Raw genomic sequence first — 71,805 nt, 5'->3', positions numbered from 1 at the left:
AGCAGGTCTCTGGTTTGTTGTTAACCACTTGTGTCCCCTAAATCTATATGTTGAATTGTTTGTCTCTCCACAGAACTCTGTTCAGAACTGTCAAAATTAATTCCTAGGATATATGCTTGGGAAATTTTGTCCCAGTAGAATCTGTTCTCATATAGCTTCTACTAGATTATTTCAGTCAACTGAACATAGTTTTCCATCCCTTTCAATTATTCATTTTTTCCCCCAGAGATGTTATTTATACAGCAGTGTACACAGTGCTTTGCAGTAAGTAGGTATGTCAGGCAAAGAACAATGTCCTCTTGACAGCCTTTGCAGCACAAAGAAATTAATAAGGTACAGACCAAAACAGTAAGAGTAAGGAGGCAAGGTGACTGCAGTCCCAATATTTCATGGAACAAAAGCAATGGTATGAATGCAAAAGCAATGGTTTGAGAAAGCAAAAATACTTGTCACATTGAGAAGGGTTTGTTCACTTAACTTCACACATCTATAATGCAAGGATCCATGTCTGAGCTAGTCACAGGAGGTTCCTTTCTGGGGAGAAACAAGTGTTTTAAGGGCTGAGATTCATCTAATTTGGACACCTTTAGGAAGAAAGGAATCATGCTTTATGCTCTGCTTACCATATCAAGCATTCCTCCATTGACTGTAACTTAGTCAAGCTGATCAACTCGGATATGGATAGCTATATTTAGTTAGATGATTCCAACCTACTATTCTAGCCACATGACAATATCTCTTTTAAGTCCTTTGTAAATGAAATTTCTGCTTTACTAAACTTCAGGCAGTGGTTCCCCATTCTTTTCCACTGCAGGGAGCTTTTTAAATTCCCCTGTGCACAAACTGTTTTTTTTTCCTGGAGGTAATTGCTAGATTAGCTCAATTAAATCAGCTGTCTCGTAGGCTGCACTCTAAATCAGATTTTGTTATAGAAGCCTGGTTTTTGAACACTGTCTGCAGATATGTTTTTCTTTTTGTTGTAAATAGATGCCATGTAAGTGTGGTTTAAAGCCCTGCCATGGAACAGGCTGAGTCAGAGCAAACTGGAGTTGACCTGACTTAGCCTTTTACATGGCTGGTCACCAGCTGAGATGGAGTAACTTAGGGGAGGCATAAATCTTTCAGTTATGTCTGTAACCTGTGGATTATTCCATGTCACCATGTCTTCAGCCTCTACTGCTCCTACTCCTGTTCCACATGGTCACCCAGTGGGCAGGGACAGAGCAGGCAGACATCCAGAGGGGCTGTGCCTGACACTCTGTGACTGCTGGACACTTGCACCTTAGAGGAAGAAAGTGGAGTGCAGCACAGAGTGAATGAGTGCAGCCCATGCTGAGCACCTTCAGGTGCCTGCATCAGCAAGGGAAGCTGGAGATGCTCAGTGCTTGGTCTCACATTTGAGGCTATAAACCTTGTCACTGGAAAAAATACCGTGATTTTTTTTTTTTTTTTAATTTTGCTGGGTGAAGTGTATTAAGCCACTGCTGTGGCACTGAGCAGCAGTGAAATTGCAATGACTTGCTGGCAGTTGTTACTGAAGCCCATTGATTTGGAAGGGAGAGTCCTGCTTCCCTTTGGCACTGCTAAACCTCAATCAGTCTCCTATATGAGACATCCTTTGTTTTTGTATTTAATAATTTCAGTAACTCTGCAATATGAAACTTTCTCAATCCAGTCCTTGTGTGTGGGAGGCTGTGAATATTTCCAGCTCATAGTAATGAAGGCTTTGGCACAGGCAGTTGCAGCAGGCAGAGGCCTGCAAGCTCCGCTTTCCAAGCCCAGCTCCAATATGCTTCTTACTGCACCCCAGTGCTCATGCAATTAGCTTTGCTTTCCATGTGCACCATGGTGAGACAACACAGGCAGAGCAACACAAGAGTACTCAAAAGAGCCTGACATTTATCTGTGCTTTTTTTACATACTAAAAAGGAAATCACGTTTCTTACATTAGGCTCTTCAGTCTGGAGAAGGTGTCCAAAAATCTGAGACATCCTTGAAAACAGAATGCCCCTCTGCAGTGGTTTGGTGGCATAGAAGAATGTGCCCAGATCTGCTCAGAACTGGTCCCACCCTGGCAGATCAGAGGGCAGAAGGAGGCAGGTATGGATGCTTCCTGCTCTCTTCCCCAGAAAGCAAATTCTCTCTCAGGTGCATTCAGGATGAGTTTGAATTCAACGTCTGTTTTCAACATGCATGTTGCCTTCCTTGTCAGTCCTGAAGCCAGGCTCCAGTGAGGACCTGGAGCAGCACAGACAGTGCAAAACACTTCTGATTTGCCTTTTCTGTCACTACTCCATGAATGCATTAACATTTTAGCATTTCTGCTGCATTATGGCAACACAGAACTGTTGATGCCATTTAAAATTGGTCCCAAGTAACTAATGAAGTGATTAGATGCTGCCATGGTATTTTAATTAGATGTGCAGCTCAAAACCTATCTACTTAGCCAATCATGCTGTTTCTTCTAAAATGAAGCCATACATTTCCAACTTTAAATAAACAGAATGAAAAATATAAATTAAGGGGACAAAAAAACCAAAATATCAGCTAATGAAAGGGGTTGAAAATAGATTATTATGCATAGTTTAATAATGAAAAGCACATTGTTTTAAACAATACAGTACATACCAAAACCAAGATATAGATGCTAATTGTGTTCTCTGTTACAGACAGAGAGCTAATGCCAGGGATTTGAGACAAATGGCACTTAACCTCCTGAACCCCAAATGAAGAGGGAGATAGATGTTTGCTTTTGATCATTCTGGGCTTTTCATGATCTGAATCAATAAGTACCCCTTATAGCTTTGAGTCGTGTTTCTAATTAGTCAGCCTCTTGGGCCTGGTTTACAAAATAAAATATAAATCAACGCACATTTGTAAATTCCAACAAGCATGCTGGGCCAATGCCATCTCCATAAAATAATTAAAATGCCATCAGCCTGCTAACTTGCTCTCATCTCTGCCAAAATATATATACTGTCAAATGCCAATGCATATTTGGAATGCTAAGGAGAAAGGTATTTTGCAGATACAATTGATGTAATAAATGTAAGAGATAAAATACTTATGTCTTAATATAACCAATTAAAGCTTTACTTTTCTTTGTTAGTGCAAGAACAGAGCTAGCAATTAATGTTCTTGACTGTGAAGATCATAAAACCACAGAATAGTTTGGTTTGGAAGGAACCTTTAAAGGTTCTTGGTAGAACAGTCTCTGCAATGAGCAGGGATATCTTCAGCTAGATAGGTTGCTCAGAACTGTCTAGTGTAACCTTGAATGTTTCTAGGGCTGGGATATCCACCACTTCTCTGGGCAACCTGTTCCAGGGGTCCCTTCACTCTCATTGTAAAAATGGCTACCTTAGATCTAATTAAAATCTACCCTCTTTTACTTTAAAACCATTTCACCTTGTTCTGTCACAACAGAATCTGCTAAAAAGTTAGTCATCATCTGTCTCATAAGCTGTCTTTAGGTACATGGAGACTGCCAGAAGGTCCTCTCAGAGCAGTCTCTTCCCCAGGCTGAGCAGACCAAATTCTCTCAGCCTTTCCTCATAAGTGAGGTGTCCCATCCCTCTGATCATTTTTGTGGCCCTCATCTGAGCCTGCTCCAACCCATCCATGTCCCTCCTCTGCTGGGCACCCCAGAGCTGGGTGCCATGTTCCAGGGGCTGTGTCTCTCACCACAGCAGAGCAGAAATCTTCCCTCACCCTGCTGCCCAGGCTGCTCTTGGTGCAGCCCAGTGCAGGTTTGGCTCTCTGGGCTGTGAGTGCCCATGGCTGGGTCATGTCCAGCCTCCCATCCACCAGCACCCCCAGTTCCCTCTGGGCAGGGCTGCTCCACAGCCACTCATCCCCAGACAGTTGCCCTGACCCAGGTAGGTCAGGTATCTCTGATCCAGGAAAACACTCAACAAAGCTCACAATTAGCTTCTCTAAAAGGAAATGCAGCAGGTAAATTCCACATTACAGAGTGAAATACATACAGTGACACTTGGGGCTTGAGCTCTACAAAGGCAACAGCCTGTAAGGGACCCCCTCATTAGGGAGCATCCAGGAGACAAATTGTCCATTAGCAAGATGATTAATTTTCCTTTCTTTTGCTTACTGTTATGCTTCGTGTGTACTAGGACAAATGTGTAAGGACAAATTATCAAAAACAGCCTCTGAAATCCCATCTGCCCCTCTCTGAATTCCCAGCTTTGTGTACACGCTGTCGCTTGCTGCTTCCAACAAAAGGCCAGATTCAATTCTCACTGGCACCAGTGAAGGAAAGGAGATAGAAAATAGCACATTTAAACTGGAAGCCAAATCCCTACAGCTCCAAATATGCAAAAGAAGGGACTGGAATTTCCCCATGAAGAGTCTCCAGTGAGCTAGTCAAGCTAGTGATATGCCACACATCAATTAATTGAATATCTATAATTATGAGGCTCATCAAGAGTATGCAAGATTTGAGAAAGAATTCTTAAGGAAAGAAAAATGGAAGATATGGAAACATATAGGAAATAAGATAGAAATATGGGATTTTTTCCCAGAATACATAAAGCCACAATGTCTTGATATTTTGGGGGTTTGTATGGTAATTGCTGATGAAATGTCCTAAATTTAATTTACCTAAATTTAAGATAATTTACATATGGTGCCATATGAAGAACAGTTAAGCTGGAAGAGATCGTCCTTAGTGTAAGAATCAGAGATTTGCTCAGAAACTGACTGCAATAGCAATGGGAAAAGGAACAGGAAAGTTACAGGTGGAAATCCCAAAATGCAAGTCTTAGGATGTAGCATGCTTGAAGTTTCTGCTAATGACACAGACTCAAACAAGGATGAACAAAATGATCTGGGTGCTTCTGACAACCAACTGGGAAGTACCAACATCACGATAAGGATTCAAAACAGCACAAAAGAAAAAAAAAATTACTTGGAGACACAGAGGATAGGAAGAGAATATTAACACAATTGGCACAAAACCTTTATCAGGATTTAGTAGGAAGGGGCAAAAAAAATTTTTCTTGGCCACTCCAAGATAGCAGTCTAAATTCTGTGGTAAATTTTTAGCAGTCATTACTCACAGCTCATATCAATTAATTTTAAAATCAAAGTGATTGAACATGCTCAGCAGAGATGTCTGTTGTTCTGCCCTGAGTTTCATCAGGATCAGAAGCTGATCTCCTTTCTGGGCTGGGGCAGCTTCCCTTTTCCAAGGCCAGGCTGCAGGAGCTGCAGGAAACACTGGGAGGGGAGAAGATGCCGGTGCTCCCATGGCAAGCACGTCCACTTGGACTACTGAGCTGCTTCCAGCAAGAACTCAAGGTTGATGCTTCTTAAACACACCCTAAATGTTCATGAGCTTTCTTTCTGGCAGACTTTCCTCTTTTTTCTGGCAAACCGTTCTGCTCTCTGCAGTAATGCTTCAGCTTTGATCTGAAAGCCCTAGGGCCCGAGAGCTTGGAGGAAGGATTCGGGCAGTGCTAACATCAAAAGCCCCTTCCCTCTCAGAGTACTTTCAGCACCAGTCCCCAGTGGGACTCACTGGGCCACCTCCCCAGCATGCACCGCAATGGGGAATGAAGGAGATGGAGAGGGATGTGGTCTTGCTGGATGTCATGTTTGCTTTGACAGCACTCTGTAATTCTCAATGGGTGGTTAGAGGCTCACAAAGGGTTTTAGTCAGGTGCTGGTTTGCATTCAGCTTTAAAAAATAATTTGAAATAGTGCCCACCAATGAAATTACCAAAGAATCAGAGACTGCATGGCTACCTTTTGTCACCCCAGCACAAAGGTCTATGGGGCATAATATAACAATTGCTGTTTGGAAGGCATATACATGAGGATGTGCTTGAAAATAGCATCCCTTATGTGGACAGCCCCAACCTGAGCAACACCCCAACCTCACCCCAACATATTAACTTCTGTTAATATGTTATGTATATAAACTTAGTTTACACATATCAATTCACGTGTCCTTCCACTTTAAGAAGCTTAAGAATTTCTAACCATTTCTTTTTTTGCAGAAAACATTGTTTAGTAAGCACACTAAGAGCAACAGTACAGTAATGGGTTTCTAAGTCCTTGGCCTTTCACAGACTGTTTGTAGTGAACACCTCCATACTTCAGGAAGTGATGATATAATAATCTTTATAAATAATAGAAAGAACTCTGCTTTGCTTTGCTGTTGTCCTGCTCTGAACTTAAGGAAAGACACAGAGAAGCAGAGGAATGCAAATTACATCTGTTTCCAACTCTGTGGCCTTACAAGACTTCATAAACAGACAAAGCAGATTATCCCGCTCATTACAGGAAAGGGGAGGCAGTGTATTGCTCAATGACTAATAGAGTGATCAGTGTGCTTCATTGCCTTCAAAGACCATAACATTCAGAACTAGTGAAATCTAGAGCAAGAGGAAGCTTTGAAGCTCCTGGAGCTTGAGGGAACTCAGCCTTCTGTAGGATTAGGCACAAGAAGGTAGATATGGCATGGAATGATTATGCCTCTCTTATTTTCACCTATCTACCAGATTATTGCTTTGATCTTGGGTTCCCTACTTTTAAAGTACTAGGATAAGATTTCAAAGGCTTGTGATTTGCTCTGCTGCAATTTTCCACAAGAATCATTGTATATATTCACTAATTATCATTATTTATAACAATAATTTCAAAGAGTTAAATGCTCACAGTATCACAGAATAAACCAGGTTGGAAAAGAACTTTGAGATCATTCAGTTCAATCTATGACCCAACACTACCATGTCAAATGGATCATGGCACTGAGTGCCACATCCAGTTTTTTCTTAAGCACCTCTAGGGACAGTGGCTCTGCCACCTCCCTGGGGAGCCCATTTCAATGCCCAGTCACCCCTTCTGTGAAGAACTTCTTCCTAATGTCCAGTCACCTTTTCTGTGAAGAACTTCTTCCTTCCACAGCTTAAGGCTGTGTCCTCTTGTCCTGTCACTGATTGCCTGGGAGAAGAGACCAACCCCCACCTGGCTACAACCTCCTTTCAGGGGGTTGTAGAGAGTGATAAGGTCTCCTCTGAACCTTCGCCTCTCCAGGCTACCCTTAAAAATTAAAATAATTTTCAAAAGCTGGAGGTTGTTGTTGTTATAAGAACAGAATAGAAACAAAAGGCCCCTAGTCTGCTTTTCTACAATTCTGCTCTTGGGCAGCTTAAGCAGCACCAATGAACACCCTTGCTGATTCCTGCAGGATAAGAAGAAGCCTAAAGTGTACCTGAGTCATAACCTCTCCTTTGTAAGATTGGTAGAGTGGCTTAGATCATCATCATTGCAGGGCTGTGATAACTACTTGGCTGAAAATTAACATGGGACCGTGTAAAACTGGTAAGAGAATGAATGCTTTACAGAAGAAAGGTGAGTTACAAAATACTCTATGTCAATGTTGAACTGAACATATTCAGCCAGAAGAAATGGAGAAATAAGGCAGTGGAGCTAAATTTGTATTGATTTTTACAGTGGTGATAAATATAGATTTAAATAAGTATCAAATACAAGCAACATACAAACCAATTGGATTTCTTCTTAAGAAGAGACTATGTTCTGGTCTTTTGCCTAATAGAGGGTGCTGGGCAGAGACTGTAGGCCACTCCTGCTAGATGGTATATCATGAAATGCCAAATTTTAAAAATCACAGGCCACCTAATGAGTTCAAAATCTTTATCCCATGGGTGTAGCTGCACATACAGTTTTCTTTCACTGCAGGCACAACATTAGCACTACTGTTGTGAGTACTGTTGTACAAGTTTTCTGTATTTTGTTCCTAAAGGTAGCTCAGTCTAGCCTGAAGATAAAGTTTTTTAAATAGTAAAATCACTTTTGATTAAAAAACTCTATTTTTAAGCTGTGATTAAACTTTTTAGCAACAAGCAAACAAGAATCTGATGTAAATACAAGTATACTAAGTGCAAAATAAAAAAAGGCATACATATATACATCTTAGGCTCTTAAGAATTTATTTGGAGTTTGGTTTTGTTGTCATTGTGTTGTTTTGGGGTATGGGTTTTTTTGGGTTTTTAGGGTTTTTTTTTGGGGGGGGGGGATTGTTTGGTTTTGTTTTGTGGCTTGTTTCTTATGTACCCCAGGTGCTCAGGTCTCTGGAAAACTACTCTAGCTACTGAAGTTTTTGTATTATTTAGAAGTGAAGCACGGGGAAGCAAGATGAAAGGGAGGAGCTCAGGTAAGGCGGTGGTGAGAGCGCTGTAAACACTTGGAAAGATTTCTTACACATTAATAGAAGTTTGTTAAATGTACCAAAGCACTCCTGTGACACAGCAGGTGGATCAGCAGCTCTGAGAGGGCACAGTGAGTGCACAGGGACTGTGCTTTGAGGACAGCACTTGTGCCTGCATGCACCCAGATGGGGCTGTAACTGCTGGAGGGAGCAGAGAGCTGCTGGCCAGGATGTTTAAGCACCACAGCACATGCAGACCTTGAAGCTCAGCCTCTCCTCTGCTCTCCTTTCTCACAGATGCAAAAAGCCTGCAGCCCTTTTGCTCATTACACAGGGAGACCCCAAGACATCAAGGCCAATGTCAGCTGTCACTACAGGGCCTGGTCCTACAACACTTTCCCTTGAGAACAACTTTGTACATTTTCTTATAAATACTTTATTCCTAGAGGCTTAACTTCAACCATTTGCCTCCAGCTGAAGAGCAAACCTGTAGCATATCATAAAATACATGTTTCATTCCTCAGATATTGGCACAGATTTCTCAGATTAGGCTGGAGAATTTCTTTGGTGTTCCAGAATAATTAAAATTGTCTGGCATGGAAATGTCAAAATGGAAGAAATTTAGCAGAAAATGGTGGAGAAATGGCCAGATCTTCCTATTATCACTTGCTGTACATCTCACAAGACAGCTGATTCCCAGCTCTGTATGGGTTCCAGCATTCAGTGATTTATTGGGTAATTCAGCATTTGCCAGTATGTCTTGTGCTAATTAAATGCATCGCACTCTATTCAGAAATGTCACAATTGATTTGTCTTTTGCAAGCACTGACTTTATTTCAATCTTCTAAAAAAGATTTTATGAGCCCTAGATAACTTATCCTGGCACATTCATCTCCCAGGGCAGCTTCTGCATCTGAGGGCAGTATGGGAAGAAACCAACAGTGAGCATCCAATACAAATGTCTTCTTTGGACAGCTTATTTATTTCATATATGCTGTATAGCCAGGAATGTGTAGCCTATATGGTGAAATTACAAGCAGGTCCATTAATGTATAAAAACACTTAAACATGACAGAAGTTAATATACTGTATTGGCAGGTTTTATTGGCTGATAGACTGAGCCAAGGAGCCATGAGATTGAAAACACTGTAATCTGTAACAAGGTGTTTATTTACAAGTGGTTTTGTGCCTGAATTTGGCTATTAACTAAATTGTGTCAAGAGGAAATGAGCATAAAATAACTCACTCTAAATATAAGATGCCAAAGCATGCTTAGTATAACATTCAGAACCTGAGGACAATCCTGTCATTTTAATTCAGTGCTTTTCCCCACACGCTATGCATAACTGAGTGCTGAGGGTGAATTGCAGCGACTCAGCCATGGAGAACACATTTACAGTGTACAGTAGAAAACTGCTTTGTTCTGAGAAAGTACAATTCCTCACACAAAATTGTGGTTGCAGCTTAATTGGAATTGAAAATCCGTGATGCAAGACAAGAAAGGGCACTTTTCATGTGACACAGAAGAAAATAATTACCTGTTTTAAGGCAGGGAATGATTGTTCAGAGAGCCCGCAGCAGGGTCAATGCAAATATTCTGAGTATTTTACTATAAACCAATAATTTTCAATTACCACAGTCCCAGATCCTTTTCTGCTTAGATTCTTCTGTGACAGAAATTGTTGCAGGGAGGCAACTTGCTGCCTTGACAAGAAACTTTATGGAAAAGGCTCGAATCAGTTAAACACAGTTTGAATTTGTCATTTGTCACATTAGCAACTGAGTGTTGCATTTGTAGCAGTTTGGTGTAAAGCAGAGGGAGGATGCTGTGTCTATTTTTTGCAGCACAGGCTTCTGCTGCTGGTCCCTAACCAATGATGCCTCCTATAAGTGGCTGTCTGAGATATTGCAGCAGTGGTGACATTTAACTGGAAGACAGTGATTCACACAATTTACTCCCTGGTGACAGACGGTGACTCTTTACACGCTGTCTGAAGCAAAGCCATGGCCATGAACGTGGTTATTTGGCTATGGCTGTTCTTGCCAGAGCATGGATGGGTCTGGAGTAGAGCTGGAACCTGTTCAAGATTCCTGTTCATTTGCACACCTTTGTTGTCTCCTCTTTGCTGATTTGTATCTGAAAGTGAGAAAACCCAGTATGTGAACTGGAAAATGAAGGTCTTGATTCCTTTATTCCTTTATTCTGCCACTTCAGGCAGCCATACTATACATCTCATAAACTCCTCACGTTCGGGCTGCTGAAATTACCTCTTATGTGAGGCTGTTTCACAATCTCACCAACAATTAGAAACACTTTTCCTCTGATTTAATCTTAAATATGTATTTATTTGTTCTGGGCTTATATGATTCTTCTGCTTAAATAGCTCTTCTTATTCTGACTACATATGTCCTTTATGCATTTATAGAGCACTATCATATGCTCTCCCAGTTTCCACCCAACCAGTCTGCTAAGCTGTACCAACCAACTGTTTTAACATTTATTCCTCTGGTCATCCTCACTCCCTGCACCAATTCTAATTTTATTTAATGGTTCTAGCACACAGAGAGGCAGAACTATTTTAAATAATCTATATTATACAATGATTTTTATACTTTCCTCTTTTTGTTTTGATTATGCTTCATATGCTAAGTTAGTACCAAATCTGAATCTTTCACAATTGCATGATAATTACTGCTTAAAGGGATTGACACTGGTATTGACTCACAGACTTTGGTTTTCTTCTCCTTTTTCATTTCAAACAGATGAATTCCCAGTTTACATGAAAAGATCATATCACTCTTCCTTAAATGCAATTACATCTTACCCAGTTTTCTATTACCTAATCTATTTTAATTCTCTGGCTACCCAGTTTTTCATAATAGTCTGATTTGTTGCTGTTTTCTGGTGCAACAATTCCATTTTCTATATTCAGAATATAATGATTTATAAAATCCCACAAATATGTTTACATGACAGAGGAAGATTACACACCAGACATCTTTGCTGCAACCATATTTTAGTATAGCTTTATTTTCTCATGTGACTGACAAGGAGGGTGCCATGGAAGTGGCTGTCCCTTCACTAGTAAAAGGAGCATCTGCTTCTGTAATAAAGGGTAGACATTTGCCTACAAAAGTATTTTAGGATATCATTACTGCAAAAGCCTGAGACAGCTCACAGGAAAGCAACATTTTCAAAACTGCAGTTTTTCATAACTGACTGTTGGAAAGTAAGAATTAGTAGTTCAGCAAAACTGGTATTTTAGAGAACTGAGATGAAGGAACAAATCTGGTTAATGAAGAGGATCATATCACATATGGAAACATAGCTGATTAGTAGAGTCATGGAATATGCTTCTAATTCACCAGGAAAACTTTCTGGCAATCCAGAAAGCTCTAATCTATCACAGTATCTGGTGTTTTGATAAGTTTTGCTTTCAGCTGCAATTGCCAAGCCACTCTTTCACATCACCACTGGTAGGTCATGCAGGGTGACCTCCAAAGCACTCACTTGTCATCACAAGTCACAGACCACTTACATTGTTGTACCTCCAACACAGTTTTACCAACAGGAATCATGTTTTTGTAAGGGGCCTCCAAATCTGCAAATTGAGTTTAACATCCCACCTGCTGTGTTTGGTAAGTCTTCATAAAACTTTTGCAAACTGGGTAGCGGCAAAGATGTGGTTGAGAGAGATGGCCAAGGACTGATACCCCTCCCCTGCTCTATGGGCAGTAGTGAAGGTTTAAATGGGGTCTCATGTTGAAATGGGGTCTCTCTGCACGTGTAGTGGAGACACTGACACAGCATCACTTCGTGGTCTGCCCGTGGCACTGGTCAGCACTTGCAGGGCAGGCACTGCTGAGTCTCAGTCTCTGAAGAAAGAGCACCCTCACACACTCTGCTGCGTGAGACTTCTCCTACTTCTTCTAAACAACTTCTACCTAAAGCTTATTGCCTAGAGGGTGGGAAAAAAGGGGTGGGGACCAATTAAATGTTCTAATTGGAAGTTAGAGTAAAAATGCACAGTTAATGCCTGGGAGATAGAAGCAATGAATCTCGATTTCCTTGAGCACTTTCTAATGGGACAGTTGCTAATGCAGCTGCTTTTTCTTCTATACATGCAAAGCTGGTGTACTTCTTTGCAAATATTTCCAATCCTCTTTCCTGCCAATTCACTTCCATTTGTGTTATTGGCAAAACTCCCATTGATCATGCAGGCAGCATGATCAATGCCTTCTGTACCTGGATGTTTGTCTTCCTTTTTAGGAGATTTTTGACTGCTTTTCTTCTTACTAGCTCACTTGTTCTGCCTATGTGGGCTTACCTTCACGGCACTGTCAGAAATGAAGATGGTGATTTAACAGAGATGAGCAAAATCTTGCCTGAGTCTTTCTAGGTGGTAAACTAGAAAAGGACATAGCTAGACAGGTCACAGTGTGCATTTCTACTGGTACTTAGATTAAAAACTATGTAGAAAGTTTGTGGTGGATAGGAAAGTAGTTGCTGACTTGAAGGGCACATGAATCATACACCAGCCTTTTCTTAGACCCCTAGGGTACAAGTGCACGACAGACAATTTCTATGTTAGAGCACTCCAGAGGTGCACAAATCCATCACTGCTAGCTCAAGCCCTGAGATAAGCGTGTCCCTTCTTCCTGGCTATGGCATTGCTCTCCTCTGCCTTGGAGAGGTCATAGTGTGCTACTGTAGGCAGTATGGGAATGTTTCTCTTCTCCTCATTCCCACACCATTTACCCTTCTCAGCCAGGAAATGAGCTACATTTTCTCTGTTTCTGCATCTTCTTTTTGTATTCCTTCTCTCTCTGTCATGTCCCAAAAGCTCCAGTCCCTCCAGTGCAATTCTCGAGGGCGGGTTACAATGCGCCATCCTGAGAATGTCAGTTTTCACTGGATGAGATGCAAACACCGAAGACATAGAAGGATTCTCTCTAGGACTACGCAGTACTGTTCTACCCTTGTTTTTATTTAGACTTCCGTCAAAGAAAAGCAACCATTCTCTGTCTGAGCCGTGTCCTCTCACTATGGCAACAAACATAGCTCTTAGAGAGGGGAAGGCAAAACAGGAAGGCAACACAGGACGAGGGAGCTGAGCCCGCCTTGCCGGCTCCGTGAAGGGCCCCAGCTCTGCCGGCCCCCGGTCCGGCCCCCGCAGCCACAGCGGCGGCGCTGCCAGGGCCCCCCGTGCCCGCTGAGTCACGGCAATCCCGGCCCGGCCTCGCCCAGCCCGGCGCGGCCCAGCCCAGCACAGCCTGGCCTAGCCCGGCCCGGCCCGGCCCAGCACAGCCCGGCCTAGCCCAGCACAGCCCGGCCCAGCACAGCCTGGCCTAGCCCGGCCCAGCACAGCTCGGCCTAGCCCAGCACAGCCTGGCCTAGCCCAACCCGGCCCGGCCCAGCACAGCCTGGCCTAGCCCAACCCGGCCTGGCCCAGCACAGCCAGGCCCGGCCTAGCCCAGCTGCTGTGCTCCTCACCTTCCCCAGAGCACCGAGGGGAAAGCCAAAAAGGGTTCTCCTCCCCTCACTCCTTCTTGGAAGACGGGCATCAGTCCCACAGAAGCAAGACGGCTCTGTTTCTTTCGTTTGCAATTAAAATAGAGTTCTTAAGCACCACATTTTAACGCAGAAGCAAAATAAACAATAAATCAACAAAAGCATGGTTTGTTAGTTGAGAGAAAACTGCTACATTCTGCCTTTGCTGCTCGCTTTCTGGAATATGAAAGACTCCAGTCAGTCCCTGTGTGCCAAGGATTCAAGTTAAAAACACATACATAAAAACAGAGAGCTACTTCTAGCAGAAAGCCAGGATTCGTGCATGATAGGCACTAGAATAGATATTACTCAGTAGTTGCATCTGCTGAAAGTCTGGATCATTCCCTGGAATCTGTCAGCTTCATGCCACAAACTGAACCAAGGGGCTTCTCAGGCACTGTGAGCTCGGATCTGCTGGGAGGGTGAAGATGGCCACAGGTGCTGAGACAGCTGTGTGCAGCTAGAACACTGAAAAATATTAGTTCTACTGTCAGAAAACTGCCAGCAATTGAATGATTTATCTTTCTGGTGTACAGACAACCAGTGAGTTTATTTAAATTAGCTGTACACATCTAAATGAGCTGTACTTGGTCACATCTGACCTCCAGATCAGTTTGCAGCAGAAGAAATTACATGCAGAAAACTGCAAGTGGGTGGCTTATTCTGGGCAAGGGCCAGAGTTGTTGGAAGTGGCCTCAAAAAGCATTGAGTAAACTTGCCATTTCCCTGAACCCTCCACACATTTCCCCATTCCGTTCTCCCTATGTCCGTCATTCCTTTCGCAGTAGAAGCGCTCCATACCAAATTTCTGCACCCATTACTCTCTAAAAACACCAGAAATACCTTCCTTTGGTATGGGGGTGAGTATTCACAGTGCCAGGAGTCTGCAGTGTCTCAGCCCTGGTTGAGGAGACACCCACTGTAATTGATAGATGAGGTGACAACCACCAGAAACACTACCCCAAGGAAGGAAAAAAAGCAGCTAAGTGCTGATGAAATCCTGCTGTCAAGTGGCAACCAAGTTGCAGAATATGAGTCTCACCTGTTAATTATTGTGATTTGCTTCTGAGGCAGCTGAAGGTCAGCAGGAAAGAGATTTGTTTTGTTCAGTGGAAAATAGAAGCACTTCTGGGGTGTAACACAGTTTTTTTGATTACTCACTTGGGCAAGGTCAGACTTACACCTGATAATTTTATTTGGAAAGGAGTCCTAATGAAGGAAGGATGTTTAGGCAAGTGGGAAAAAAATTCCTTCTTTAGGATTCCTGTGATTTGAACTTGAGTGAGAATTAACCCTTGAAGTCTGGACAGCAGATAGTAGAAAAGGCACTGACAAACAAGACATTTCTTTCTCCCTGACTTATTGTGCTGACTCTGGCAGGGAATATGGGGACAAGCAGGAAGGACAGAAAAGGTGGTCAGACGTTACCTAGGAATAAAAACAAAAAGATTTTTTGCAGAAAGCACAGAGAAATGAGTCAAACAGGGAATTAAAAGGAAAGTTAAGAAAATAGATCACAAGCAAAAAGGAAAAAAAAAAACACCAAAACCACTAATGATTAAGAAGGAAAAGGGGAAATACCAATAAAATGGGGAAGGGACTTATGTACAAATTTATTGTGGTTCAAGAGAAGAAAATAATTGGACTTTTAGTGGAAGCTGCTCACTCTAACTATCCATAGGTAAAAGAAGTAGCAAGACAGGTCTGTGTAACTTAACACATCCTCAGCTGCCTTCAGGAAATCAGTACATGTCAACTGAAAGGATACTAGTGGAGTTCCTGGCCCAAAGATTTCAAATGGTCACAATTAGCTGTCTGTCAATAGCAGATGTGTAACTGAAGTAAAATCCTTCCTTAAGTGAAGCTGCAAGTGCATCATCAAACCCAAATCACAATGAAACCCAAAAAGTGGAGGACTCATCCACACTCAGTGATGTTTGAGAGATCCAACTTGGTTGTGGAGTCCTGGTTTTCAAATTGGACAGAACAATATTTACACTCTGAACTTGGGAAGCCTCGCAGCTTTGAGGGTAAGCAATACCTACATGGACATGGACCAGCTGATCATCTCCACTTGAATGGTGGCATTGTGGTGACAAATAGTCACATGCCCAGAGGCCTGGGTTCTGTTATTACTATTCATGCTCAAATGTCTCTCAGCAATTAAATTGCAACTTTACATTTGAAAAGCCTTGTTAGAAGGAAATCAGGATGGCATGTGGAAGGTCAGCGAACATAGGCAGCAAAGGAATCCTCCTGCTCTTATTGAAGGGCAAATGGTGAAATATGACAATAAGCAAGAAAGTTGCAGTGAGAAGGGTGAGGGTTGATCAAGCACACTGATTTTGGGGATTTTTAGAAACAAATCTGGCCTGACATAAAGCTCCTGTAAAGATTCTACCAAAGCAGAGTCATTAAATGTGACTTCAGTGCCAATCAATGTTGTCCATTCAATATTCCTCACAGTGTTAACAATAATTACTTTTCCTCAGTACAGAAAGTCTAACAAAAGTCTGTTAATGACAACGTGGAGAACAAAATAATTTATTCCCTCATTGCTTGTCCACTCCTTTTGCAGCTACAGATGGACCTATATGTTGGTGAGAACATGGGTTGGCAGACAACCCAAAAGAACTTCATGAAATCAGCTCTGCATGGAGGGCTGGTCTCTTACAGGACTCAGTGCCAAAAAGTGGGAAACAGTTCTTATTTTCTGTTTTTCCATCCTTTTACTTTCCATGTTATGAAGTCCTTCCTATTCTTGAACAGTCTTTCTTTAGAATATTTGTAATAGTTTCAGACCAGACGGAGTCACTCACTTGCTCCAATAATTAATAATTACTTGGCATTTCATAATTTGTTATAGAAATCATCCTACACTTACTGCAAGTATGAATCCAACAGGCAGTTCCAGATGACTGCTAAACCTTGGCATCAGCTCATGTTTTTCATGTATGTATGGGACAGCACTGTCACTTTAAAAAAGAGCTCCAGCAAAACTTTACAACCAAAACACACAGAAAAAAATCACCAGTTCTCTTCCCCACAGTGGGCTTTTGTGTGTCAGTAGAGAGTGTAGATCTCATGATAGAAACATTGTAACCCAATGTTTCTATCAAAAAATTTTTCTGTGCAACAAAAATTTTTCTGTGCAAGAGCAGTAGACTGAAGTTTTACTGTATTTAAAGTAAATGAGAATTTCTGGCCCTCGACCTTGTAAGAAAAGCCTCCTAAGTAAGGAGTATCACAACTGGGATACAAATATTTTAGCTATGTTGCATGGAACATACAAATGTGGGCGTTCTTTCAACATATTGATGTTATAGGAGAAACTGTTTGGAAGGAGCAATAAGAAATCTGTTCACCCAACTATGATATGACTCTCACAGTGCTCATATGATACAATTTCACAGCTATTTTATAACCAACACATGATCCCTCAGGAGCCTCCAAGTAGGAGCAGAGCATAATTACAAAGGTTGTTAGCACATTTCTGCAAATAAAGTGGCCAAAATCTCCTTCCCATAGTTCCAGTTTATCTAAGGAGCATAACTAAGTATGGCACAATGTAGTAGTACTGGGTTTAATCTTGGCATCATCTTTTTAAAATTATTTTGCATCAAGTTAAATCAGAGCTCAGGACAAGTACTCAGAAAAGCTGAACTTCTTATTCACCCAGAGATGCCAACTATTTCCACCAGCCCAGGGTAACTTCATTTTTTCTTATGATCTATCAGTATCTATCAGTGCAGCAAAGTATATGAGAATCATTCAGATATGAAGGTTAATACCATCTAAAACTATGCTTGCAATTCTTCATGACAGATTTTTGCTTGTTTTGGGTATGTCAGTGTATGCTAATTGGATACAGTTAATTATACAGTTAATGAAAAAATGCCTATATGGGCATGCAGATACAGGGTCTAATTGCACAGATCTCCAGATGTGCTCTGACAGCACATGGCAGGTTTGGTTTGGGGCATCAGAACATGGACTTTCCCCTTTCAGAGATATTCTGCACGAGTGTCTATGCTGCTCCCCACAACTGGAGCTATGAAGAGCGAGTGTCCAGGCCACATCTAATACACAATTTTGCTGTTGAAATATCACAAGCCCTTTGCAACATTCCACGGTGATTCTTGTAATTTTGTCTCCTCAAATAGTTTAATTTAAAAATGTTTGATATTTGCTTGAAAACGAAAACAAACCAGCACACCTCTCTCTCCCCAACATTCTAGTCCTAAGGGGAGCTGCTAAGAAAATCCTATGAACATAATCCAAGTGTTTTCAGAGACATAGAGGCTAAATGAGAGCTCAAGCTGGATGACTTTGTCTCCCAAAAGCACCTCTTCCCCAGCTGCTGGAGGAACCCTCCCCATGACACTGGGGCGGGGGCAGCAAAGCTCCTGCTGCAGAGCAAATCCTTCACTTAGCCTGTAACTCTGTCAGCAGGAGCACCCATTCCAGCAGCTCCCTGGCTGCCTCCACCTCAGCGCCCTGAGACACTAATAGTTCAGATGTTTTTTCATGTCTTGTTTAAAGCCCTGGAAGAGCCTTTTTGAATAAGCCTAGTTTGAATGTATTGTGCAAGCTCAGTCTGCTCTGCAGATTTCAGATTCCAGCTTTCTCCTAGTCTACAGGCAAATTAGAAGTACATGCACATTTTAGGAGACTAGAAATCTCAGAGGGGCTTCTAAAGGGAGCTGGAATGGTTTTACAGTTAAGTCACATCAAGGGATCTTACCTTTATTCAAATAACCTTTACATAAGTGATTATTTGTACTGTTTGTGAGATGTCAAAGCAGTCGAGACAATCAGCAAAATGTCAATTCTCCTGCTTTCAACAGACTTTGCTACAGACCCCAGCAGAATCCTCTGGCCCTCTGGGAATAAAGTTGTCATGCTGCAGGAGCCAGAAGTGAAGGTGGGGTAGTTAATATCCCCAGCCAGGCACCTACATTGATCTCCAGTCCACTGCAGCTCATATTTCTCTCGTTGGGATTAGATGCAGAGCAGGCTCCCCAAAGACCACTTAGCAGGCAGGCTGTGATTTGAACCACTTCAGGGCTTCTCCATCGGCTTGTTACCAAGCACTAACAGCCAACATTTCTCAAGCTGCTCTGCCCTTTTGCTTAAGGTTGCTTTGTGCCTGCTAACCAAACTGATATCTCAATCATGGCAGATTAATGTCACTCTGCTACACCCTGAGAAAAGAGGGAGGAAAAAACCCATGTGTTTCTTTTCCATGCAAGGAGGGACCACGATAAAGCTGCAATATACACTTGCCCATCTGCTCTGCATCCTCTCCATCAGATGCTTTATTTAATTCCTCTTTAGCAAAGGAGAATATACTGAGCAGTGAAAGACTCTGGATAATTCAGTTATAAAAACTATCAAGCCTGTAAATGGAGCAGTAAATGGTAAATAATTTACTGTTATCAGAATTACTGAATCTTATTATGAGCTCAGCAATTCATGTCCTTCTAGTCCACAATCATGCCAGAAAAGGGAAATAATTTCAATAGTCTTGTGGTTAGGTATATTGAACAGCTGTACAAGAATTAAACTTACCACTGTTTTACTTTTTGTCCTTTGAAAGTTGCCAAAGCCACTATTATGGTGGAGCCTGCAAAATGCAAAAATAAAAACCATTTCAGTTTGATTTTTGGAGAAGATTTTGTCATAAATAAATTCCAAACTGTCCCTGGAGGACATTTACATCCTCACCTTCTTTTCAATCAAGGCTTATTATATTTTATATGATCAGAGATACATTAAACTCCTCTGATTTTCTCCTGTTTCCCACCCCACTATTAGTCTCTGTGTATAGAAAAATATGTGTAGTCACAAAAGAAATATAGCAAGGGAAAGTAGGGGGGCCTCCACTAGCCCTGCAGACTGGTTCAGAAGTGACAGCTGAAACACCCACTATGACATGCTTAACAGAACAAAACTCTTTTGACACCTCAGAACTGCCAAAAGACCCAGGGAGTGATTGCACTCAAACTCCTGTTCTTGGTTTTCATAACCAAATGTGGCAACAGCAACAAAGAAACCTTTCTTATCTCTTCTCATCTTCAAAAAGCTGGAAAATAAATTTTTTACATGTTGATTTTCATCTTGGTTCCAGGAAAGAAACAGCTTGAGAAAGCACATGCCTCCTATGAAATAACCAAAATTCCAAACCGCTTCTCGCTGTCTGTTCTGTTTCTGGCCTTCTGATCTATGCTAATTGCTAAACTTTGAGTATGCTCTTGAAATTTTCTGTGGGCAATGTGACTCTCTTCAAATAAAAATAGATGCCAGAGCTTTTTTTCTAACTGAAATACATACGAGAGAATGACATTTAATGTAAGTGTTTAATCATTATTAATTGCTTTGGTATTCATTGAAATCATGATGGGTTCATTTGAATATATAGCACCATTTAAGAATAATCTGAACAAGTAAATATGCCAGATCCATGTAAAAAAAACATAGTGAAGCCTTCTAGGAATGTTACTTAATCCACAGAAGTGTATGTTGGAGATAGTTAGAAATTCTAATTAATTACATGAGATACCTTCAAGAAATAACCCCACCTATTTTACTGAATAAAGAATTTTGTTGAAAAACTGAAGTCTTAAACATTTAAATAGTGAAATCATTAAAATTATTAAGTTGAAAGTTTGAAATAATTTTTTTTCCTAATGAGTTTTGTTACAAAACTGTGGCTTGTATTTTCTTTAAAATGTCAGCCAAAAAAAGAAAATGCCCAGGCAGGCAGAGAAAAGTCATCAGCCAAAGTACACATGACCTGTCAGGGAATATGGCATCCCAAAGTCTTGCTAAAAAGGCCTCCAAGATCTCTTTCTTGTGAGTCCAGAGAAAACTGTCTGCAATCCTGTCACCTTAGGGACACAGGGACTCCAAATCACAATTTCCAGTTTATAGCCTTTCTCCATTAAAATATCTCTTAACCTCTTTACACAGAGATCTGATGTAAATTTATCCACTTTTTCCTTCTCAGAAAAACCCCAAAACCCTGTTAAGACTTTCAAGTTCTTGACACCATCAGAAATAAAGTCACAAGAACTGGCAGATGTAGGAAGCTAAGCATTTGCAGCCACACAGGGCAATATCCAGACATCTATCAACATGTGCATACAATTGATGATGCCATACAATTGGGTTTGAAAAGAAAACAAGTTTAAAATTTTATTATTTCTTCCTCCTGTCTAGTAACTAAACTGTTTCTTCCAATCTCCTACTCATTACACACACAGTTTTCCAAGTCTCAGTCATGAATCCCTCAGCTGAACAGGGTCAAACTTCTCAATATTTGACACCAATGTTTCTTATTGAGCCAGTTGATGGCATTGCAATTTTACTCAGTTTTTTTTGCTGAAAATGGGCACCAAACAGAAAAGAGAAACAGGGCCTAGATAAAGGGAAGGAAGACAGTTTTTCTACTAGAAAAATCTATCTTGATGATTGGGAAGAACAATTGGTTTTCTTTTTAAAGTTATATTTCTGAGGAGAGTAGTGTTTTATAAATGGCATAACTATAGCTGTAGGAATTTAGAGCAATGGATGCTAAAAATTCATAAGTTAAAAGTAAATTATTTTGAAAGACAATAAATTTATTTACATGACAGTTTCTATTCCCATTTCAGAAGGTGAGTGCACAGCTGAAGATATGCAGTGGTGAACATTTTGATATCTATCCCTACATTGTACAAGTGCTACCCATGCTGTCAGCCCTCCTGCACTTCAGATACAATAGCCCAGGAATGCACTTCTCTCTCATGTTAGTAATTTTATCTTAGCTCTCATGCTCGACAGCTACAGTTGGAAAATCTTAAATGGAAATTCATCTGGCCTTTTACATATAAAATTTGCCATTGCATCTTAATGCAACAAAAGAACAGTTAAGATACTTAATCATATATAAAGACTATTTTGAACCTGGCAGAAAGATTCAAAAAGCAAAGTTTATATATTCTTTTACAAAATATGGAGATGTTTCACTCTGCTGGCTTAGAGCAGCTGAAGGAAGAAAAATAATGACATTTCAAAGTAAGAAGAAAATATTTGAAAATATATGCTTTAAACTCCCTACTTTTATATTTGTTGGTGGAATTCCCGATAGAATTGGAGCCCTCCAAAAGATCATCATTGGAATTGGTGGGAATTTTTCTGGTAAAATGGCTTTCTGTCACAAATATATCAACTGCTTAAAGCCAAAAGTTTGTGCAAAATATAGATGTGCTTCCATAAAGATGAACTCCCCTCTGCTGGGTGGGGGAAGCTGGTGGAAAACAAAAAAAATATATTCAGAGATCATATTTGCATCCCAATCTTTTTTTCTCAGATCACTGGCCAAAATACTGTATTTTCAGTCTTTCTGAGGTGAGCTTGACCAGAAACAGAATAACAAGGGCAGAATAGGTTGGGCCCCCCTTATTTCATATGGTGTGACTTTCACTTTTAAACCTGAGAGAGGGAATAAGCTTCCCCTTTCACGACCCCATTCACAAAACATTTATGTCTGTCCCAAATGAGAACCAGTCTATCTAATTTTCTTGTTTTTCTAGTTTGAAAACAGGTGAATATGCTTGGGTTAATCCCCATGTGGAAAAGGCAATCAAGAAAACTTTTCCAAGGAGGCTGAAAAACATTTCCTATTTGGACTTTATTAGTACTACTAGTGGCTGAAGAGCACTTCCAGAGTCTTTAAAAAGTGTTAAAAGAAGATGTCCTTTAATGGCTAAGCGAAAGAAAAAGCTTGACAGGAAGAAAGCTCTCTTTGCAATTAAAAACATTGGCAAAGCTGTAGCTAAATATGTTTTAAATTCAGTTCTAGCAAATGTTAATCTGCAAACTGTATGAAGCCACCTCTAATAATCAATGGCTTGCTAATGAACTGCATACAAGTTCTGGCACATTGATGCACGCACACATAATGAAAATAAGGCATTTGAAGGTGTTTCATGGGATATTTTCAGATCACCACTGAAATTTAATTCAGTTTTACAAGTGGAATTTTCCACTGTGGTAATACCAGCAATCATATGATGTTCATAGACATTAACAATATGAACAATTACTACTGTGGGCACCATCAAAAGTGCAATTGTAAACCAACAAACATATCTGAAGCTTTTTCTGGGAAGGTACTGAGGACAAAAAGATAACAGTAGGAAAATTATAGGGGAAAATATGGTTGCTGCTCCCTGGATGGCACATGGTCAGCATACCCTAATTCCCACACACAACACAGCCTAAGGGCAACTAACAGAGGGTGGAGAGGAGTGGAGACACACAGAGTGGCCAGGCTCTGTCAAAACCCTTGCAGACGAGGGAACTAAGTGGTACTTTCTAGCTAATAAGCTGCACAGCAGCTGAAAACCAAGGGTTGCTGTTGAACCAGCAACCATGGTAAAATCATTCTCCGTGGACTGATGTATGTCCCCATCCCAAGGTTATCTCAGGTACAGAAAGGTGAAAGAACTCACTGTCCCCATGGACCTTGATTTTCCAAAGTCCTGATGCAGTATCTAGCGCTAGATAAGTTGCTCTCTTGCAGAGATATTAAGAGTTCTCAGTAGAGTACTCTTAATATTTCAGTAGAATACTAGAGAAGTGTAGAATGCTGTCATTGAAGCAGAGCAACCAAAAACAATTAATGGGCTCCAAGACTGTGGGCCTTATGGAGCACAGAATTTTTCTCAACATTGTAACATCACAATCAAAAGTTAGGATTGAATGACTGTGGATCGAGTATAAATGCATCCTTTGATTTACAATCAAAATGGGGATACTTTGCTCTTTCCCTTAATAAAATATTCAAGGGATTAATTACTCTCACTTGTTAAACAACAGAGTATTATTTTTAATCCAAGTTTGTCTAGTTCAAGTTCACTATTTTTACCTTTTCAGAGGAAGAGCTATGTACAACCAGTGCCCACAATGTAATGTATAAGGCATTATAATTATACATTAATCCTTATACATTAATGTATCCTTAATGTATAAGGATCTTATATTTTAATCTTACCCTTAATAAACAATATTTGAAAAATTAATGGATTAAGCATGGCTCTCTTTCTATTTTCTTTCAACCTTCCTTGTAACTCTTCTCAGAACTGTTTCTGTGGTTTTTAGTACCCTTTGGGAAGGGACAAGATGGGAAGGAATGGTCAAATGATACTTGAGTCAATGCCACTGTAGATTTGAGATAATTCCATCTGCCTACTTCTGTTTGATAATGGCAGATGTAAGCAGGAAGGAATTACATTGCTGTATTGCATGCAACATCAGATTGGCTTCTTTTGATTGTTTACTGGGACTCCCATGTCATTTTTAGAATTACTGAATCACACCCTCACCTTATCACCTTAATATTTTCTCTAAGTCTAGATACTAGTTTAGTCTAGGTTTTCATATGGGAATGAATTTTAAAAATTGTTCCTGAGGTAAGCATAGCATATACAATTTATTCCACTGTGAATTTTGTACCTATCTCTAAATTTTAGCATGATGAACCAAAACAAATTAGCAAGACAATTGAACAGCAGCAGATATCTTCTTTACGCCAAATAATTATTTTCACATTCTATGAGACAAAATATCCAAGTTCTGGCTAATACAGGCAACATCAGTCTTGCCCTCGCAGTATTTTTTTCAAGTTTAAAATTGAATTTTTAAGAAACCACTGTGAATAGTTGTCAGTTGTAAATGTTGATAATTTTATTTGTGAAATAAAGAATTTTTCTCTTAAAAAAAAAAGAAAATTTTATTAAGAAAAGCATTACTCTGGTATACCCATGGATCTCTAAAACTTGTCTGTGATGAATCTAGTAAATGCAGGGGAGCACTTGTTTGGGGTTTTTTTTGTTTGTTTGTTTGGGTTTTTTAATGCAACTATGGAATATTCTTCTGGTTTTGGAAATGTTCAGCCCATTCAGGGACTACTGCTATTGAACAATATTTTAATATCAGGAAACAAATATAATTCATAACTTTGACCATAACTTCATAAATACAGCAATTATAAAGTCTGTGTGTCTGGCCTAAATAGGTTCATGTTAATGCATACATAGGATTATTTCAGCATGCATTTTCCACTAGTTATTTAATATGTTGTCATTAAAGGCTGCACTTAGAAGCATAATGAATAAGGCTTCAAAAATATAAACTAATTTTGTAATATGCATATTGCAAATAAGATTATTTTCTGAAGCTTTCTTGCTTTAAACAAGATCTTCCCCTTTCCCTTCCCTTCCCTTCCCTTCCCTTCCCTTCCCTTCCCTTCCCTTCCCTTCCCTTCCCTTCCCTTCCCTTCCCTTCCCTTCCCTTCCCTTCCCTTCCCTTCCCTTCCCTTTTCCCTCCTGATAAAATTTGTAAATTCATTTAAAAGCAAAAGATTTAGAAAAGGTAAATATTGCATTTATTATATACTTATACATAATACTTTATATTTATGTATTTATTAAAGACTGTGGGCAAAAACTAAGCTTTTGGTACCTGGGAGATCCTCTTTGTCAGCACCCACTGACTCTCAGACATCTGAAATGCAGACATTTTATACAAAGAAACAGAAAATGAGAATATTCTGACAGGATGAAGAAACAGCCTTGTCTTGAAAATCCACATTAAAATGAGCTGGATTGCACCCAAAATGCCAATTTGTTTCAGGAGAGGAAGTTTCTTGATATATTTAATATTTTAGCTACTATTAGTAAATTGTGTCCACATTTTTACATCACAAATGAGACCATTTGGTTGTATTCTCTCCCCCAGTTACACAAACCATCTCAGTTTCATTAGTCTGCCATTAAAAGATGCTAGGGGCACAGGTTTAATTGAAATGAAGCACCTTTCTTACAGTGAGACACCAGATTAATTTACACGCTCTTGCAACACATGCCTCATGGCAAAATACAGACAGCTCTCATCTGAAACCTGAGAGCTATTTAGCAGTGCACAGTGATACTAAACTACACTCCAAGCCTTAAAGATAACAATGTTTTATCCAAATCCATTACCAGGGTTTTGGGCAGCATAACACATACCTGCCACATTTTCTAGCACGTGTGTACACAATCAAAGCTGGAGGGCTACCAGCAGCCTGGACCAAACACCTCATCTTTGAGACAGCTACACAAAAGCAAGGTCCCCTGAACATATTGAACAAATTGCTCTTTGCTGCTTTAATGCAGATCTGGTATATTATGCAGGTTGCACCACTCTGTTTTCCTAGCAAAGGAAGGCACATTCCTGGGTGCTTCAGTGCACCAGGATTCAATGCTAACATACTGATGGCCTGAGAAAAAGGAATGTTCTCCTGATGCAACAGCTCACAAACTGAAGGACTAAAGAGTTGAGCTCTGACCTCTGCTTTGCTTTGCCCTCTTACCCTGGTCCTGACCCATGGTCTCCCTGGCTCACAAGCCAGCTGGTAGAGGAATTACTGCTGCTTTCACTAACACTTCTGTGCCAAAAAAATTCACTGTAGGCCTCACCTGGTTCTTACTGGGTCAGCTAAGTATGGGGAAAAATTGTATAGTAGACTGAGAATCTGAAGTCTCAAGTCTTGAGAAAAACCTATTGTGAATCTACAGATAATGTTATGTCATAATTTCTGTCTGGATGTTTCACCAAAACTGCAGTTTTAAAAATCTTCTTTTGCCCCTATTCCTGCCCTATGCATATGTAAAAAAAACCCCAAAAACCTGAAACAACAAAATCCCTGAAATTTTAATTAAGGTACAAAATTTGGGTGCTTTCATCTGCTCTGAGACCCAGTTTTTCTTCTGTGTCTGCAAAATCAATTGCAGGTGCATTTGGAAGTATTTGTACTGCTGACTGTTTGACTGACATCTTCAAATAAATTGTTCATGGTCCAAGTACTCGGGTGTAAAGTTTACACAATTGAATTCTAAGTGGATGAGGGAAGCAAAGCCTGACACCTGCTATATCATGGTTACAAAAATATACCTCCTTGAACCTGAAGTCCTGCCTGCACTAGAACAACATGTTCCTATCACTCCAGATGCGAGATCCTAAGTCACTCAAACACACATGGAAATACCCTGTACCCTCAGATATCTGCATGTTTTGATACATAAAAAAGAAGCCATGTCCTGGATTTACCTGGATTTATAAAGTTTTACAGGAGGGTTTGATCACCCCCCAACAACTTTTAATATTAAGCAAAGGAGAATATTAGGAGAGAGTTTTAGTAAAATAAATATAATGGATATTGAGAATGTGAGTTTATAATAGAGTGCTTAAGTAAACACTTAAGACAGGTAGCCCATTCTCTTCTTCAAGATCATGTTTAACTGCTTTTTTTATCTTGTTCCTATATAGTTATCAACAGAGGTATCAACAGTTTTTAATCAAACTTGGCAAAACACTTTCCTACAGCAAGTGACAGACCTGGCAAACTTGTGTGAGGAAAAACCAATGATTTGTCATGAATGCCACAGAGCACTGCAGTGCTCCTTCTGAGGCAGAGTGAGCAGGACAAGCAAACACCCTGCACGAGTCTGAACCACCTTCTCCTCCCATCAGCTGGTTGACTGAATTCTCACTGCTGCTACTTGGAATGTCCACTGGGAAAAAAAAAATAAAAAGGAAAATATCCAGGGCTGTTAATTTGGCATGAACATGAAATTCACACCAAAAAAAAACTAAGAAGGGAAAAGTAACTGAGCCAGTTTCAGCAAAATGACTGCAAAGTTGTACTGAGTTGTGATAAACCATTAAAAATAAGGAGTGACTCTGTTTTCAAAGCAATTGAAAAGGTACTCTTCAAATGCAGCACTAAGCATAACTAATTTGTTCTGGTAGTGTCTTTAGGCTGCCAAATGCATTTTAAAAAGAACCCCATTTAAAATGCATCCTTATAGCAAAACGTACTAATGTTATTTAATTGGACAGTGAAAGGAGGGGCCTGCTGCCTTTCTTTCAAGCAAGAATGGTTCAAGAAAAGAACATTACTGCACCACAGTAACAAAGCTGTAGGTGACAACTGCATTTTCCTATCAGTTTCAGCCTTAATAGGTCAGTACTATCACTATCACACTGAACTTCAACTTGCTGTATCAAAAAAATTAGAAGAGACAGGCACCACTTTGAGGCAGTTGGTACAATTTACCTTGACTTAATAGGGTCTTTCTGTGGGAGGATGGCTAGGGGTATAGCAGTCCTAAAGATATATTCATACCTTTCTTTCATGCTTCATAAAATCAGCTGCTTTTGTGATATCCATCGTAGAGATATTTATCTGGCTCAGAATATTTGCTTAGTCCTTGTTTGAGTATCTCAGTCTTCATTCTATTAAATATTAGCAGACTTTAAAAAAAATTTTGTCAAGTTCAGATGCAAGAAATGACAAAGCTTTTTTTAAAGTTTTTTATGGCTCTTTGCTCTCCACTCTATTTTCTGTGCAGATGTATTTTGGAGCTGACCTACCTGTATTGCTTCTGTTGCACTCCCAACAGCAAGAATGATAGAGCAGCAGACAGTCCCTGAGTTCCTTCTTCTCTAGACAAAGTAATTATTTAAGGAATTTAGACAAATTAGCAACAAGTCCCCTGCTGTTTTACAGAACATCATATTTTCCAGCAATTAAAGGTGTCCTTGTCAAAGGAGGCATCCACTTCTCCAGGTCCCTGGGGTAAGTGATATGACTGAAAGGAAGCTATGACCAGGATCTTCATCATCTGGATTGTGTTTTGAGGGCTACTGGCTGGAAAAGCACATTGAGCACTGGCTGAGTCCAAAACTCGGGCATGTAATTATTTCTGAGTTTATATTTCTGGAAATATTTGCCTAAATTTAATAGTGGCAGCCACAAATTGTTAGAACACAAATAGCTGGAACTGGGTCTGCATATTTCTAGCAAACTTCACCCATGTTACAGACAATTACATTAAATATACCGAGCTAATATTTCTGAACTGATAGATTTTCAATCATGAAACAAAAATATACCCCAAATTTGTAAAATGTGCCTATTATCTCTTAGTTTATGCCATCTGTTTTCCTCAGAAAATGATCTCTCTAAAAACATAGGCTTCCATGTATGATTGCTATCACTGGTACAAATAAGAGGTGGGATTTCACGAAGTAGAATTTCCACATTCTTTTGCACAGGTGATTATACAATCTACATGACAATATAGGAACTTAGACTTACAGATTGTGCAAGGCAATTAAGTAGGCAGGTACAGTGTCTCAAGTGCCCTGTCTGAGATAATTAACTTAATATTCAGAAACTGTAACTTATCCTCCAAAAATGCAAGCTCTTCTGATTTATCTATCACTGAGAGAGGAGAAAAAACCACTCCTGCTCATAATAGGAATATTGTGGCATGAGACTTGGTATCTTGTCCAACGAGGCAATAAATCAAAGAACACAGCAGCCAGATTTTTGAAGAAAGAATGTTTTCAGCTGAAAGAGAATTGTCCTTGACTTTCTTCATGTGGATGTAAAACTGTGATTCAACAGCAAATATGAATAAAAAATTAAAATGTACATATAAAATAACTGTAGCTTTAACCTCAGAAATCAAAACATGGGAAAATGAGAAATCTCTCCTTGTAAGATGTTGCAATTGATAATGCTGTTTCAGGATACAAGAGGATACTGTCAGCTCATAATTTAGAGAACACAAAAATTAACCAGAAAAACTCCTTTTAATGTCTGTTTTGTTGTTGTGCATGTGTATTTCCACGTGCATGTGGATGAGGATGCATGTGTAGATTCCAGTTCTTTGCTACCTCTTATTTTCCTTTTTTTTTTTTTTTTTTTTCTGCCTGCAAGAGCAACACAAACAAAGGAAGACTGACTAATGCACCTCAAGCTCAAAGTTTCTCTCCAGGGAGACCTGCCTTTGCCCACGCAGCACACCATTAAAAATGGTGAGGCTCCACATGGGAGCACAGGGCTTCCCACATGCAGCAGCCTGCAGGATCAAGGGAATTAATGATGCAAAATGTTGTCTAAAGCAGGCACATGACTTCACTAAAGAATAAAAAAGCTATATAGATCTAACAACTCAATCAGCTACTTGAAAATGCAAAATAAAAATAAAAAAGGGGGTTTTTTGTCCCTTTATCCCACAAACATTCAACAGGAGAAAATCCTGTTTACTTGTTTATTGGATCTCCAGTTAGTTATTCTTGAAGAGCTGTCAGTTTTCCCCTTTCTCCATGGCTCCATCAATTTCTGCATGGTGTGCACAACATAGAAAGGAACTACTTTCAAGCCGGATTCTTGGCCCAATTAGAAATTTGTAACTGAGGAATTATGCAAGCAAATGGTGAATCCAGGTCATCCTCTCCCTGGCAATCCCCAGCAGCTGCTATAGCCCCTGGAAGTGGCAGTAGTCAGCCTTGAAATTTCTACACCTATGTACTATGACTGGGAGCAATACCATTGAGTATACAGTTGGTATCATACAAATTAATACAGTGTAAATTCTGCCACTTTGCTGCTCACCCCAGTGAGCTCTTTCTTTCCCTTTCAAGGAGTAGCTGTGCTGATCAATAACTAGAAAATCTGTTAGAACCAGAGAAAATTGTTTGCCTTGTGAAAACTGTTTCTCTCCTGTAAACATTTGCTTTTAAATAGCATGGACTGCAGCTGCATCCTAGATTGAGCAAGCCAGCAGAAATTGCTCACCCTGGTTTGACTTGAAGGGGGCAGTCATTTCTACTTCTATCAGTTGGCCTCAAACTTGACCCCTCTCCCACCCAACTTATGGTAAACACCAAGGGATTGCAGGATCAGGATCATTAAGCAGTGCTGAATGGACAAGTCCTAAAGCAAAGCAGAGGGACAGTCAATTGTAGGCAGAATGCAGCAGATTTATATCCACTAGGTAAAAGAAAAATGACTCCTAAATGGGCTGGAGCAGCTGTGAAACTAGTCTGCCACAAGCCAGGATGAAGCATGGGAGTCTCAGAGAAGAGCCTCTTTGCTGTCCAGCTCTAAAAGCAATTACCATAGATAAAAGCAAGTTCTTGGCAGGGCAGGCAAACTGACAGGGCTCAATTCTTAAACAGCAATCTGATCCCAGGGGACCTTCCAGATCACTTACACACCTACCATCACAGCACCACTACTGACTGAAAAAATGACAACAGAGGAGGGGTGGGAGAGACTGTCCCTTCAAATAAACAGATTATGTCCAGAAAGAGAGGCAGTAAAGAGAGGATTCCAGTGTCAATTACTGTCCTCAACACACGTGGCAGGGAAAGCAATACAGTAAGTGTTGGTAAGAGTAAGCTTCAGTTCTGCAAATCAGAAAGTAAACCCTCAGGCATTTACATTTTTAATTGAATCCCCTTTTAGTGTGCTAAATCTGATTTAGTGTGATTAGTGTTCAGTAGTTGATTTCACGGATCAGAACAATTGTTCCATAATCTCCCAAACATGATTCTGTAAGGCCTAAAGCTGTATTACATTTCTGCTGTAAGCACAAACTAATATAATTTTTAAATAAAATATGAAATAATAATATATTACATTGTATGGAGAGGCAATTATTTGGTCTAGTGGTAGGCATTGATTTATTTAAAAAAATATCAGAGAGAAGCTCAAGGTTAAAGTGAGGAGTTAGAGGAAGACTGGAGAAAATACAATATCTTTCATTCTCTAAAAGAAAGTTTTGAACTATGTGTCTCATGAGCCATGACAGAGAGCAAAAACTGAGAAGATAGAGCAGAGCAAGAAGCTGGACACTGAAGCATGGAAAGATGTATGCTTATTATTACTTAGAGAGACAGGTGAAAACAACAAGTAAGTGAACAAGCAAGAATAAAAGATCAAGAAGATGCAGTTAAAGGTGAAGTGGTAGCAGGTGGCCATCCTGCAAGAAGGGAAAATAAAGAAATCTTACTTCTGAAAAAAAACCAGACAAATGACATAAGTTTGCAAAAAGAAGCCCTCACAAATGAAACTTTCAGTATGTGGATATCTGGAGTCAGAACTATAAAAGTTTTACTCAACAGAGAAATGATTAAAAGCACTGTGTGGTAACTCCTCTGCTGATGGTGCAGTTCCTTGGATCAGGCCACATAAGTACAAAGTGCAGGCAAGCTAAAGCATGCATGGGTGCATCGTGTTTATCAGGGGTAACCCAGATTGCATTAGTAAGTGCAAATACTTGAGCTTTCCTTGATCTAGCATTAACCAATTTCAGATCCATCTGTTCCACTTTGGATTGCAGCCTGAATGTCTCATGTTAACTTCATATGCTTCTAAATTGCCATCAGTTGTATCTTCTACTAAGTAATGTTCATAATTCAATAACCATCTGGTCAGAACAAGGGCAGTGTTCTCAGTAATTTCATAAAGCTTACTTAGAAAGTGGGGAATAGAAGACCTGACCCCATGTCCCTAAATTCATTCCTAGGTTTAAAGAACACTACTTATAGCATCTTCCTGTGCCCAAATTAACAGTGAAACACTTAAACAAAATTAAAATGTTCTTTAAGCAAATAAACCAAAGGCTTGTAAGCTACATTTTATCTTTCGTTAAACATAAGTAGTCTTGTGACCTTCAGAGCCCTTTTCTTAAGCAATCGAAATTTGAGGCAAATAAAGAACAAATTGTGTTTCCAATAAAGAAATGGGAGGTAGGGAACTGATTTAAGGAGATTTGATCTGATTTGATCAAGTAAGTTAGTAGGAAAACAAAACAGTCTAGCCTCCTTTTATGGCTTACTTTGAGCCTGTAGAGCCATCTCCATTTCAATTCCCCTCATTAAGGAGTTTTCTCATTTTCAGTTTCTCTCATTAAAGACATAAAGTTTAAAAGGTGTCAAATAACTGGAAGAAATTGTGTTTGTACAGTGAATTGAAATCTAGCAGCCTCAAGTTTTGCCCTCAATTACATCCACATGAACATATTTGTAACTTTGGTACTAATTGCAAGTACAGATGGTATCAAAGTCATTTATCTGCAGCTCTTGGGATTTATCAAAAAAATGAAGGTAAAGTGGCAGGCTGAAGTGACAACTCTTGGTTTACTCATGCATGTTATCACTGATCAGTGGCAGAAATAAGCTGGAATTTTGTGATACTGAATGAAGGCATCCTAGCACTGAGCTAGAAACAAAGCAGCAGTTGTTTCAAAATTTCTTCCACAGAGTACGATAAAATGATGTTCAAATCAGTAACAGTGAGTGAAACAGTAAAATTTAATCTATTGTTTTTTCTGTTGAATTGTAAAAGAAGAATTAGAAAAGGGCTGGAAATGTTTATTTGGGAATCTTTTGCTGCTGACCAGCAGCCCTTATAAATGATGCAAATTGCCCCATCAGCCCATCTTCCACTCTGTCAGTGAACCTTTTCTCTCCTCTGTTCCTTTTCCTTCCTCTCCTTCTTCTGTTCCTCTACTGTGTCATCATCAACAGTAAGACATCTGCAGTTTAAGATTATATGTAACTTTAATCTGTCATTTTCTTTAAGAATTCTGTGCAGTCACTTGTCATCTAGATCCAGTAAACCAATCTTTGAAAAAATTATTCTTTGAAAAAAATTCTCTTAACACAGAAGGTGAACATGCACTTTTTGCTGAAAACACCTCAGAAGCTTACAGACTCCCAGGAATACTTGTCTGCATACTCCTCTCTGGGAAAAAAAAATTGTTTTCGGATCAAACAAAAGCTTGAAAATACTTACCTCCTAAAATATTAATCAACAAGATAACAGGAGAGGTACCACCATACAAGCTGCTTAGATTTTCTAGCCTAATCAAAAGAAAAACAGATGAAGGTGCTGAGAAAATTGAATTCAATGGTATTCTGAAATAACATTAAGCTGAATTCTACAAACTTTTTTAATGATCAGCCTAGCTTGGCTTTTTCTAAATACCCTCCACTAACTCAAGTAATAACCAAGAATGTAGGATTAAGTAAGTCTTTAGTCAAAGTCAACATTGCTCTGCCTTTTGCCTCCAGAGACATATTTACTTTTGCTGTTAATGAATAGCTTTGTGTTATTTCTATTTAAATATTATGTATTGCCTACTTCTTCCAATTTTTATTTGCTCCTTGGAGCATCTGCAATTTAACACTCAGACTGGTACCTACATCTTCAGTACATCAGAGTTTTTTAAAAAAAGCAACTGTCATCATTGAATAACGCTTAATCAATAAAACCCCATTTCCTAAACAAAAAAGTCATACCTGAAGCCCCTTCCAAACAGTCATGGTTGATTTTAAAACCCTACTTACCATACAATTCATGTCCTGCATGGATAGAAGGAGTCCTGTCTGTCGTTCTGTCATTTAAGGCACATGCCAGATTGACAACCAAATTATTCCTTCTAACCCTCTAAGTTCGTGGAATCCCTTTGGAAAGAGCATGATCAATAAAAGGTTTCCCTGGAGGATTAATTTTTTTCTTATTTTACCCTTTTTGAATGAATTATCTCTGCAGTGTTTTTTATGCTCTGGAGTTCTATTTATTCATCCTAACAACTTTTGGGCTGTATTGTGTTTGTGTGCAAATGGTACTCTCACTTCCCATCTCTCAAAAGCATGTGCAAATGCTTATGTTTGCAATGGCCCTTGCACAAATAGTGCCTAAATTACATTCTGCCTCTGTTTCCTTTCTGTGCTCACTATCTTTCTGAAGGAGTAAGAGTAATCTGGGGCCTTCAGTTGCTAACTTATATTATAGCAAACTGGAATTTTCTGTCCTCAAGTCATACCAGAAGAACTCATATACAGCATGATATTGAAGAAGTGCTTGTTTGTACCTGAAATTTTGTCTGTGATTCTAATCTGGCTGGTTTTCCAGTCACATTAGAATTATAGAACCATAGAATTTTTGGATTGGAGAAGAACTCTAAGGTCATTGAGTACAACCATTAACCCAGCACTGCCAAGGCCACCACTAAATCATGTCTCTGAGCAGCACATCTACATGTCTTCTACATACCTGCAGGGATGGTGACTCCACAACTTCCCTGGGCAGCCCAGCTGGCCTGATGAATGCTGTAGTGATTTACTGTTACCACAGTCCACTCAAAAGAGGCTTGCTTCAAAGAAGAAAAGTATTGCATTTATAAACTCATGCAAACCTTATCAATTATTCTCTGAGTAAAATTAAACATGACATGGCTTTTCTGTCTTCTACATGACCTGGGAAATGGAGCCCCAAGCAGAAGATTTGAGTCTGGAAGAGATCACTCAGTCTCACAGGTCCCTCTCCCTGGGGTTCCAGTGTAGTGGCTCAGCTGTTCCCACAGCTACCAGGTGGCAGTGCCTCTCACAGCCCCTCTGCTCTGGGAAAACACACCTGGTTTTGGGATCTATGCACCCTCTGGGTATAGACCCTTGAGAGCACTTCCCCCTAGGTCACCCAGGGCTGATGCTGCAATTATTGGTCTGCTCTCTTCTTTATTCACCTTTGGAAAGAGAAGAAATGCTACTGAAACTCAAGCGCTGCAAGTATTTGGTCTTTACTTGTCTACAGTTATACAGTGGGCAGAGTTTACAACAGTGACCCAAATGGAAAAGGAACTTTGGCTTCAGTGCTCCTTCTGGTCATGCCACAATTGAGCTGGACAAAAGCACAGGCATGATTTAACCCTGACCAAACTGTAACTTCCACAAAAGCTACTGACATCAAGCTTTGCTTTAGTGCACACCTGGCAAAATAAAGAATACCTTCTCTTCATTTTTTTTTTTAAGAGTAAATGACTTCTCTTTTTGCTATGCAATATGGATATTTTACCTTGTGATGTTACTGACAGTTGTCACTGCTGTGAGCATAGCTGAGAGGCTTTGGGGGGCAAGGGTGGTGGGTAATTTCCCAATTTCATGAACTATTTAATCTGGCAACCAATTCAATATTTCTAGAAAGCCCACAGCCTGGTTTTTAGATTTGGAAAAGTGGATACAAATGCCAGATACATTACACAAGGTTGTATGTCACCTAAATTGTGAACCAAGTGTCATATGTACAGATTCTGCCAGCTGTTGGCTTGTTTTCACTATTCACTATGCATTTGGTCTGAACAAGGCAGTCTCATTATTTCATGTTTACAAGCCTCTGTTTTGTAGCAGGTTGAAGTCAAGGACGTTAAAATTAAAAATATAGTATCTTACGTTGCTTTGGACATAGTGAAGATTGCTTTAAAGAGAAGCTCATTCTGCATGTGTAAAAATGCAGATTGAATATGGTTTTACTTTGTACCTACCCAAGTTTTAATACTGCTTGTATATTTTAAAACACAAAAGATGTAGAAGTGCAGGCCTTATGTAAAATTCATCACAAATCTTCAAAACAGGTTGGATATGACCAGTGACAAATGATGTTCCATAAAGCATTGCATGACTATTTTTAACATACTTCTCATACATAATTTCTACTGCACTGGCTGCCCAAAATTAAGAACATGTTGAAATACAAACCATTATAAATGATAGGCCTTCATGTCTCCACTTAATCTTTGCAGGATCCCTACTCACTTGACTTCATATGAGAAGCAAATAAAAACAAGTGACGTGGACAACTGGAGCCATCCCAGCAGCTTAGCTGCCATCTATATGTATTAACCACTACTGCATATTACTGGTGAGTGGATTCTAATTCAAAAGATCCCAAGCATTTCACTTGTGTCACTGTCTTCATCTTTACTTTCCCTTACTGGGCAGTAATTTCCCCTTAGTTGAGATCCCAAAGGTTGTGTCCTCCCCCAACCAATATCAGCAGTCATGGATTCTAACCCTCAGATCTAGTATTCTCAAAATGCCTTTTCTTTTTTTTTTTTTTTTAAGCCAAAACTTTATTTCTCCATCACTTTCATAAAAGAACAAATTTCTTTTACCTCCTACCTCTCTAAAGTTGTTTACTTCAACACCCTCCTCATTTTTCATCCTCTACTTCCACTTTTGTCCTTCACTGTAGGATAGATGATAAACGGCCCATGCATCAGCATGCATTGCCTTTCATTCCCAGTCTTGCCCACTCACTTTCTGCATCACAGGATTATCTGGGACCTGAGGAAAAGCTAGGATCCATCTCTCCCAGGCCATATTAAAGGCAGGCACACAAGAATCCATTTGCAGGCATCATGCTGCAGTGCTGGCCCCAGCCCGTTATGAATGGGAACAAGGAAGAGTGAAAGTACAACACATAGCAATGAAAAGAGTAACTACTTCTCCCAGAAGAGCTTCCTGACTTCAGGTTGCATGTCTCCACAATGCACTGGGTGACTTCGCTGCAGTTTTGGCTGTGTATGAGCGCTAGAGAAGTTCTGTCCCCTGTGCCTTTGCCAGTCATGTTGCCAGCATATTTACCCTTCTATAAAATGGAATAGTACCATACTGGATGCTGTGAGCCTTAGGCAAATAAGACACTTCTGAGATCCTCAAAAGGAAAGGTAAAGGATTCTGAAGGTGAATTCTTCATTAAAAAAAATTCTTTATTGAAAGGGTTAAAAAACATTGGAATGAACTGCCCGGGAAAGCGGCATAGGACGCAGTGTTCAGTCAAAGGTCGGACTCGATGATTTTGGTACTCTTTTGCAGCCTTAATGATTCCATTATTCTAACTTGGTGTTAGCTGTGTTTTCATTTCATACTCTGGACCTACATTTTCTTCCAGAATCAGTCACTGTCATCCTGCGTGTAGATACTTGGAAGTGCCTCTCCAACCATCCTATTTGCATTAAAGGGTAGATTAGAAAACATTGCCTCTTGCAAGCCCAAGCACTCGGCGCGAACTCCCACGCCCCCCTTCCCCCAAAATGACTCGGTGGATTCCAGCCTCCTCCCTGTGTAACAGGGGGTACACACAGGGACAGGCAGGATGCTCACAGCCACCGAATCTCATTCGCACCAGGAGCCAAGGATGACACAAAGCACAGCTGCCCCTCACTCACGGGGGAACTCCTGGGGCCGGGGAGCGGGCAGGGAGCCGGGCGGGTCCCGGCAGGGAGGCAGAGGGGCAGCGCTCCGCTCCCGGCCGTCCTCCCGCCCACCCGTCCGGCTCCCCGGGCTCCCCGGGCCCCGCCGCCCCCAGGCTGCTCCGCCACTCGCTCCCGTCCCCGGGAAGTCCCGCCCCGCTCGGGGCGGTCGCGGCTCGCTGCCTGCCGGGGCCCTGCGGGGTGCGGTGCTGCCGGCGGAGGGCTCGGGCCGCGGGGTGAGCGAGCGGGGTGTGGGGAACGCCAGCGGAGCCGCTCCGCCACCTCCGGCGGCCCACAGCCGTGCCAGGCTCGCCCCTGATGCCCTCGGCCCGACAAGGCGCCCGGGCCGGGAAACTTCGCCCGAGTTGAGGGGCGAGAGCGGCTTTCGGTCGCTCCGCTGCCGGCCCGGCAAGGCCCGAGGCGGGAGAGCGGGAGGCGGCCGGCGGTGCTCGGGGCTGGGGCGGGCGGGGAGCGCAGGGCTGTGCCGGGCTCGGCCGCGGGTCAGGGCCCGGCACGGCCGGTGCAGCCCCGGCCGAGGGGCGGCTGCGGGACCAGGGCAGAGGTGGCCGGGACGGCGGCGCTGGGACAGGCAGGGCTCCCCGTGTGGAGTGTGAGGGGACGAGCAGCTCCTCCGTGCAGAAGCGTTTTACAGCACCAGATGATAGTTACCAACAGTGAGCCCCGAGCTTAGGCGGCTTCACTGTGTGAGTGCAGCTACGCTGCTATTATTAGTGCTGGTATTTAATATTTGTACAGCCATAACAAGTTAAATATTGGAACTACGTCCTCTCTAGTACTCCTCTCCCGACAGTTCCCGAGGGTGTCTCTGTGAAGGAACAAATGCCTCAATCCAAAACGGGGACCTTCAGAGCCTGCCTTCAGCTGCCTCTCCATCTGGAAGCGCCAGCAGCGCTCTGCGAGATGCTTCCAGAGCTGCTGAAGCTTGTCAGGGCTCAGCAGCAAAGCTCCAGACTTGCCTGTGTGCCCTGTTGGGACACGACACTCCACCATGCATGTCTCGGCGGCCTGAGGCTCGCTGCCCGTTCCAAGACACGGTTGCAGCAGGTTCCTGCTCCCCTGGCAGCGGCTGGGGAGCTGCGGAAGGCAGCTCAATCGGGGCAAGGGAGGTTCAGCTCCCCCTGCCAAGTGAGCTTCAGCACGGCGGCAAAGCCTCTGCTGGGCAGTGGCCTTGGGTTTTGGCACCCCCTCTGCATTGGGTCTGGTGTTGTGGTTAGTTTGGTTGTAAGTTGAACCATACAGGTCCTGTTGGTGAGGAACTCTGAGGGAATTTATACATGATCTCTAAGATACCTGTAAGCATAATTCTTTTCTTTTAGGTGTCTGTTGTTAAGGTTGATATCCTCTGTATGCTAGAGGCTTGTGGCAGTTCTTGAATGAAACAAGTTTATAGCTGGAGGTCATTTGCTTCTGGGAAATTTTGTTTGACTTGTCTGGAATTCCCTTCTGCTTTACACTGGATACATTATTCAACGTCCTCTGTCATAATATGTTCTGCAATGTTTAAAGGTTGTTGCCTTCTTTCTGCTGGGGGCTGTGTTTCAGTGGTGGGTGAAGCAATGCTTCTAATAAGTAGTTTTGCATCATTTTGTCAGGTACTTGGGGATTGTTTTATGAAAGACTACATAAGTGTCATTTATTATTATGAATGCCCCTTATGTTTTGGAACTTAACAGATATAATATTTGCCATCCTGTCACCATCATCACATTAATTTTCATAGTTATAATCAAAGGTGGCAACAATGGCATTCAAATGCTTAATTATATTTCATGTAGGTGACCAGTGCTAACTTGCTGAATTAGTGCATGGTGCAGCAGGAACAAGTGTCGCAGCTTCCCTCTGTGGTTAGGAGCCATCAGCTTGCTTCTCACACATAAAAATCAGTATATAGTGAAGCATATGGCACCAGTGAGTTCTGTGTTTATTAAAGGACTATGCCTCTGAACATTCTGTGAATTTTTTCCTTATTTCACTTGATGTAGATCTAAAATGTTTTTCCTGTCTTTCAGGACTTGAAATACTGAACAAATTCATTTTTTTGTCAGATGAAACCAAGACTTCTAAAGGTTCATGAAAACAGTGAGGCTTCTGCTTGTATCAGACTGGCCACCTGTCTGGTATGAGATCCATCTAGACTGTGGAAGCCTAAGGTACAAGTCTCTGGTTTGATTCAGAACAGTTTTGAACTCTTTTACATTTTCTGCATTTCTGGAAAATTGGATTGCCAGCTGTATTGGAGGGGAAGGGGAGTATCCCATCCCTCTAGTTCTAAGGAGAAATTACATCCTCTCAACACTGTAGCGTAGCTTTTCTGCTTCAATGTCATTTTTCTGGTCACAGATTAAAAAGCTTCCTCCGAATTTTCTAAGCAGTGGTCATGTCTTTGGTCTGACAGTACTATGTATGTTGTTAATAATCCAAGAAAAGCATTTTATCCTAACAATAGCTGGTATATGTTTCACAAGTGCTTAACTACTTAGATAAAAAGGAAGCAAGAAGAAAGACCACCACCATCATCTTTTAGGTGGCAGCTTTAAGTAAATCACATTTTTTTACTTGGATCTCAGAAATGTAGAATCACTCTTCTCGAAGATACTCTGAAACCCCACTGTTGTGTAGCCACAGCCACAGGGTTTTTCTTCAAGTAACTTCTGTGGAGGAGGTAGGATCAAAGAATGGTGTGTTACCTGCTGAACTGCTCCCTTTTTCTGCTCTTTTGGGATCTCATCTCTTTCCTCAAAATGTAAAAGGAGAATTGTTTTATCCCACAGTTGTCTTTGCTTTATCCACAGTCACTACAGTGAGGGTTAGGGATCAGGTGAAAGGAGTGTGCCTCTTTTTTTGCTGTGATTTGTGTACCTTTTGGCACATGGGTCATTTTCAGATGGGTCTGGAAATCTTCAACTGATTTTTAATGCTTGAACTCTGATGTTCTATAGGTTTTATTGCAGGACTTTGTTCTTTGTTGTTCACTTTAGACTGAGTAGCCAGGATTTTTTGAAAAACAGATAATAGTTTCCAGGACAAAAATACTGAGTTTGTGTCTTCTTTCAGAAATTCTGTGATTAAAAAAAGACAAAACAGTGGCAGGGTTCTGTACCCCGTTCTGGTTAAGACTGAAGATTCAGCAATACCTGGAAAAGAAATAGAAGGATATGTAGGAGACCTGACAATTTTGTCAGCTTCTGTGTGTTGGTTGTTCCTAGCATTCCACTGTGGTACCAAGATGGGGGTAAGAACTTAAAAGCAGGAGTTGTATAAGCAAGAGGTCATTGAGTCTGACCACTGACAAAGCATGCAGACTGTAAAGTTTCTGAGGTAAAAGATACTCCTTGAGCTACACCCATCAGCTTTGAGCTTTCCCTTGACTCACATTAACTTTTCTTGTGTGGGCTGGTTTCTTTAGAGTGGACCTTGAGAAGGACATACTGCTTCCATTTCCTGACACAGTCACAGAGAGCAGTCACAGTCCAAAGGCTTTTCTCAGGGTATTTTTTCCCATTAGGTCTTGAGATCGGTTGCAAATTTTGTGATACAGTTCTTTGGAGTAGTGGGACATTGAATTTATTTCTTTGCATCTAAACTCATCACTCCCTAGTAAAGAAGGTGGTTTTCTGGAAAAAAGGTGGTTTCCTGCTTTTTCCAGTTGCTGAAGTCTGTGATATTGAATGAGACTTAAACCAAATCACCATGCTCTTTTCCAGCATGCATGGCTTTGCAGATCTGAGTGGATCAGTGACTGCTGTGGTCTGTGGCAAATCTGACATTAGGGTTTATTCATCTGAATATTTCTAGATTGTAATGTTCAGTCTTGATAAAGAGATAGTAACGCATATCACTCATCCATTGCTTAGATTTGTGTGGTGCATTTCTGCATTTAAAGATCATGGAGGGGTTTGGTGTGGCTCTCTAGGCCTGCACAAGTGAGTGATAATGCTCCACCCAGCATGCTTACTGAAATGTTTGAGCTCATGTGAAAATATGTGTATGTTGCCTCAAGTAGAGAGAAAACCAATGAAAGTCAATGAGAATAACAACAAAGAGTGGAGCTAAGATGTATGCTTGTTTCAGATTTGAGATTTAGAGGGAATGAAGGCTGGATATGCATTCCTGAAAAGGAGACTTTTTTCCCTACTTCTTGTTGTCCTCAAAAGAAAGAGAATATGTGCTTGTACCCCAGAACCCTCGAGAAGCAAATGTGAGTCTGTTAAGTCTTAAGAATATGAATGTATGTATCAACATGCAAGACTTAGTCCCTATTTGCATATAGCATAATGTGACTTCAGTTCTGATTTTTGGCTTAAAAACACTATGTGTGCATGTAAAATATAATTAATGTAATGTTTGACCCTGGAGGAGAATTTTTATCTGACCTTTTATCAGGAGTAATTTTGGAAGCTGCCCAAAATGTAAAATCCCCTGAAGTTCTTCTAAAGAGATGTTAATGAAAAAACACTTAGGGGTATGCTGGTCTCAGATCTCTCTGAGGATGAGAAACTTCAATGTGACTTTGCTCAGAGAAGCCTAGATTTTGAGACTGTTATCTGCACAGAAATAAAGTAAAAGGGAAGTCTGACTATTCTGGTCACAACAGCTAAACTTCAACCAAACTGGAAAAGAATTGTGCAAAGTTCCATATTTGAGGTGACTTGGACTCTGCTTCTTGGGGCAAAGCACGTGTGCTTACTTTGATCCCCAGGGTTTGTCCCCCCGCTGCGCTTGTCCTGGTGTGGCACTTCAGCTGTAAGGAAGCAATCTGATTTAGATGTGCCTGGCTTAGAGCCTGGCTGGAGCCAGAGCATGACCCTCAAAACATGCAAAGCTGGAAGGTCTGTCTGCCACGAGCTGAGCCACAGAGGGAAGGTACTGTAAGAGTTTTCTCTTTCAGGTGAACATTTAAAAGCTTTGCTTCTCGCTTACCCAGCTCCTTATCTGAGTGTGCTTTTTGGAGGTTCTCAGGGCAGGGTGGCAATATATTGGCCTTTCCCATGTGTGTACTAATGTTTACATTTCTCTTAAAATTTAAGTGACTGCTTTTAGACTGTAGAGCATTGACAGTGCTGCTCAAGCAGTGTAGTTGCTGTGGAGTGTGTGTACCTGCATATTTTGGTGGGACTTCTCTTTATCACAGTTGGATTATATAAGGCTTGTCTAAAGCTCTCCCAATTCTTTTTCATAGCACATACTGTAACCTTATATAAGGTCTTACTTTTAGTATTCTTTCTCACTTCTGTATGTAAAGGTTTTTTGGTTGCTCAAACCATATACAGAAAATATAGTGAAAAGCAGTATTTAGCATTTCTTTTGGCTTGACTTCATAAGGAAATATGTTTTTGAATGGTCTGGAGACCAGAGGTAGGTCACTGAAGGTTACAACATTAACCCACTATTCTCAGTATTTCCAGAATAACGTGTTTCATGAAAAAATGCGGCAAGGTGGAGTAGATGATGCTTTTTAAATAATTCTCCCAAGAATTCTCTAGGCTTTGAGTCTCTTGGCCAATTTCTACCCAGTCAAGAGCTTACACAACCAAAATGGTGAGGTTTGTGTGCATGCTGCATGAAGATACAGCCACCCAAAGGTGGGAAACGAAGGGTGGCCCACAAAGGGAGGAGCTGCAGCATATATCATATACTCCTGTGGGGCTAGGCAGGAGTTTGTGTGGGAGAGAGGCACCACAAGTGTTCCCCTCCTCTCTCATAAGAGCTTTGTTCAAGGCTTTGTCCGGTGTGACATCATTCCTTAGGACACAAAACCTTGAGTTAGCTTGAAGTTCAGCAAACCATGGTACTCTCATAGCTCCATTTTGGGAGAGGAAAAAGACCAATGCCATTCTGACCAATTCCCTGAAAACAGGGAAGAACATTTATGACTTTTAATGAAAATAATATGTCATTTTCAGAGCAGCATACCTGCCAGTTCTACAGAAGAGGCCCAGGTTGTTGTTATCTCATGTAACATGAACTAGTGATGGTGTGAGAGAGCCTGTGTAGGACTACAGTGTCATAGGTCTTGGACTCCTCTGCACTGACTGGTGCAGGGGGAATTGCTGGACTAAATGACAGGTGACTCTGCATCTGTCCTGGAGCAAATGTCCTGAAGTCTGCATCTCTCCTGTCCTCCTGCTGCGCTCAGCCACCCAGCCGTGGCAGGCCCAGCTCCACAGCCCCTGGAGCTGTGCTTTCCTGACAGCATGCATGAGCAAAAAAGCTGTGCTTACTGAAATCCATGTCTGAGGGAGTGCTGGGTGTCAGGTGTGTTTGCACTGTAATTAGCACTCGTGAATATATTTTTGAAGAAGGTGGAATAGATCTGGAGAGGTTAGAAAGCTTGCTTGTCTGGTGGGGAAGAGGAAGAACTGTGTGGGCAGTATGGAATTCCTTCCTTTCTGTAAATCTCTACAATGTTGGCAGAAACATGAGGGAAGAGAAGAATCAGTTTTTTTTATATTCTTCTTGACGTAGTCTACATGTTCTCTTTGTTCTCTTACACTCTGCCTCTCTTCTTCCTTTGTCTTGCTAACTTCTTCCCTTGCCGCAAAATGTTTACATGTACGGTAAGATAACACATGTAACGGTAAGATAACACAGCATAGACTAACTAATAGAAATTTCCTGCAGATGTGTCACATATTTCTAATTAGTGGCTTTTCCATGTTCTGTAGGGGTTGCTCAAACTAGAACTGAATACTCAAAACATTTCCTCCATCTATAAATATATAGTGAGCTTGTGCTGTATCACATTTCCCAGGGCTCTGTGGTTATAAAGGAAAGACCCACTTAAAATGCTCTTGATGCACCCAGGGCAGCCCTTGTTTCTAAATGGCAGCTGTGTTTAACTTTTTCTGGGTACAGTTAATACCCATTGAGACTTATTTTTTTTTGCTTTTCTTTGGTGAATTTTATGTCACAGCAATCTGGATTTAATGTTGCTCTAATCTCACATTGTAATGTAACGACAATGAAATGATTCTCACGCCGGTCTGCAGAGAATCTGTGCTAATGCCATTAAAATGTGCTTACCGAATCAAAACAAATGCAGAATTAGCATATGGAAACTGTGTTTATGTGATTATAATGGTTCAGCAATATGAGATTACTGTAGGAAGCAACTAATCCAAACCTAGGGGGACTTCCCATTACAAGGCCATTAAAATGACACAATGACTGAAGTGCACATTTCAGATGGGAAAAGCAGAAACATAAATCTTGTCATCAGTATTCAGGCAAAACATCTATTGAATTCAGTGGAGTTTTTACCAGAGCCAGGAATGCAGCACCATGACCTTTTTAGTAGCAAGTCTCTTTTCTCTTAACAATACCTCTAGGAAAAATATTTACTTCACCAGCATTTGATAGTTGGCTAATGGTGAGAGTTGTAGTTTATGCACCATACAGTTGGTGGTTATAAAGATCTGTCCAGAGTTTATTACAAAAATTATAAGGTAGTGTTTCATGACTTTTGTGAAATAATACAAATTTTGATTACACCTTAAAGCAATTTTCTTATTTTTTTAGTCTGAATTTGTAATTTCCAGGAAATATGATTTATCTCTCTCTTTATATAACACCCAGAGCTGAGAAGTCTCGGTCTGTGCAGGAGCTCCTTGGCAATACCACCACATAAATTAGTGGTTTTCGAAAGCAAAATAGCTGTTATTGCCAGATATGAACCTACCTGTTTATCTTCTGTGATAGGAATCAACACATTTTCCCATCCCCTCAGACTGGGTTAAGATTAAGGAAATATAATTCACATATCCTTTGTAAAGCCATCTGAAATATATTTGTCTTGTTCTGGATTGTTTCTTGGCTTGCTCCTTAGTCCATGGAAGGAGGATGACATTAGAGAAAGTGACTTCTGTCCTATTATAGGCATTCAAAATAAGCTGGATGAATTGCCTATAGATATGTCCTTCCATCTCCAGATGGTTGTTCTGTAGTAGCCATACATATTTAAATGGCTAAATGAGGTGATATGAATGCAGTCCTTGGTGTATGAAAGAAGAAACTTTTTCAAAAGAAAGTTCTGTGTAAAACATGGCATGCAAATCATGAGTAACTCACACAAACAGGGATTCCTGTAGTAACATATACTTCCTTAAATCAAGTAGGAATCCTGATTCCATTTAAAGGCTATTTCACCTAAAATCTGTTTTAAAAAGGTGTAATTCTGATTTCATCAAGTGAATCTTACTAGGAATAATGTATCATATGTCTATAATAATGTCATATCATATCATAATGTATCATAACCAGGGCAGGCTCTTTATGTGAATGACAGTACGGAAGATATCACAACAGTGGTTTCAAAAATAATTCCAGTCACAGGTTGTTGCCTGTCTTTATTTTTTATAGTTCTTTTATTAGGAGTGGTGGGTTTCTAAAACTGTGTCAGTTAACAAGAACAGGCATTAATAATAATACATTTTTCATGAAGATAAAATTAGGCCTACTTTAAATGCTGTTTGTGTCAGTTTCCATTTTTTGTGATGCTTCTTATATTTATAAAAATCCTTGGCCTCAGTCAAAAGGTTCAGTAAATTCTGTATGTGAGCTGTAATCTGAAATCTAGAGTTTAAAAATCAACAAGTTAGTGTCTGCTACAATAAAAACCTGGCATGGGAACTGGTAATTGATTTGTTTCAAGCTTTAGCAAAAGAAATTAAATACTTATGTATTTAATTGTATATAGGTTTGGGTTGCTAACTTACTAAATGGATTGGAAAATTGTCAGTGAACATGGGGAAAGAGAAGTGTGAACCTAATGTTGAGGGTAGTTATCACTCTTTGCTGTCAGGGTTTTAGTGAATGCCATAGTGTAGATGTTTAACATTAAAAAAAGAGGGGGGCAAAAAAATAAAGCAAAGGTAATGCTTAGAATTATGTCAGTTGCTTTGCTGTGCATATAAGAATGACTCAGATCATTGAACTTTCTCCAAAATAGTGGGTTGCTCTATATAGAGCACCAGCCTTCTTCAAGGATGGAATTAATGACTGTTTAATTGAATTGCAGCTAGGAGCAGTTTCTGACTAAGACAGGTATTTTGCTTTTAATTATTTGCTCAAGAATAATATTTTCTGAAATCATGCACTTCTTAATCTGTTTGGAGGAAAAATAAATCATCCTATTAATCAGCCAGCAGTCTGTTCTATGAGAGTAATTTATTCTGCTACCTTCTCAAACAAGTTAACATGCTAGTCCAGGAACAAAATTCCTAAAAGAACAGTTCTTCTTAATCTGCATTTACACAAGGCAAGTAAACATAGTCAGTCAGTCATTTCTCTTTTTTATGGATGGCCAACTCTTCATATTACAGTGAGCACCAGCACTGTAGACTTCACTGGGCAGGCAATAGCTGCCTTTTCCAGGGGCTGGTCACTTTTGTGCATTGGTGCTCTGACAGTGACTGCTTCTCATGAGATCAAAGTATCCCCAAAGAGATCTTGATGTTCCTGTGCCCTTTGATATGTAGAGTTCAGTGCCCTTCAGATTTCAGTTTTTCTGTCATCCTGGTACATTAACTTTAGCAGTTAAAAGGAAAATGTCCTCTGAGGGCTTTACCAGTAACAAACCCATGTTTATGACATTATTCACTAAAAGGGAGGCAGAAATGGGAAAGACCTCTCTCTTTAATCAATAATGCATGCTCTAGTTAGTCCTTTCCTCTGGACATGATTAAACATGTATTTTGTTTCATAACTCATGATTTTGGTTGACTAGGGATTTTAACTATATATCCTCAAGCCTTTGTGACTAGCATCTGGAAGATCTAACATGAACTAACAAAAACCTAAAATCCCAATGGGGAGAGCTGCAGTTAATTTTAACCTGCAGTGAGTTAGGCCAGATTGGCACAGGGACTTTGACATGAACCAACTGCAGACTGTAGTTTGTCAGTGTTTGTCACTGCTTGTTTGAAGTTTTGAGAAGTAACATTTTTCATTGATATTAAAGATTAATTTAAAAATGCCTGAGATGCTGAGCCACATGTAAATTGTTAGATTAAGGTCTGTTCTTAACTGGAAAAATATTTGCCCACTGAAGCACTGTGGGTTCTCCACCGCTGTTTGTGGACTGTGCTGTATCTTTGGTGGCTGTTGTCAGCCTTAGAGGAGTGGTGCTGGGCTGTTCCAGACCTCCAGAGCACAGCTGGTAGGAGAACCTGAGCCCTGCTGCAGCCAGAGGAGCAGATTATCACCCCCACCCCTGCTGCAGCCAGAGGAGCAGATTATCACCCCCACCCATGCATCATTCCACAGAGAGAGGGGCAGGCAAGGTGCCCAAACACCGACTGCTTCCTTGGCATGTGAGAGGGATACTGAGTTTCAGAGGCCAGAGATAAATATACTGAACATACCAGTAAGGAATATTCAGCCTTGGTGCCAAGTGTATTCATCTGGTGGCTGAAGCTGACAAAATTTGACAGCTGCTGAAGAGCAAAAAATCCTAAATGAACATACAGTGGTTTTATTAAATAGGAAACATTTATCTTAATGTGATACTGACTGCAGCACAATAAATGATGACAATTTCCATGTACTGGAATGTGGTGTGTTTATGTTGCTGGAGTACTGATCCAAGCACAGTTGGGTAAAATAAATGCCTTGTTTTTCATATTGACCACCCTTCCACAAACAGCTTTTGGAAACATCCCAGCAAACACACACAGAGTGTAGGTACATGTGTTAGAGGGAGGAGGGATTTCAGAAATTTCCTGATACAACACTGCTCTTTCTGAAGTGTTTTTGTTTCCTTTCTTCTTTTCCAGACTCCTTTTGGATCTGTTTTTTTCCCCTTTGTTAAAGAAAAATGCCTTCCTTGAGTGGAAAAGTGCAGACTGTCTTGGGCCCTGTGGAGCCAGACTGTCTTGGCTACACATTGACTCATGAACACTTGACTATGAACTACAGCAGCTGCTTCTGTCCACCTGCTCCAGGCCAAGAGCCTTTGTCTAATGGGCCCATTGAGATGAAGAACTTGTTTTGGATTAAGCAAAATCCCTACAGCCATAAAGAAAACCTTCTTTTGTATCAGGAGACAGATGCTGTGAGGGAGGAGCTGCTGCATTTTAAAGCAGCAGGTGGTGGGACGATTGTGGAAAACACAACTACAGGGATTGGCCGGGATATGAATGCTTTGAAGAAACTTGCTGAAGAAACTGGAGTTCATATTATTGCTGGTGCTGGGTTTTATGTGGATTCCACTCATTCTTCTCAAACACAGGCCATGACAGTGGAGCAGGTAAGTCTTGAACATTGCTTCAGTGCCTCTGTCCTGTGAATTACCCCCTGGGTAAGCCAAAGTTGGAGAGAAGTTCCAGTAAAATGATGGAATACAGAGGTGCTCAGCATAGAAAATGGGAACAGCATTACTGCTTGTGTGTGATATCTGGAGCAACACTACTTTAATGTCCTTGGTTTGGCTGTCAGAATTTCCAGTTCTTAAGCTCCATTTTCTCTGAGGGATTTGTTTTAATGCAACAGTAGAAGGAAAATACGGTGGTTCATGTGTGGACATTTGGTACACCACAAGCTATCTTGAGTTTTTACTATTTTTTAAGGAAGGAGTTTATCCTTGCTACCTCTTCTGTCACTTTTTATGGCTAATTGCTTTCCATTGAATTTACCCAGCATTCTTATAAAAAGCATAAATAATTGCAGTATTTATAAGATAATTGTAAATCACTGCTCTGCTCAGACTGTGTGTTATAGCTCTTTTCTCTATCATTTGTCCAGGCTTTTCAGGGCATAGTCTACATCAGCATGTTTGCATAGTGACTAAGACAATGTGTTAATAATAGCTGAGGTCCCCAGATGTTCCCGTAATAATAAATATTAATATTTTAATAAGAAAATGTGGTGATGAGGAGAAGAGGGAATGGAACTCTCCAAGGTAGGAGTCTGTGAATGTGTATGAATAGAGCTGACAATTTTTTAAAAAATCTGTCACAGTTTACAAATGAGTCTAATTAATTTTAAAAATCAATGATCAAAACTTGAGCAGTGCTGCCAACAAAACTGGACCCAAGCTGGCCCAAACTGTACACAAGAGTACTGCTTTTCCTAAATGTTCTTCCATTCATTGAAATACAAATAGATACAAATAGCATGGACACAAACAGATTTCTCAAGGCAGAGGTTTCCCTTCTGTGTTTGATGGACTGATGGAGACCCACAGATAACCTCTACTCTGTAATTAAGAAGTTTGGCCATCATCAGTGCCATGTTGTGCTCTCAGTTCTGAATGTATGCTTAAGACATATGGCCTATTCTGGGAAAGAAAAACTAAAGCTTTTATAGCAAAGTAGTTTTATTAAGAGATTCTGATGGGTTTTGTCTATGCGCACTCTAAAGAAGGCTAATTTTGATCCTCTAAATTTGTCAAATGAGCTTTGTTTTGTAGTTCTGAAGTCAGCAGATCTCCTGTTGTTTTACATTGGCATTCCCATAAGCAGGTTTTGCCTTAAACTTGTCTCTTCAGAATGCTTGTCAGAGTTTCTCTCTTCCCTACATGTATGACAAGGTTTCCTTATTCTCTGATATCTTGTTTTGCAAAGATTACATTGAATTGTGTCTGAAGCCAATTCAGGAGTGCAAGGCAAAGGTTTTGGAATGAACTAACCTTTCTTTTTTCAGGAAAACTTAATGTCTGCCTAAATCAGAGTTCAAATTACATGTAGACCAGCTTTCTTGGCAAACCTGGACAAATGTGTGACTGGATACTGTTAAATTGATTTGTTTCTGTGTTTATTTTGGTCTTAGTGAATGGGTAGCATAACATTAGTTGACAGAAACCAGATTTTAACTGCAGTGTTTTCACACTCCCAGCTGTTAATTAGATAAGTTCAGAAAGACCTTGGGAGCATAACTAGCCCAGCATCCATAGGCCAAATTTGATGCTATTTAATGCAAATAGTAATAATAACCAAAAATCTCATTTTCCTGTTCTCTAGCTGACAGAGATTATTGTTGATGAGGTACTCAAAGGAGCAGATGGGACTAATATCAAGTGTGGTGTGGTGGGAGAAATAGGTTGCTCGTGGCCTTTGACTCCCAGTGAACACAGAGTGCTTCAGGCCACAGCAGAGGCTCAGGCCCAGCTTGGGTGCCCTGTTATCATCCATCCTGGCAGGAACAGCGACTCCCCTTTCCACATCATCCGCATCCTGCAGGAGGCCGGGGCTGATGCTTCAAAGACAGTCATGTCTCACCTCGACAGGTAAGGAGAATATTCTGCTGGGCTTCCTGGGGTACTGCCACACTCACTGGGGTTTTGCAGAACTACAATGGGAAAAGGTGACATAGAGTGTTACCCTCAAGTTAAATGACTCAGAAATAAATGCTTATATGGAGCTTAATCTGCCTCCTGCCTCCTCCTTGACTGCATTACAGTCAGGATCAGGTTTTAGATTCACATTGATAAGAGATTTTGGTGCTTTAAGTGCTGTCTTTGAAAACCTGGCAGAGGGATTAGGAATAACTGTAGCCACATTTTAAAAATGGGAATTTCATTAATTTGTATCCCTGCACAAATCTCTGTATTTACAAAGCATTGGACATTGAGCAGCTCTCACTAAATGGGGTGGGAAGTTGCTGGGCTTCCAGTGTTTTTGAAAGCTGGGTCACTCTTAGTGGCCTTGTCTAAATCTCACAGAAGCTAATGGAGATTTCCTTAATTTGGCTGGAGTCTGGATCAAAGCAAAAGGCAGATTTTTAATATGGTTCTACTACCAGAGAGAGGAAGTACTGCTTGAAAAGAAAATAGTTGGGTTTTGGATAGTCCATAGCATAGACCAGATAGTTAACTTTTAGGTTCCTCGAGAACAAAAGCCAGGAGCTCCACATGAGGCACAGAGAGAAATTGGGATGCTTTTCTGTCTCCAGTTTTGAAATATAGCCTCTGTTACCAAATCAGTTTTGTATGACCTTGTCTTACTCATGGTGAGTTGGAGTATGTCCAAGCATTGATTAGTTTGGCCAGTTGCTGAATAATGGAGACTATTTGTGGTCATATGATTCTCAGCAATTGGATTGTTTGCCCTCAGTGTGAATGTAATACAGGAAACAGCACTGTGCTCCAAATTTTTCATGGTTACAGACTCTAAGAGCTTGCAAATCGAGCTACAGGTGTTTGTTATTCACACAGAGCTCCTTGTTCTACTAGATGATTTTAGGAGCATAAAATTCATGCCCTGAAATTATATTTGAATATTTATAAATTACTTCCTTTTTGTATTTACCTGTGTTGCACAGTATCTATAGCTGTATTTTCAACCCCTTTTTGAGAAAAAAACTGGTTACTTAAATCTTTTATGAAAGAGGACTGAGCAAGCTGCAGGTATCAGTACTTACACAGCCATTTTGATACAACATAAACTTACAATTATGGCTTTTTGCCTCCTGTACACTGTTGTAAATTGTTGAATTAAATAATTAATTGATAAAAATCAAGCAATATAAGTAGAAAAACAGAGGTGCAGTTTCAATAACAACCACTGATGCACAATATGACATTTCCTTTTATCTCTTTCTATCATTACTTTCACACATTCAGGTTGGCACTTGCTGTAACATAAACTACTGTGAAGTTTGGCTTTGCAATGTGCATTTAACATTTTAAGTCTCCTCCAGTAAGAAAAATCCATGTGGGAGCATCCCAGTCCCTTAAATGTGAGATAAATTTGTACATAGCTCCATATTTCATGTCTGCATTTCACATAGACAGAATGGTAGTTTTCCAGTGGATTTACAATTAAATGGTAAAATTAAAATGCTGGCTACCATGTCTTGCAATTTAGCACCTTAAAAAAAGGTAGCAGTTCCACATAGTGGAACTACAGTGTACTAAAAGGCTGGAAGCAAAAGCTATTGAGCCTCTTCTTTAGTCATCTGTTAGGGGTTAAGGTTATAAAGGAGATCCACATCTTGACTCAACTCACTTGAGTAATTTCTGTTAGAAGTCTCACAGCAGCTGTTACAAATTTGGGGCAACATTACAGTTTGGTGTCTGTCCCCAGGGTATTTATGGCTGAGTTCCAAATTAGAGGGTGCTTCACCATGTCCCATCTCCTTTTCCATGAGCTCAGAGCTGTTCAGGGGCAGTGTTTCCCAAACACCCAATTCCAGCTCAGAGATCAGCAATTTGAACTGGGAACGGCTGCTGTTGCTGTATCCTTGTGGCTCACTGTGGGACCCAGTGGCTGAGGACATGAAGTTCTCTGGCTCTTCGTTGGGATAGAACACCCAAAAGCATGATACTAACAATAGTTTTTAAAAGAAACTGCTCTAGCTATGATTTTGAAATAGACTGTTGGGTGCTTTTGCCACCTGCATAGGGTTGAAGACTCTTGGCGATTGTCTCCCTGTGAACTGAGCTGGGCTGGATCTAAAATAATCTGTTCTTTTGCTCTGCACTTTGAAAATTCATTTGGTGATAAATGTTCAGTCTCTGTAAACTGTAACATTTATTTTAAAATAACATTTTTTATTAATTACAGTTGGCAAGTCTTACACTCCTGCTGATGGCAGGCTTGTTTGAACATGGATTTTCTCTCTCTCAACCCATCTGTTCCTCCTACTTGATCTGTAGTTAAGTCATAATATTGAAATTATGACATCAGTCATTTCCATAGCAACAGACTGTGATGTCATTCTATAAGTTAAAACTGCTTTGTGACATCAGTATCTGCAATAATAAAAAATCCCCCATAAACTACTGCCCTTTTGGTTAACTTTACTGCTCTTGTGGAAATGTGGTTTCTTCTTAAACAAAAAAATAAATTGTGTGGCAGCTATAAAGATAAAATTTTATCACTTGAGTATTTTTGTTTTTCTTTGAACAGCTTATACACTTGGTAAAAATGGTTCAAAGAAAACCCAAAATATTCCAGAGAACTCTTATTTCTGTTGCTGTTCTTTTCCGAATGAGTGAGAGGTGCTAGAAGCTTTGTTCCTTCACTTTTCAAATCTGTTGCAAAGCCCATGTCCCAGATACTCACAGTGCCATTATGTATTTTGGTGGGAGCGTTTCCTTAAGGCGTTCTGGCCAGATCCCAGAGCAAACAATGATAGATTGCTGTTCTAATGGCAATCTAGAAACATCACTGTTCAGAATAGAAACTAAAGACAAAGTTGTATATTGCTGGTGTGTGATGGATGAAACAAGTCCTGGGTGAAGCTGTCTCCTGTAACTCTTTTGGGAAAGTAAATCTGTCTTGTGTGAGTAATCCATTGTCTTTTTTTTTTTAATATCACTATGAATTAACCTCCTCCTTAAATGTCCTTCCTTGTTAGGTTGTCTGTTGAGAGGGTTAATGGTATCAAAAGTAAGTAACTCTTCTGTTTCCATTTAAAGATTATTGGAGAGGCTTTCATTATTTCATGGGGAAAGAGTTGGTTTTGTTTTGGTTTTTTAATGCATGAAATCTCAAATGAATGTAAGAAGGACAATGCTGTGTATCATCTTAAATTGCATGTGTCTAACAGGAGTTCTGTTTCTTAAATGGGTGAATTATATTGTAGATTATTTGGTTTTTTCCTTGCAAGTGGGAGATCACAAAGTACCCGTCCTCATACCATAAGATGTTTTATTCCTGTTACAGTGCTGACTCTGTGTTACATGTGTTCTGCAGGACCATATTTGATAAAAAGAAACTTCTGGAATTTGCTAAGCTTGGATGTTACCTAGAGTATGACCTGTTTGGTACAGAGTTCCTTCACTACCAGTTCCATCCAGATATTGACATGCCCAGCGACAATGAGAGAATTGCAAGGTATCTGCTCCCATGCAGCTTTAGCTATAGCATGGCCATTGATAAAAAAATACTTGTTTTAAGACCATCACAGAGTGATTCTGCTTGTTGTTCAAAACTGTCTTCTGTCATGCTGAAATAATGCCATTTTCCCCTGCTGCTGTCACACAGAGCAGCATCTATCATTTCTTCTTTCTGAGAGGAAGATGCAGAATCACAGTGTTGTAGGAAGTTACTTGAAAAGAAGATTAAGAGCTTTTTAAACTTCATTCTCTTTCCTAATTCCATGCTGATCTGGTCGAATTTATACAGTCTGTAAAAAGGAAAAGGCTGACAATACTGCATTTACATTAGGATTAAGTACTTCTGTTTGAAACATAGTATTGGAAACTTAGTGCTGCTACTAAACATCATCTGAGCCTGTTTTATCTCCTCACTGGTTTGCTAACCCAGCAAAACTCACTGGTTGTTTTGGATGGATTTGTGCTTCCATCCTGGAAAACTGCCTTTTTTCTTTCAAGCACTTTATCACCTTTCCTCCCACCGTCCTTTTGCCCTTTCTCTGTTTTGAAGGATGTGATTCCTGTCTCTTCAGAGCTCCCATTCTCCTCACACTCACTCACAATGTGAAAATATTGGTCCCACTGGCAGGGTACCTCTTCCCTGCTTCTCATCAGCACCTGCAGTCTCAGCTCAGCTGCACGGCCAATCTGTTGTGCTGTGCTGACACCACGTTTTGCCAAGGAGATACATTCTGTACAGAAACTGTCTGAGAGAAGGTAGGATCAGCTGGGAATGGACACCTCACTCCTTCCTCTCCATCTGGAGGTGTGATGCTGCCATGCTGTTTGTCCACAGTGTGTGTGAGCAGTGAAGTGGCAGGTGCCTGAGGGGTGGGTTGCCATCCTGCCTGTGTCTTTTTACCTTCCAGAGTCACAAACAGTTCTTTCACTCTCCTTGATGAGAAAGATTTTGTGAGCTTTCCCTTACATCTCAGACATAGTTTCCCTCCCCCTCATTGTCAGATTAATCTTGAAACTAATCTGTTTTCAAACTGTTCTCTCCTAAGAAGGTGCTGTGGCTACTCTTCCACCCTCCCAAGCATTTGCTGCTGCTTTTCACACTAGAAATTGTTTCTCTCTTAGCAATGCTCTCAGTCTTGCACTCAGTATTTTAAACTGTTGCAAGGAATCCACAGTTTTCCCACTTAGAATGAGTAAAGCTGCTTCCTCTGCTGTGCCTCCTGCCCTCTCCTGTGCCATGGAAAGTCAGCACCTCTGGAAGCACTGGGGAATATTTAGAGAGGACTGGACTAGGCCTTGGTTAACAAGTGCATGTTCAGCTGTGGCAGAGTTCTCATTCCATCCATGATGCTTGCTCAGCCACCCTCATCTCTCCTGAAACTCTCAAGTGTCTGAGTATTTCTTGCAGCAGGCTGTTCAAAGGAAGAAAAGATGAAGAGTTTGTCTTCTCATTGCACAGTGTGAGTGTGTGTATTTGTGTTATATCGGTGGACTAAGGATGGCTGGGGCAATCTCTTTAGGGTTTTGTTTTGTGAAACAGCACCACAGAAGTAGAAACCAAATTGACCTCTAAATGAAAATACTGAATAGAAAATACTTGTTCACATCTTTTTTGCTTAAAACACAAACTTCTGTAGTCATAACATACCTACTTACTTAACTCATTTTAGCTGTCTGTGTTCTTCAGCAGTTTGGCTGCAGTCTGCTGCCAATGCAAGGAAAACACTGACTTCTGTTCTGGGGCAATTTGGAGTCAGAAAGTAGTAACTAAATATAAAGGAGTGAGCAGAAAGGAGCAATGGATACAGAATGGAGAGGATCATATGCCTCCCCAACCCATGAAATGAGTCCAATATTAAAGGAGGTGATTCTAATAATATGTTTGGTCAGCAAAAACTTAGTCCCTCTAGTGCCATTACTTTTACTTTTGGGTTGGCTTGTGATTTTTCTGTATTTCAGGCTGGAGGAGATTCTTGTGATGTTGTAAGACTATGGTTTATGTAGTGTTGTGCACTGTATGGCACAATGTATGGTAGGTTTTTGAAAAACAATAACATTTTACCAAATTCTGTCCTATTTGCCTTCTTTCCACTGCCCATGCTGATTAGGTGCTGCTACATGTATCTCCTTGTAACTACCTGTAATAAAAACTGTCAGTAAGAGCTTTCAGATACTGTGTGGGTACTTGTAAGGCTAGTTTTTGTTTTCTTGCTGATCACAGCATTGTCAGGAAAGTAAGGATTAGGATTTCAGAGAGCTGGCAAGTGATGGAATTGGAGGCCTTCCTGAGGAATGAGCACTTTCCAGGGCTGGTTTCTCAGTCCCTGCCACTTCAGTGCTGTAATCCTCTGCCAAACTAAATGGAAGCTTACTGAGAAACTTGACAGTCATGCAGTACAGGAGTGTAGACATCCACATAACACAAATGCTAAAAAATGAGCTGATCAAGGGAGTAAGGCTACTTGAATGAAATGTGAAGAGAAGGACTTGCAGCAGTCCTGCTACAAGAGTGTGACCAGAAGGATTACTTCTTTTTCCAAGCTGACTTGTCATTTTGCCAAGGCTGTTTAGCTGCACTGCCTTATTAATTAATGCCCCTTATTTCCTGGTGTGTGCTGTGCCATGCCAGGCTTCTTTGTCTTCTTTAATGAACATCTTTGCAGTGTGTTTTGATGATAACTGTCTATATGGAGTATGATACTGGCAACTTCAACTTTTTATTAACCTGCTTTGCTAAATGGGGTTCAACCAAAGATCTGAAAGTATTTATGTTATTGAGCCAGGCTTCTTTAAAGATGTGACACACAGAGTCTGGTCATTAGCAAATGTAATGGGACCAGCCTTGTGACAGCAGCAAAAAGTAACCTGCTGAGGAGGAATGTATCTAGGAAATTATTATTTACTCATTTATATAAAACCTGTGTCCCATGCATGGTGATGCTGAAGTTCTTGAATTCCTCTGTGGAATTAATAGGTCTGGAAATGCAAAGTCATGTGCCAAAAGCAAAGTTTTACTTCTCCATTTCGATATAAGTGGTGGTGTGTTTTCAGAGGTGGGATATTTTTCATGCAATAAAAAATATATTTTATTTTCATGTAATGTAAGGAGTAAATCCTCTGAGCACCTAAGTATTTTGTGTTATATTACAGTCCAGCAGTACAGTAATGTAAGAAATGGAAATGCTGTTACATGAGAACTTTCACTGACAGGGATGCTTCCAACTTTTTGCAGGATTCGTACGCTGATTGAAGAAGGTTATGAAGACAGAATTCTGATGGCTCATGATCTGCACACCAAGAACAGGCTGATGAAATATGGAGGTCATGGATATTCACATATCCTAAAAAATATAGTTCCTAAAATGCTAATTCGAGGCATATCCCAAGATAAAATTGATAAAATACTCCTGGCAAATCCAAAGCGGTGGTTGACTTTTAAGTAGGAACAATTAATAAATATGCCTGATTTATAAGGAAGGTTAATAAAATTCAGATTTCAGTAGAACAGTAATTTTAAAAAAATTTCTGAAAAACTCAATGCAAACAAACTAATTGTAACTTTTCTTTTTAATTAGAATATTAAAACTCTATACTGTCTCTACATTTTCTCCCTTCTAAAAGTTTGCTCATAAATGATTTACTGAATATGAGCCTACCTACAGAATCTTTTCAACTGAAATTTTAAAATAATTGTTTCAAAAGCATAATCTAATACTGTTACTGAATGTTACCTTCAAACTACTTCTGAAGATGTGTCACCTGGAAGGAAATTGCCTTGGAAGGAATTTATGGTTTTCAGTTAAATTTCCTGTCCTCAGGGGCTGATTTTAATCCTTGTAATACTGTCAATCTTCTCATTATCCTCATATTCTTTGAGTAATACTTGATTGAAAGGTCTGGAAGTTCTAATTAGCTTCCATTGACAAGAGAAGGCAAGAGGAATCTCAAATCAAAAAAAGATAAGGTTTCTTTCTAGTTTAACAATTTACTTAATTGTAAGTGAAAATGTAGAAAATACATTGAAAAATATATTTTTGAATAAAGCATTTTGATCACCTCTTAAAGTATGTGCGGTATTATTACAGATGTCTTTTTCTAATTGCATTAATTTTTTATCACGAACTTGGAGTCTCACAGCAATCATGTAAAACTTGACACACACCAGCTTCTTTTTGTAAGGATGCAACACCAGCACTCAAAATATATTACATAATACAGTTTTAATGAGTTGTATTAGTTATAACAAAGGTTGTGATATAAGTCTTTACAAATCAGTATATCAAGATATGATGAAAAAGGAAGAAATGTTTGCCTTACATGTGGTTTTCACATAAAGTGTGTTCTTTGCTCTTGTCTAACTTTAACCAGGGCAAGTGATTTATCCAAAAAATGGCATTATCCAATAGCAGTGGTAGCCTGATTTCAGAAGCTTCTTCAGATTTGACCATGTATGTCTTGTAGTGTTGAGCTTTAGCAATACACAGCGTGGTAAATGCACACTGCTGGTTGTGAATGATCTCTAGCTCTAGGTGCAGGACTGCTGGACACCACACAGGGAATCTCTAGCTACACTGCTGTGGGAGTGCACGGGCCAGCAACAGCAACAGTGGAGGAGCAGACAAGTCAGGTGCACATCAGGTACTGAAATAATCGCCTCGTAGAAATGAAACAGGAGTAACCACTACAATGCACAGACATGAGCTGGCACTTTGTCATAAGGTAGAAGCATTGCCCATCTGGTGAGATAATACACAAGCAGCTGGCAGCACCATGTCCCCTTGTAAACCCTGGATGAGTTTGCCTGGCGATCCTCTCAGCAGCCTGGGCTCGCTCGGCGTTTGTTTGGAATTGAACGACTCAAAGCAGAAGGAGGAACACGTTCTGTTTGAGAAAAGGTTCACTCATTCAAACGAGATTTTTAGGGCAATGTGTAAAATCCCTATCAGAATTTTGCTGAGTAGCCAGCACTGGAGAGCTTTTTTGTCAGAGTGGCAGACACTTTGGAAATTTTAGTGCAGATAAATCTAAGTTTGTACCCTTATTACATTAGACAAGGTTGCTTGTGACAGAATATATGAAATAGCAATGCTAGGGGTAGCCTCTGTTACTCTTTAATGATTTACAGAAATGTTACCTTGATTTTGCCAAAAGGTAAAAATAAATAACATAACAAACTGTGCTAAAGAAATTTAATAATCTTGCTGAAATTTAGGTTTAGAATGAAATCTGAAAGTTTTAACCTAAGAGAAATAGACTCCCAAAACCAAAGCAAATAAATCCATTTTCTGAATTAAAAAAAAAATAATCTGTGGACATTACTGCTATAACTGATTTTAAAGCATTTTTATAACTATGTAACTCTGTTTAGTTTATTCTCCAAGCCATTAATCCTCTATATGGATTAAGCTTCTTTGAGACTTTATATATCTATATCTATATCTATATGAATGAGAAAAATAGGTATTATAACACACTTTTTTTTTTTTTTGCATGTAAATATCTGCTTCTTTCTTTGCATATGTGTTATCATTTTTGGTAAAATGCTTCTCTGTGTCCATCTCGTAGGCACACCTTACACAAACTGGTACTAGCTTCCATGGAAAAGGTCTGTGTGACAGCATTTTCTCATGTGTCAGATCTCCCACTCTTCCTTTGTTGGAAAAATCCCACTGACTTCAGTGAGACAAGACACCTAAGACAATAAAGATCATCTGTATTCCTATGAAATTCTAGTGGAACATCTGCACTATACTAATCCATAACTATTTTATTAAAAATAGAACCCAGGTACAGACTAAGTGCTAAAAGACTAATGAAGACTAATTGCTGCAAAGAAAACACTCTGCCTCTTAGTCTGATGGTATGGATGCCAGGCTTTCTAAATATTTACACAACTAACCATCAACAGTGGGCCTCTAATAATTGTCTAAACATATATTTACATGTATACAAATTAAAATCCCTTTTCCACTAATAGCAGTGAGAATTTAGCCATTTGCTTTGGTGGAATCAGGGATATGGTCCAACAGAATAGTTTGTCAACTGTTATATTCTAAAGGGGAAAATAGTATTTCTTCTGTCATTTTCTTTTAGAGGACAACTAAGGGAAAGACAAAATTTAAATAACTCCACTGGTTTGATTTTTATGTTAAAAGTCTAATGTAAACCTACAAAACAGAAACATTGAGTTAAGGCTTAAAGCTGATTAGTTTCTAGTTTTAAGTGGAAGGGTAAGAAAAGTACAAGGCAAACAATTTCTTTGCAGAGAGAAAGTATATTTTGATTACCTCTTCCTTTTATTGTAAAATCATTCCTCACCACACTATGAGTGGACTCCAAGCATCATTGTTAGCAGGTAAGTCACAAGAACCAAAGCTGAAGTATGGATAAAGCAGCAAGATCATAACACATCAAAGTATCATATACACTGAAGAAGTAACTCAGTGTCCTTAGGTGGGCTTTCCTTGCCTATAAAAATCTGATCTATGCAGAACTTCATTCACACGGACACGTAACAATGAGGAAGTATTTGCTTTGGCGGAAGTGGATCGCACATCTGCTTAACTTGGTTTGTGGTTTTTAACATAAGGTTTCTCTGTGTTGCACAGATGTGAATCAGGTAGCATTCAACATTTCCCCCCACTGCTGAGGTGTTCAGTGGTCACTCTGCTGGGGTGCTTGTTTCATTGACTTTTGCCACGCAATCCATCGCTTAGAAGAGCAGGCTTCGTTTCTCGACTGGTTTGGTGGGTCTTTTTACTCATTATCAGTCAGCATAAATAATAAATCCAGAAAATGTGCTGTATTTGTTGTTGTTTCCTCCATGTGCTTTTCCTCCATCTAATTTGATGTACACTTCATCTCCTGGCTCCAGGTGAAGGACCACGCTGTTACTGGCGTAGTCGTAGTTCTGATCAGCATCCTGAGCGATGGCACTAGCTCGAACCTACATGAAATACAGAACCACTGGTTAAGAAAACTCAGGCAATTTTTCCTGCCTGCTGAAATTAAAGCATATCCTCGAAGTTTTATTCAACATGCATGAGTTGCCACTTGAAACATCTGGCAACGTATATTGTAGTTTATTCCTATAGCACTTGCTTATTTTCTCCTGCTGTACTTCTGAAACTAAAGCAATAATATTCTCCTTTCTCGGTCATCTGATGAATACACAAATGCCTGATCTGTAGATGTCTGGAGCCTTCTTATAAATATGTGTAAGAATAGCTGGAGTTGGGAGAACTGGATCTGATCGTGTGCCAGTTTTACATTTGGTGTAACTTTTGTATCAGTGGGACAAGTGATTGACAATGTTGAGGGAGTCCTCAAGATGGACTTTTTCCAGAGGCAGTTTATTGTCATACTAAGCAATAGGATCATGCTGCAAAAAAGAATACAAGAAGTACACCCCCCACACACATGCACACATGCAAGCAGTCTGGGTTTGGAAAAACTGCTATTACCACAGTTCAGTAAGTAAACATTTAATTTCACTGTGTTTTAAGAGATGCACTTGTGAAAAATCACAGGCAAGTCACTATTTGCTGCAAGAGTTTTTGAAATTTACAAGTCATTGAGGGCATTTCATTTGCAACTTTCCCTTAAACATAGTTTTTTCCCCATTTCTCCCTTGGTATTCCATTACTGATTAAATTTGACATTTCTTGCAAACTGAAAATAATCTGTAATTTCAAGATATATGTTGATTTTCAGCAATGAACAGCCTGTGCCATTGTAAGTCTCCAAATCATTTATATATAATTTTACTCTGTTTGGTAAAATATTTAAACATGGTTGTATGTGATTTATTTCAGTGTAACACGTCATCTGCTTGTTGCTTGTCTTTGTTCTAGCGTAGTTACAGAGCAGTAAATGATTTAGTGGCATTGCAAATCTGAACTAAGTAATAATGCATGACTTGGCGTACTATATGTGGGATTTTTTCTGCTCTGAACTGAAAAAAAATAGGCTATAAGTCACAATTTCCCATGGATTCCTTTCAAAGTTTACATGATAAATTTCCAAATTAAATTTTCATGTGATATGATTTCACATTAATATTGAAATGTTAAAAAGGAGGGGGTTCTTTTACCATGCAGGATCTTATGGCATTATGCAGCTTAAAAATCACAGTAGGTGGAAATTCTTTATGCATCCTGTAAGAACAGTGAGAAAGGCTGCAAAGGCTTGCAAAGCTGTGACAGGCTGCAAATTTAAACTGATACATGGCATGATGATAAACCCGGACTATTTCAGGACTTCTTGGTCCTGACTTGCCTGGTATTGTTTACAGAGGTGATCTCTTTTGCTAGTTTTCTAAGCAATAATTATTCTAAGTGCTGGGTGTTTCCTTTGGAATCGTGACTGGCAGGGCAGAGTTGAAGGCTCTGGGACATTAAACCTGGAAAGATCTTCCAGAGAAAATAATGGACTGAGGTGGTTGCTGGCAGTGGAAATGGAAAGGGCAGGTGGGGAGGAGTGAAAAGGCAACAGACAAGGTAGAAGAATTTTCACGTGGAACTAGGATCTTGCATAATGGTGAGGAAAGTAGTTTAAAGGACTTTTCAAATTCCCCTTTACTTCCTAATGAAATGCTGCTTTGTGGATTTGTATAAAATCTTGTGGATGGTAGGGGAGAATTTGAATTACATCAGTGACAATCCTAAGGAAGTCAGCAGTCAGCATGGGGACACTGGCTACAACAGCAATGGATATTTCATTTTTAAGATTCTACACAATACATACTGGCTGGAAAAAAGAAAAAGATTCTGGATACTGAAAGTCTAGAAACCAAAATGCAGATGTTACTGCCCTGTGTGTAGCAGCAAAGGTCCTGTATGCTGTTCCTAGTGGGTTTACCTTCTTGCTTGGTTAGCCAGAGCAATTTCTTTTTAAAGCCTAGGAGAACAGTCTCAAATAAATTCTCCTCAAATGAATGGAGTGTACTGCTGCAAGAGGGTAAATGCATCTCAAAATTAAAGCATTATGAGACAATACATTTCACAAGTTCCATGTAAGTCCTTCCATGAAGCTACGCTCTCAGCCTGCACACACATCCGCAAGCTGTGTCACCTCAGCACTTCCCTGCTCAGGCTTGATAATCATTAAAGCAGACAATGTGGTAACACTGGGGACCTTGAGGTTTCACATATGTATTGCTTAGGAACACTTTTTTCTTTTTCTGTAAGTCATACAGTTTTCAATGTTTCTGGTTTTTTCATTGTTAGAGAACATGGGATTTATAATGTTGCCTTTGTCACTCCATTTAACTACTTCCAAAATTTCTGAGCTTCCTTACAAATATACATAAAGCCTGTCACATCAGCATTTAGTATTTTAAGTATAAATCCTAATCACTCATTGAGGCATTAAAACTGTGGGTCAATTTTAAACCATTGATGTGCAGATATTTCCCTAAATATCACATATAGTATATACAAATGTACACATAGAACCTCTCTTTAGGTGGGTTTTTTCTTTCTTCTTTGAATAACTCTGAGTTTGCCTCATGTCTGGCACTGGAAGTACCTATATTTAGAAATGGTTAGACCTCAGGTTCAATTGAATATTTGTAATTGGATGCTTCTTTAAAATTACTGCTATGTACTTATTTTTCAGTGTTCAGGAAAGTAAACACTCTATAAATATGGGTAAAAATAGATCAATTCTTTAATTGTAAGTAAAATTGTATTTCTGCAGTGAAGAATATTGCTTTTGCAGGAAGATATCAAAGTGAATATTATTAGGATGCACTTAGTTTTACTAGTCCTGGTTTATCTGCTGAGACAGTATTTATGGCAGATATTTTCTAATTTAATTAATTGCCGCTGATGTCCTCATTATTCCGTTTTCACAGTCCTTCTGAGGAGCCATAAAGAAAAGGTTAAGTGGCGTATCAGATTAATTTACCGGCGGCCGCGGCTGCCGTGTGCGCTGCGCACAAAGGGCCGCGCTCGGCTGCGGAGGGGCCGCCGAACGAACGGGGCCGTGCGGGCACGGCGGGGACACGGGGCCGCTGTCAGCTCTGGGGAGCCGAGCCGTGCCCCAGCCCGGGGGCGAACAGCCCGGGGGGAGCGGCAGCGCTGGCCCCGAGCTCCCCGAGCCCGCCCTGCGGCCCCGCTGGCTCGGGCGCTGCGGGACCTGTTGAGCCGCTGCCGGTGTGCGGGGGCCGGGGTGCCGGGGAGCACCGCGGAGCCCCGGGGACACGGGAACCATTGGGCACCTCGCACTGTCCCTGGGCATCAAGGGCCCTGAGGGATGGCGGTGCCTCCGAGCGCCGGAGGAACTGGTGCCAGCCTAACCGCGTCTGTTAACTACTCATGGAAAAGGCGCAAAATTGCGAAGGAGGGGTTACAAGGGGGCAATGTAACAGGCAGTGGCTACGTTTATCCTAATTAAAAGGGATGATTCCTCTGTGTTTCAGACGGCAGCATCGCAAAGCCTTTAATTATTTCCGATGCCTTCATCCTGCCCAGGGGATGCCGACAGACTTGGGTCCTGCCCGGGCTCCCGGGCGTGCCTCCTGGCCCGGTCCGTCAGCGGCACCGGCCCGCCAGGGGCTCAGGTGTGCGGGCGCCGAGCTGCTCTATTACCAGCTCTCCTGACAGGGAGAAGCAGCCTCGCACCCTCCGGGGGCTGAGCGGGTCAAGCCCGGCGCTGCACTGCGTGAGAGCCCCGTCCCGCGCCGTGGCTGCGTTCCTCCCACCCGCCTCACCCTTTCCCGACTCAGCACCACCCTCTCCTGAGCTCACCCACCGCCCCTGGCTCCCCTTTCCTTCCCGGGACTTTCCCCTCCCCGAGGGAGCGCCGGGCTCTTCTCGCCCCTGCGGGGGCAGCGCTGTTTGTCCCCCCGCCCCCGCTCCGGTCCCGGCAGAGCTGCGGGCAGCGCTCCGCGCCCAGGGCGGGCCGGGAGCTGCTGTGCCCGGACAGCGGGCTGGGAGCGGCACCTGCAGCGCGGCTCCCGGAGAGGAGAGCGCGTCGAGTCCGCATTCGCCCAGCAGCCCGGGCGGCCTCGGCTCTGCAGAGCACCCGGCCCCTCGGTAGCCTTCGGGTTCCCCGCAAGTACCCTGCCAGCTGCGGGGAGGCGGCCGCCGGTCCCCATCGCTCCCCTCCCGCCGCTCGGGCTCGGGCTCCGCTCCCCGGCCCGCACCCGCGCCGCCCCCAGCGCCCCCCGGCTCCCCCTCCCCGCCCGCTTCCCGCCCTTCCCGCGCCGCTCCGCCCGCTGCCCGCACGGCGTCCGCTCCCTCGGGGCACCCCCGTCCTCCGGGGCCCCCTGCCCTCCTGTCCCCGGCTGTCCCCGGCGCGGCGCCCACCTGGTTGTTCTTGCAGAGGTCGGCCCACATGCTGGTGCCGTCGCCGCCCCGCATGAGCACATGGTAGGTGAAGAAGTAGATGCCGGGGATGGAGCAGGTGAACTTGCCGGTGGTGGGATCGTAGTGGTTGCCGAGGTTGGTGACCACGTCGTCGAACTTGAGCACCTCGTAGCCCTCGTGCTGCCGCTTGAGGCCGGCGTAGAAGGCGATTTTGGGCACGGTGCTGTAGGTGGCGGCGCTGATGGCCCCGGCCGCGTTCAGCCCCGGCGCCCCGGGGGGCCCCGGCAGGCCCTGCCGCCCCGGCTCGCCCTTCTCACCCGGCGGCCCCACCGGGCCGGGCGGCCCCGGCTCCCCCGGCGGGCCCCGCGGCCCCGCTTTGCCCGGCCGGCCGGCCTCCCCCTTGGGCCCCTGGATGAAGGTGGGCAGGGACTGCATGAGCCCGCGGTCGGGCGTGGCCGCCGTGCTGGGCGCCTTGGTGCCGCCGTAGGGGTCGCAGACCATGCGGCAGGTGCCGAGCATCTCGTAGTGCGCCGAGGTGCCGGCCGAGCTGACCAGCACCGGGATGAGGATGACCAGCAGCAGCACCATCACCACCCCCAGCGCGCCGGCCGCTATCAGCCGCCGCCTGCTGCCCACCAGCCGGCTCAGCGCAGGGCGATCCTCTTGTCTGCTTTTGGACAAAATCTTGATGGTTGGCGGGGTTCCTCCTCAGAGCCGAAAAAACGCCGAGCCCGCTCGAGCTCGGCTCCCCTGGGGCTCGGCCGCCCTGCCGAGGGGGTCGCGGGGATCCCGCGGGTCGCGGCGCTCCGCTGCGGCCGCTCAGCCGCGGGGCGGGCGAGGGAGCGGAGCGGGAGAGGAAGAGGAGGAAGAGCTGCTGCCGCCGCGCCCCGGCCGCCCGCACTTTTATGCTCCCGCCGGCGATCGACTTTTTTTTTTTTGCAGGCTGTGCCAGTCCGAGTCAACTTTCCCTGGAACTTGCCTTTCCTTTCGCGATCGCCCCGCTCGCCGCCTCGCTCTCTCTCTCCCTCCCTCTCTCTCTGTTCGCAGGGATGACAGTCCTCAGCGGGGACGCGCCTCCCGGCCGGCCGCAGCCCCGGTGCCCGCCGCCCTGTGCCCGCGCCGCCGCCGGAGCCGGAGCCGGAGCCGGAGCCGAAGGGAGAGCGGGATCCTGCCCGAGTGCCACCTGCCAGGAGAGGAGGAGGCTGACGAGCGCGCTGGAGCAATTTATAGGCACCCAAAAGCGCAGGGGAAAGGGGAGCTGCTTTGGCATCTCATTCCAGCATCTGCTCTGCTCTTCCCACTCACAGAGAGTTTGGCATTACTCTGGCAGTGTGGGAAATATATATTTTTTTTCCTTTTCTCCCTCCCCCACCTCTCCCGCAAACGGATGAACAGCGAAATCGTGAGCCTCACTCACTAGCTGCATCTTGTGATGACAGCTCTTTCTGAAGCAGACCGAAAGGAAGAGACGTGCTTAGCAGCCTCTGGGTACCCTTCGGGTCACCGATCGAGAATTAAAAGGTCAATCCACCTCCTGCTTAACACTTCCCTGAGGCCACTTTGCCATGTTAGCGTTTTCTGGGAAATACCGCTTTAAATGCAGGGATGCTTTGCCAATTGTCCAAGTAAAAGTTATTTGAAAATATACCTCCCACAATAATAAAGAGATTAACGGCAATTTCGGATCTCCCTCTTCCTCCTCGTCCCAATTGCAACCACACAGACAGAAAAGGAAAGAGTTTTCCTGTGAATTAAAATTGACGTGCTCATCACTGGCGACAGTGTTTCCCGGTGTTAAAGCCAGCCGCTGCTCTGCTTGCAAACCGGCACCAAGGGAAAGTGCTCCCTTTTGTTTAGAAGCCAAAGAAAAGTCCGGGATATATGCAAATCATCAGATGCTTAGGACCTGATATAAAGATCTCTTTGGCTTAACTCAGGGTCAGCAAAGCATTTTGTTAAATCTCGGAGGCTGGTTTTTGTTGTTGTTTTTGGTTTTTTCTTTTTTTTTTCTTTTTTTTTTCTTTTTTTTTTTTTGGTTTTTTGGGTTTTTTTTTTTGTTTGTTTTTTTTTTTTGTTTTTTTTTTTTTTGGGGGGGTTTTTTTGTTTGGTTTTTTTGTGCATGAAAGGGTTCTCCTCCCCAGGGTCTGGTGGGCACCTTTGTGACTGAGTGGGAAGGTGAATGTGCAGTATCAGTGACAATGTTGCAGAGAAAATATTAAAGCACTTGTCCTGCTTACAGATCTACAGGGTACACAAAGAGCTGTTTAAATAAACAAACAGAATTGATTCCTAAATCATACTTCTGCATTCAGGAGCAATGGACGTCAATCAAAGCTGGGTGACATTTGCCTGTCAATACAGGGATGATGGCTGGAAAGAGTGTGACTTATTACAGCAGGGCAAGAATCAGAAATGAGCAGCAGCAGCAAATAGGACAACAACCAAATAATGGCATCTCCAGTGATGATCAGAGGGCTGTGATCTTGTCTTGGATTTTATTAGCACGAATCTGCTCTCCCCTCACCGTTCCCTTTTATTTCTTTTCTATTCCGCAACACAATAAGGTCAAACAAGCAGGCAGTGGGAAACAAAGATTCATTGATTCTTCCTTTTAAGCAGAAATGTCAGCAGCTCCTTTTGCTCTTTCCTGAGAGACTCAAAGGCATCGAGTGTGTCCATGCCATGCAGAGATGGGCCAGTCCAGCTCCTTATCTCCCAAGAAAACTGTCGACAAAGCTTCCATTCATGCACTTGTAAATATTCCTCCCTCCCCTTTTAAAAAAAGGTTTTTTTCTTTTTACTTTTCTTTAATGCTCTGTCTTAAAAAAATTCCTTATCTGGCCCTGACACAAGTGAGCCAGTTCCCTTAGCTAAGGGCTTCCCCTCAAGACCCGGGAAGGCAGTCAAACACACTTGGAGGATTATGTTCATATCTTATTTCTCTCTGCACCCCAAGGGAAAGGGCTTTCAGCACTGGTTTTTCTTCTGTGCAAGACAAATTGAAAAGATGTGCCAGAAGTGAGTGCTCTGTCTCAGCCTGCAGCTGGGCCCTTGAGGTGTTGTATTTAGTCATCCCCAAGCCAGCTGGTTTTTGTGACATCAGGGTGTGCATAAGCCTGTGATACACGCTGGGCAAAGGACAGATCTCATCCCCAAATAAACACAAACCTGTCATGATCTGTGAAGCCATTGTGATGCTGAGTGACCTTTTGGCATCAAGCACATCCTCAATTCCTTACTCCAGCTATGATAAGCCTGATTCTTAAAGTGAGGTCCTACCATACCAACCTTTTCCTTAAGTTTTTTCCTCATTTATACAGCCTGGGATGCTCATTCACCCTGAGCTGTTGCAGACCTTCTCCCAGAGAAGACAGCCACAAAAATCACAGCCAGAGTAACCAGAATAGAGAGATCAAGGCAAATACTGGGTGGTGAACAGAGCTTATATGTTAGTTTGGAACATGACCTGTGACCTTGGATTTAGTTCCCAGATTCACTTTAGTTCCCTAGGAAAAATTGTATTTTCTTGGAAAACTAAGAATGGAAAACCAAAGTGCTCAGAAGTTATGCACCAGAGATCTCAGCAGCCTGGTGCAAATTAAAAGGAAGAACAGGAAACTCTTTTTACTGTGGGACCTTTGTTGTCCTGAAATGATGTGTCAAAAATTTGATTTGCTGTAATTAAGGCTTGGGTAGCACTTAGGTTGTAATCTCTCCATGCTAAAGGCTGACAGTCCAGATTGACAGTCCATTCTTAGTGTAACCATTAAACCCATATGAGCTGCTGCCAGTCTTAATGTGCTAAATTTATTCGTATTTTTGAAGCCCTCTTGCTGGCTGGCTCCAGCCCTTCAGCTTGTTTGCTTCCTTTCCCGTTCTCTGGCCCTTGTGCATTCAGACTTGTAGGTGATGCTTGAGCTCTGTCCCCTGCAGCTTCTGCCATTTGCAACAACCTCATCACACCCTTGCTCACTAATTAGTTAATATTCATACAGGGCTTAAAGACAGGCAGCATGACATGCATGTCCATTTTATACAGGTGCTGTTGCCTCAGCACTCACACAGGGGAAAACTGAAGAAAACCTTTTACAAATTCACCCACTGGCACACAGGGCAACGCATCCTGCAGGCACCAAGCACAAAATGGCTCCTCAGCCCTGCACTGCTAAATTCAAAGTTAGCCCAGGAAAAATACTCTGTGAAAAAGGGCAACCCTTTACCAACTACAATAAGCAGGAGTGCCATGGAAAAAGGCATATGCCTAGAAAATGAGTGTGCCAGTGCTGTGCCAAGCTCCACATTGCTTCTGCTCACTCCTATCTGCATCTGGTTTGTTCTGACTTAGATTTTCGATCTCTTTTATTATTTTAGAGACGTAGTTTGAATTCCACTCTGCTCAGAAATTAAGGCTTTGCTACACTGTACTGTTATAAACACTGGTTTAATGACATTCTTAAAGGTTAGAATTTCAGCCTGGGTCCCAGTGATATGGGCAAGTAAAAAACATGCACTCATTCCAACACGTAATTACGCTAATGCTGTAAAATATAAACAGGGAAAAATATTCCTATCACTGTAGGTGGCTCAAAGGTACCATGGTGACAGACATGGCAATGACATCTTGCTATCCCAAACCATCCCTGGTATCCTATTCCATGTCTGTTTCCTTTGTTTGGTGAAATCAGCGCTGGCATTTGTGTCAGGTCCCGGAGAGGGCCATGTCCTGCACCAGTTTTGGTAGGGTACAGGCAGCTTTAACCAACACTCACAAAACCTGTTTTGGTCAGGATGACTGAAGACCGAATATGTTTATAGAGCTGCAAGATGCCCACTGTATTCCTTCACAAAAATTAGGCTTTTCATGCTCATGGAAAGAAAATCAGCTTTGGTGTGTAACAAAAAAACCCTGTTTTGCTGATTTTTGGAAGTTTTTATCTGTCCTTTGAAACATAGGAAATCCTTTCCCAGGCTATTCTCTACTGCTGAGGGATTTAAGCCACCTTTATGTGTGATTGGAAATACTGTAGATTAAGATTTATTGCAATTAATAAAGCCCTTTGAAGACCAGTCTCTGAATGCAAAGGCAGGAAAATGATCCAAAGAAAATGTATCCAGCTTTGAAAGGGTTACATCCACTTTTCAAACCCAGATGGGGAGGCAATTCGAGGAGGGCTGTCGCTGAAGTGACAGGGCTCAACAAGGAGAATTTACAAATAAATTTGACATATTTCTTCCTTTTTAGTTTTTAATCTGAAAAGATCAGTCAAATATGACTGGTTACTGGGGGAAGGGAAGGAGTGAGAGCAGAATTAAAGTGGAAAGATTGGAACCAAAATCATGCATGTCATGTTTTGACTGGTGAATTACCACAGATATAAAAACATAGCTGTGTGTGTAAAAATAAGTCTTAAACACATAGGGACCTAAAGATTACACATTCAGCTGACAAAGTTTAAGGATATAAAAGAATCATAAATGACACTTGATAACTGTCAAGATAAATAGCAGTAATTAACCATAAAAGATTCTCGTAATTGTGAGTGTCCCTGTTTATTCAAAATAAAACACTAGTTGCAAGCAAAAAACCTATTCTTTCAGGTTTCTTCTTTCCCATTAACCTTCAAGCCTGCTGGTCTGTGTCTTCTCTCTCTTTTATCCCTCTGGAGTCATGATCTAAGGTGGTGAATACAAGGCTGTAGTGCTGCTTGGGAAAGCCTGTGCACAGCCGGCCTTGGGATTATTTTTGGTTATGATGCAAGTTCCTCTCCAGCCACGGTGTGGCCTGAGCAGCTCATTGCTCTTGCCCTGGTGATGGCACAGAGCTGCCAGAGCTGCGTTGGATCCATGGTCTCTGGGTGAAGCTGCAGCCACTGACACCCCCTTCCGTGCCTGCTCCCCTTCCCAAGGGCAGCCCACGCTTTGCTCTGCACAGGGAGCTGGGATTTGGAGTTTCTGGGGAGTCTCCAAGAGCCGTGGAGCTGTGGAGGGGAAACTGAGCAATGCTGGCACCAATCAGCAAATGCTTCCTGCAT

The 71,805-nt window shown here is 41.5% G+C and overlaps 2 protein-coding genes across 6 annotated transcripts; one reads left to right on the top strand and one right to left on the bottom strand.

Moving 5' to 3' along the window:
• The first annotated feature begins 37,824 nt into the window (after positions 1 to 37,824).
• PTER (phosphotriesterase related) lies at positions 37,825 to 58,525 on the top strand. Of its 5 annotated transcripts, none has more exons than XM_063150556.1 (6): positions 38,230 to 38,367; positions 39,694 to 39,834; positions 48,457 to 48,929; positions 50,641 to 50,906; positions 54,319 to 54,459; positions 57,694 to 58,525. In XM_063150556.1, the coding sequence occupies exons 3-6, from the start codon at positions 48,498 to 48,500 to the stop codon at positions 57,902 to 57,904; spliced, it is 1,050 nt and encodes a 349-aa protein (XP_063006626.1). In that variant the 5' UTR covers positions 38,230 to 38,367; positions 39,694 to 39,834; positions 48,457 to 48,497; the 3' UTR covers positions 57,905 to 58,525. The 5 variants fall into 5 exon arrangements, with proteins under 5 accessions (XP_063006639.1, XP_063006626.1, XP_063006633.1 ...); XM_063150563.1 differs by having other exon boundaries at positions 38,349 to 38,367; positions 39,730 to 39,834; XM_063150569.1 differs by lacking the exons at positions 38,230 to 38,367; positions 39,694 to 39,834 and adding an exon at positions 37,825 to 37,899.
• Positions 58,526 to 58,662: 137 nt separating this feature from the next.
• C1QL3 (complement C1q like 3) lies at positions 58,663 to 66,793 on the bottom strand. Its single transcript, XM_063150593.1, has 2 exons — positions 65,774 to 66,793; positions 58,663 to 61,407 (listed from the first exon to the last, which is right to left on the bottom strand). The coding sequence occupies exons 1-2, from the start codon at positions 66,359 to 66,361 to the stop codon at positions 61,228 to 61,230; spliced, it is 768 nt and encodes a 255-aa protein (XP_063006663.1). The 5' UTR covers positions 66,362 to 66,793; the 3' UTR covers positions 58,663 to 61,227.
• Between the last annotated feature and the right edge of the window lie 5,012 nt (positions 66,794 to 71,805).

This window comes from Melospiza melodia, chromosome 1 (genome assembly GCF_035770615.1).
Source record: "Melospiza melodia melodia isolate bMelMel2 chromosome 1, bMelMel2.pri, whole genome shotgun sequence".
Taxonomy (NCBI): domain Eukaryota; kingdom Metazoa; phylum Chordata; class Aves; order Passeriformes; family Passerellidae; genus Melospiza; species Melospiza melodia.
This window is presented reverse-complemented; position numbering and strand designations above follow the sequence as displayed.

What these genes read in the sequence shown, in the direction of transcription:
- PTER (XM_063150569.1), top strand. Translation starts at nt 48,498, where the DNA reads ATGCCTTCCTTGAGTGGAAAAGTGCAGACTGTCTTGGGCCCTGTGGAG. An exon ending in AGGCCATGACAGTGGAGCAG is followed by an intron (nt 48,930 to 50,640) that starts GTAAGTCTTGAA and finishes CCTGTTCTCTAG; the next exon opens with CTGACAGAGATTATTGTTGA. An exon ending in GTCATGTCTCACCTCGACAG is followed by an intron (nt 50,907 to 54,318) that starts GTAAGGAGAATA and finishes TGTGTTCTGCAG; the next exon opens with GACCATATTTGATAAAAAGA.
- C1QL3 (XM_063150593.1), bottom strand. Translation starts at nt 66,361, where the DNA reads ATGGTGCTGCTGCTGGTCATCCTCATCCCGGTGCTGGTCAGCTCGGCC. An exon ending in ACCTCTGCAAGAACAACCAG is followed by an intron (nt 61,408 to 65,773) that starts GTGGGCGCCGCG and finishes TATTTCATGTAG; the next exon opens with GTTCGAGCTAGTGCCATCGC.